At 52.8% G+C, this 69,311-nt stretch overlaps 4 protein-coding genes and 1 non-coding gene across 5 annotated transcripts; 2 read left to right on the top strand and 3 right to left on the bottom strand.

The window, feature by feature from the left end:
• The first annotated feature begins 4,213 nt into the window (after positions 1-4,213).
• PROK1 (prokineticin 1) lies at positions 4,214-8,636 on the top strand. Its single transcript, XM_069479007.1, has 3 exons — positions 4,214-4,285; positions 6,462-6,587; positions 8,517-8,636. The coding sequence occupies exons 1-3, from the start codon at positions 4,214-4,216 to the stop codon at positions 8,634-8,636; spliced, it is 318 nt and encodes a 105-aa protein (XP_069335108.1).
• A 13,175-nt stretch (positions 8,637-21,811) lies between these two features.
• On the bottom strand, positions 21,812-21,918 carry LOC138391021 (U6 spliceosomal RNA). The gene has a single exon (XR_011234665.1). It is a non-coding gene; the product is annotated as a U6 spliceosomal RNA (small nuclear RNA).
• A 6,866-nt stretch (positions 21,919-28,784) lies between these two features.
• LOC138390150 (small ribosomal subunit protein bS18m-like) lies at positions 28,785-29,219 on the bottom strand. The gene is made up of 2 exons (XM_069479006.1): positions 29,061-29,219; positions 28,785-28,979 (listed from the first exon to the last, which is right to left on the bottom strand). Exons 1-2 carry the CDS (start codon positions 29,217-29,219, stop codon positions 28,785-28,787), a joined length of 354 nt encoding a protein of 117 aa, XP_069335107.1.
• Positions 29,220-30,954: 1,735 nt separating this feature from the next.
• LOC138390391 (chymosin-like) lies at positions 30,955-45,149 on the top strand. Its single transcript, XM_069479246.1, is given in 10 exon segments — positions 30,955-31,016; positions 33,740-33,878; positions 34,806-34,923; positions 35,682-35,800; positions 40,889-41,088; positions 42,549-42,583; positions 42,586-42,661; positions 43,382-43,526; positions 44,106-44,204; positions 45,012-45,149. Coding segments are annotated over 10 exon segments (1,131 nt in total).
• A 14,875-nt stretch (positions 45,150-60,024) lies between these two features.
• Positions 60,025-61,968, bottom strand: KCNA10 (potassium voltage-gated channel subfamily A member 10). The gene has a single exon (XM_069479005.1). It carries the CDS (start codon positions 61,583-61,585, stop codon positions 60,050-60,052), a length of 1,536 nt encoding a protein of 511 aa, XP_069335106.1. The 5' UTR covers positions 61,586-61,968; the 3' UTR covers positions 60,025-60,049.
• Positions 61,969-69,311: the final 7,343 nt, after the last annotated feature.

The raw sequence follows: 69,311 nt of genomic DNA, 5'->3' as shown, positions 1-69,311 counted from the left end.
ACCAATAACAAAGTGAGCACATTTTGAAACATGTGCTCAAAAATGAACACAAGATAGTCCACGCAGGCAGGAGCAGTGAAGCCCCCGGACACGGACCCCCTTTGTAGTTCACGGAGCAATGGCCATGACCCCAAGGTAGAGCTGGAAGGGGCTTCGGAACTTGCCTCCTTGCCGGGGTCACTCTTATTCTATGGATGAAGGTGAATGACCTCAGGGGACACCAGGTCACGACCTGGGCTAGGCCTCCACCAGCCATGAGAGTGGCCCTTGCTACACACACGTCCTGGAAAATGGCGACATGGGCATCTACTAAAGCAGAGAAATAGGGGCCAGGCCCGAGTTGTGAGGCGTGACCTGCACGTGTCCCCCTATACGGACACCCAGCAGCGCGTCGCCCACCTGCCCTGTTCCCTCTGCGGGTGGGTGGGAGTCTGGGAAAGCTTCGCCCCCAGCTTCTCCACTAGCTTCTCCTCCCTCGAGGGAACCGAGTATATTTTTGGCACTGTCACCCTTCTCCCCCACTTCTCACCTCTCCCTTCGCAGTTCACATCCCCTCTGACTTCCCTCCCCTCCCCCTCCAGCTCCTGCCCGCCCCGTTCAGGGTGTTCCTCTCCGTACCACTCTCCGTTTCCACACCCCATCTGTCAGCCGCCAGCCCTACCCGTGGCCACACAGCAGCAGGTACTGTTGACATCCACCTAGTCACAGGAACAGGAGAGCTTGAAGTTCCAGAGAGAAATTAGAGCCAAGAACCGTGAGTTCCCGGTGCTGACACGTGGCAGGCACCCCGGGAGTGTTCGTGTCATGGAACTACTGAATAAAGTAAAGGACCAGGGCCGCTTATCCCTGCAGCTCCCAGAGCCTCTGCTGAGACTTCCAGCAAGTCACCGCCTAGCCCTCACCCTCCTCTAACTGAACTGGCCTTTCCTCAAGCGCTAGCATTCTGGAAAAATAAAATGCTTTCAGTCATTGTCACCGGTTTTGTTCTGCAACCGTATTCTTCACTCCCACTCCTCACTTCAATCACATGGGCTAGTTTTGTGCGTTTTAGAGGGGAGGGGTGGGGTGAGAGTGGGGGGGGGTAGTGCATGGGGGTGTTAGCCTGAGAATCAGCCATTCTCTAACACTGCCTCCTCGCAGGAGACCCCTGTGAGGTAGAACAGTCTGTGCAGGGCGCCCAGAGCCCACAGGCCATGTCTGCGTGCTCCTCCAATCCCCCAGCAAAGTGCTCCCTTCTCCCTACGTGGCTTTTCTCCCAGAGTGGAAGTTCCTGAAAGGCTGGGGTGGTCTCTGGGTTCTTCGGTTCCCGGCCCTGCTCAGTGTCACGGTGTACGTGTGGGCCTTACAGACTCATTAATATTTATTTATTTATCTTTGTAGAGATGGGGTCTCACTGTGTTGCCCAGGCTGGTCTTGGACTCCTGCCTCAGCCTCCTGGGTAGCTGGGATTACAGGTGCGAGCCACCGCACCTGTTGGACTCATTATTTTGATTCTCACCTTGCAGAAGAACTTTACAGTGAGGCAGATAGGGCCATCTGTTTATAATAAAAATTGTCAATTTTTAGCAAATGCTGCTGTGTGCCAGGCATTGTGCTAAGCATTTCACATACATCATGTCACTTAATTCTCCACCTGTAGTCAGAGGGATCCTTTCAAAATGTCAATCAGATCCTGCTCCTCCCCTGCTCCATACTCTCCAGGGGTTCCCATCGCGCTTGGAGTCAGGTCCCTATTATGTCCCACAAGGTTGCCAAGATCTGGCCTTTGTCTCCTGCTCCAACTGCCTCCCCTTCCTGCCTTCCCCTGGCTTCCTGCACTCCTTGCTTCCCCCGGAACTGGCCAAGAAGTCCTGCCGCAGGGCCTTTGTGCTGGCTTTTCCTCCAGGCTCTGCCTGGCTCTCTCAGGCACTGTATCAGGCCTCGGCTCAAGTGTTTTCTCAGAGAAACGCTTACCCTGTCTAACTACCCGCTGTCAAGCTCTGTCGCCTTCTCTGCCTTCCTCTTTAACTGTGCTCAGCACAGTTGGCCATTTTATTACAAACCTATTTGTCTATGACCAGTCTCCCCTACCAGAGCCGAGATTACATGAAGACAGGGACTTTATTTTATTTACTGCTATATTCCCAGCACCAAGGACAGTGCCTTTGATGCGGTAGACTCTCAATAACTATATCGTCAATGAATAAATAAATAGATTAATATTCACAAAATCCCACGATGGAAGTGCTATTCTTACCCCCATGTTGTAGATGAGAAAATTGAGGCTTGGAGAGATTGGCAATACTCTCCAGGTCACCGAGCTAATGAGCGATCAATCAGAAGTCAAAGAGCTGGGACCCAGCTTCCAGCCACCGTGCTAGCCCATCTTTCTCTCTGTGCTCATAAATGCCTGTCGACATTTGGATTTGGAGCCCTGATCCCGTGAGACACTTGAAGAAAAAAGGTTTTGTGGATGAATTTGTTTGGGAAATACTACACATTGCATTTCCCAATTAGTGTTTCAAATACTTGTTAGCATATGAAAGGCCCTGAAAAGTCTTGCAAAAAAAAAAAAAAAAAAAAAAGAGCCTTAAAAGGTTTAACTTGTGTAACTCAATGTTTCCCAAATATGTGACTGTAGTAATTAATTAATTATGTGTGTAACACCTCTTAATATATTGCAAAACATGTCTTGGGAAATACTGGCTTTTGTTATTGTGGAGAGAAGTTGTATTGTCCTGTTGGAATGACAGGGAGGTTTCAGTCTAGGTCCAGTTGCTTGTCGCACAAAAATCTGATTATTGAGATAATGAGGATCGCCAAGGAAGAAAGGAATTTTTATAGGACAGATGTCTTGTTGGGTGAACAGGAGAAGCTGCCTCAAATCCGACTCCCCGACTAAGGGATATAGTGGGGGGCAGGTCGTGGTGCATCTCACAAGAGGCTACATGCACTGGGGGCAGGTTGTGGGGGATGGTGAATCTTGGTGTCAGGAAGTCTGCCCAGGGACCTTGAGAATCTCAACTCTTTTGTCTTGTAGGAAACCCACCATTTCAGGGCAAGTGTGGTGGCTCACGCCTATAATCCCAGCACTTTGGAGGCCGAGGCAGGAGGATCACTTGGGGCCAGGAGTCCATCATGTCTGGGAAACAGAAATGGGTCAAGTAGTTAGTTCAAGGAGAGGATTATAAAAATCATATAGGGGTTCATGGAACCGGCTACAGTCTGATAAAGGACTGAGGCGCTCTCTGGGAAGCCTGGCACAGAGAGGCTGGGGCCAGGGGCTCCCAGCAGGAGGGGCTATGCCCAAAGTTGACTTTCCGCCACACTGGCATTTGAGCTCACTGTGCTGGCCCTCACACAAGGCCGCTCTCGTGCTCAACCCATAAAACAGGGAGGCTGGTGATGTGGCTCCTGGTGCCTTTTCACACACCTCAGTCCACCGGCCTCCGCAGGATGGTGAGAGAGTGTTTTCCAGTCTTCTGCCCTTTGGTTCCTGTACCAAGCGACATTTGCTGCTGTTTGTCCTGCGCCTGATAGAGAGCAAATCCTTATGTTTGCTGCTCAGGAACATCAACTCCACAAGCCTGGTATGTTTTTCCTCACTGCTTCATTGGCATTTTAACCTTTTAGAGGACCAGGGATGCCACCTTATCCTCCTGTGTCTTCTCAGCTACCTCAGTGTTAAGCCCATGGTAAATACTCAGATAATTCTTGTCAGCTTGAGTGTGAGGCAACCAATAATCCTGTACGTTGCATGGTTTGGTGCAGGGGAGGATAAATGGTGATGTTGCAAATCCCTTAATTCATTACCAAAGTGCCCCCCACCCCCACCCCAAGCAAGATAGAAGGATGCCCAGAGGCAGAAAAGAACATCGAGTGAAATGTACATAACTGTCTGAATCACTGCGTTCTTGGGAGAGTTAGAGCAACTGTCAAAGCCTCCCCCCCCCACCACCCAAGTATCCATTTTTATTGGTTTTGATGGTGATTTAATGTTGTTAGGGATTCAGGTCTCATCTTCGCCTCTGAGATCATCTGAATAACATCGGTGACGGGGAAGGCAAGAGCAGAGAGGAGGCGTCCACAGGCAGCCCTGGATCCTGACCATAGACATCTGGGAGCAGGTGGGGGTGCAGGAGAGCCTGGCCTCCCAGCTTGCTGGGCACAAGGCCGAGCAGGAGGAAGCTAGAGGCGTCGGAGACGGCAGTGCTTTGCCTTCGCCCAAGTGACCATGAGAGGCACCGTGCAAGTCTCAATCATTCTCCTGCTAGTAACTGTGTCGGACTGTGCTGTGATCACCGGGGTAAGTTGTCTCTACGCCCTGGGTTTCGGGAAGATGTCAGGATCTGCAGGGGAGGTGAGTGCAGGAACACACAGGTGGCTCTGTGGGCTCAATGCACCACAACCAAGGGGAGTGGGGAGTTAGCCATCAGACAGCACTTCGGAGAGGGATTGCCTGTGATTTGCAGATTAGTTAGACCTCACTCTACTAAACAGAATCCGATTTTGAGAAACGGTGTGTAAATCAAACCCTGTTTTAAATGCATTAGGAAAGCATTGAAAAATTTGAAGTTCAGTCCTTTAGTAAAATGAAGATTCCTGTTGTGTAATAAAGAATTCCTTTATAAAGTGGACTGGCATACCCAATTTATCTTTTGTGTAAATTTTGGCTTTTATACACAGTCTGGTTCATAAGTCAATTTCAACTTACGTAGCATGTTGACTTAATTAAAGGCAGGAAGGTTAATTAAAGACAGTAAGCTTATTAGCTTCTGTTGCGTAAGCTTAATCTCTGCTTTCTCCACTCATAAGAAAGGATATCTTGAAACTCTTTCACTCTGTGCCCAGTTAGTTCTGAGAGGAATATGGGCGACATCAACATTTGGCTGAGTGTGCCCAAAAGCACATGTCCAGAAAACAAGTAGAAATCCAGTCTCCTAGCAGAGGTTCAGCGAGGGGTATTGTATATTTTACTGTTCAACGCAGGGATCATGGTTTTCTCTCAGATGTTTGGCTTTACCCCAAACCATCCTTAAATGGGAGCACACATTGCGTTATAGGGGCAGGACCATTCTTATTAAAACAGGAAGTGTCATTTTACCTGAGAACTTTCCAGGTGAAAGCAGCTAGGAAAAAAAAAAAAACAAAACAAAACAGGAGAAATTAACTTTTATTTCAACCTCCTTCAACTTTTTACACAGAGAATGGAAATGTAGAGAAATGCTAAACAAGTCCTGGAATTGGATTAGTTGTATTGTTCACAGAATGGAAAAGAAAGGAAAACTTTCTTTTCTTTTCTTTTTTCTTTTTTGAAATGGGGGTATTGCTATGTCCCCAAATTCAGGGCTGTAGGGTCCCTCCTCCCAGAGTGGGGCAACAGTGCCCACAGTGTGGGAGAAGAAGAGTCAAGTGGGGTCCACTTCGCCCTAACCTTGAGCTTTCAGGGGGCCGGCGGGGGCGAGATGCGCCCTTGTCGGGCTGCAGACTGGCACAGCCCTTAGACGGCAACTGCACGTCTGCTGGGTGACGGGCAGACTTGGCATGCCCTCTCTCCCTCTCTCCCTCTCGGGGCTGAGCAAGCTGGGAGCTTCCTGCCACACCCCCCACGGGCAGCCAGAAGGTGCTCCATGGACCTCTATTGGAGAAAAGGCAACCAAAGCCCAGCTTTGAATTCTGGCTCAGAAAAGCCACAGAGCTTCTCCGGGAGTGGTGGAAAGTTTGGATGCTTCTCCATCAGGTCCCCACTTATGTCTGGAGCAGTTCAGAGTTCTGTTTTCTCCAACCCTGGCTTTTGTTTAATGTGGGCTTGTGTGTCTTCTTTACAAACGGCACCTTCCAGAAACCAGACAGGGCCACTCAGTCCCTGTCTGGGAGCCCAACCCAGAGGGTCCATCCGTCTCTAGGGATCAGAGAGGTCAACAGAGAAACACGGGGCGAGGCATCTGTTCCTGGGGTGCTGGCCCCTTGGATGAGGCCGGGCCTCTGAGGGTTGAGGGGGTACCCACAGGCAGAGGGGAGGCTTCAACCATGGGGGCCGGGTCAGGGTTGGAGAATCCTGGCCCAAGACAACTCAGCACTGAGCACCCAGGGATTTGGGCCACTGAGGCCTCTCCCTGTCACAGAATTCTAATTAATTCAATTCCACCAGCATCCACTGGGCATCTCCTGGCCCTAAAAAAGCTGTGCCTTCTAGCCCCCAGACTCGTCAGGAAAGGAGAACTGTCTCCCTCCTGAGTGGTCTCAGAGGAGCTTGGATGTCTCCTTAGACCCAGGTCGGATGCCCACTGGGCCCTGAGCCCCGCCCATGAGAGAAGCAGCGCGATAAGGCTCAGCCCGAGGGGTCCTGTTAGCTGAGGCCAGCGGGGACACTCTCAGCATCTCCTTCTCTGATCCTAACCCGGGCTTTTTGGGTACACCTTTCCCTTCTGGTTTCTCGTGGGTGGCACTAACGGGCTGCCCCCTTTTCTCTCCCCCGGCAGGCCTGTGAGCGGGACGTCCAGTGTGGCGCACGTACGTGCTGTGCCATCAGCCTGTGGCTGCGAGGGCTGCGGATGTGCACCCCCCTGGGGCGGGAAGGAGAGGAGTGTCACCCCAGCAGCCACAAGGTACCACGCAGACACTGCGGGTGTACAGTGTGGGCGAGCCAGGGGCTGAGCAGATGGGGAGGTCCCGGACCTTGCTCTAGCCAGGGAGGCTCCAGAGGCTGGCTCCAGAGCGAGGACAGTGCGGGACAGTGGGACAGGGCAGCCCCACTCCCTGACTGCTGACCCAGCCCGACTGTGTGGGCAAACAAGCAGCCACGGAGGTGCTGCTGCCCCGCCACCCCCAGGCGCCTGGCTTACTTAGTGCCCTACGTAGAATACGTTGACATTTATTTGTACAGGGCCAGACATTGTCCGCATGCAACCTTCTAGCACAGGCTGGAGAACCACTGATCTAACTTGATCCTCACAGCAACCCCTGGGCAATGGTGAGGAAACCGAGGTGGCAAAGTTGTGTGACTTGCTCAAGACACACGGGCAATGAGACAGAGCTGGGACTGAGGAACGGCAGTTTTCTGATGCCAATTCTCGTTCTATCTCACTGATGTTGGGCGCTGCCCCCTGGCTTTTTGGGGGCAACCTGGTGGATTGGTGCTACCAATCTCGTAGGCTATTAGACCAGGGGCTGGCCCCCCCAGCCCCTCACTTGCTGCTGGTCTTGGGCAAATTAGCTTAACTTGTCTGGACCTCATGTGTACAACGAGGGAACAGAATAACTACCCCTGAGGTCTTTCATGGATAGAACAAATTCAGATTTTGAAAACGTCACAAATGCCCTTTGCTCTGTTGGATGCTCTATTCTAGAGCATTAAGACCTGCAAGATGGCCTCCCACATGGGGTCAGGACTAGAGTGAGGCAATTGAGGTGCCCGGGGCACACACTTTGGGGAGGTACTGACTTTTGTGCCCTAAGCACGTAGCTCCTGCCCTGTTCCCGTCCCTGACTGCCAGCTCCCGGCCCAGAGGACATAACAGGGTCCACAAGGCTTTGGCTTCTGTATAGTCAGTCACCCCCTCAACCCCCAGCTGCCGTTGCATCCCCTGACTATACAGGGGGATGGGGTGGGGGGGTGGGGCCTGGCCTCAGGCTCAGGCTTCCAGCCACTTTCAACCTGGGCACTTGCCTGGACCTAAGCTCTCAGTGCTCCTCTGGACTCAGAGCATCCTCCAGCAGGCTTCCTCCCAATCTCAGCACCCCCTACCCCCGCCCCGGCCTGGGGGGATGAGGAGGCCAGCGGGCGGTGAAGGGGGCTGGACAGCTCAGCCGTCCTCCTAACCTTGTGGCATGAGAGGTGGCTCAGCTGCAGACCCACATTCCCAGTGGGGATAGCAGTGATAATGAAAACTAGTGCTGAGTGCCTCCTGCATGCCACTCTGCATACTAAGTGCTTTTTGTAAATATACAATTTTAACCTCTTTACAACCATATGTGGTAGGTGCTATTATTAACCTATTTTACAGATAATAAAGCTGAGGCACAGAGAGGCTAAATAATTTGCTGATGGTCACACGTCTGGGAAGTGGCAGACCTGGGATTTGAACCCAGGCAGTCTGACACTGGACCTGTGCTCCTATTCAAAGTCCCTTGAGGATAGCCCAGTGGTTCAGCACTCCTCTGGGGTGTGCGTCAGAGGGCAGAGACGGTGGCCACCCTGTTCCCAGCTGTGCCCTGGGACCTACCAGGGTGCTGAGCATACAAGTATTCAATCAACGTGTGTGCGTGTGCGTGTGTGCAGGCACACGTGTGCTGGGTCTCCAGAGCCAGATTGCCTGTGTTCACACCCTGGCTTTTCTGCACATTAGCTGTGTGATCTTGGCACTTGGCATGTTGCTTAGCCGCTCTGTGCCTCCTCTCCTCATCCCCACTTGCTGCTATAGCTGTGCTCAGTGGAGGGGAGGGGGCAGCGTGTGCAGGTGAGACATTTGCGGGGCTGGGCTGACCAGGGGCTCCTACCAGGGCTCCACCTCCCTCTGTTGCTCTTCTCTCCCCAGATCCCCTTCCTCGGGAAACGGCAGCACCACACCTGTCCCTGCCTGCCCAACCTGCTGTGCTCCAGGTTCCTGGACGGCAGGTACCGCTGCTCCATAAACTTGAAGAACATCAACTTTTAGGAGCTTTCCTGGCCTCAGGATACCACCGGGCCTCTTCCTGAGCACAGCCTATGGGGGCTCTTCTGGATTTTTGTTTCTACCGTGCGACCGGGCTCCCCCCGACTCCATACACTGGTTACTCTGATCCCTCCTGCCTAGTACGCACTATGCACGCACCTCCCACTGTGGCGCGGCCCACCAGGCCAGTCTGAGGGCATCCCGGCCTGGGCTGTGGCCCTGGGTGGTTGCCAGCCTGGTTCTCTTCTCTGCCCAGGCTGCCTGAGTGTTTGTAAATGGCAGAAAGGACATCCACCTCCTCTCCCTGGGTGACCTGCTCTTCTCCTGGGCCCTGCCCCTCTCTCTGCATGCGCTTTCTCCCTGAATTAGACGTTCCTGAGCGCAGGCCCTTGGGTGCTTCGCTCAGAGTCAGAGGACCAACCTGAGGGTTGCTCATCTTCCTTTCATTGATTAATTCCTCCCTTTTAGACTACAGGCCCAAGGCGAGCTCTTCCCAGATGGCAGTGGACAGTCATCTCAAGGCAGCTGTGGGAGCCAGGGAGGTCACTCAGCCTCCTGAAGGCTCTGGTCTCAGCAAGCCTGTGGCCTGTGACCTGTGACCTTTGGCCAGCCCACCAGGCCAGAATTGCAATACCTCTAAGGCCCCTCCTGACACCTTGCCAGTGAAGCCCCCAGCGCCCACTGCCCCCGCATTAACGTGCCGTCTGACACTGGCATTTTAGAGAGCAGTTAGGGAGTACCTCGAACAGCTCCTTTCCAAGGACCAGCCCCTGAGGGCAGGTCGTGACCTTGAGCTGGGCAGTGCTCTGCCAGGCTGCAGAGAGAGCAAGAAGAGACGGGAGGGAGCAGGGGGGGCTGGAGGGGCATGGATTGCAGACCTGGACGGCAACCGTACACCAACCTGCGGCTTCAGAATAAAAACGTGAACTGAATGGACTGAGGTGTGTGGCGTGGTGCTCCTGCTGTGGCTTTCAGACAGGGCCCCTGCCTGTGTGGGGACTCAGGGAGGAGGGCAGGGACCAGGCTGTGTCCGGGTCGGGGAGGAATGGGACTGGTGTCCCCCCCCCGCCCCCACCAGGGCATTTTTTTTGGGAGAAAGTGGATTTCAGAGCCTCTTTGAGAGGGGCAAGAGGTAGCTCCCCGGGCTCTGGGCAGGGAGGGCACTGCTCTGACAGAGGGAGGCAGCAAGGGGCTGTGAGCGGGCATGGGGTGGGGACACTGTTGCTGAGACCGCTTAGCAGGGTCTGGTTGCAATTCTTGTTTCTGAAACTTGGTCCCATTGGCTTTATGTCAAATATTTGACCCCACCAGGCCTCCATGTGCCCGGGGGGAGGAAATCCCTATTAGTGATGGAGCTGGCGAGGTCCTGAGCCCCGCGCCTGGACCCAGGGCCCGGGAGCTTCCTGTAAAGGCAGGTTCCTGGTCCCACTGCCTCTTCTCCTCCTTAGTTCTTAGTCTAGGAAAATGTGGAAGTATTGCCCATCCCACTCTTTCCCAGAAGCCTCCAGGAGGACTGTGGCTGCTGAGGCCTGGGGGCCTCGTTCTGCATTTGTCCCCAACCCTGCCCAGGGCACTCGGGACATCTTCACTGCAGGATCCCTTCAGGCCAGGCCAGGCCCCCCCACAAGGATCTTTCTCTGCTTTTGTCTCCTTTCGTGGACAGCGCCACCTGCTCTGCTGACATGTGACCTTCCTATAGTCCACGAGTCTCTTTCTCTCCTCATTTCAGGCTCAGGTCCTGGTCCTTCTGTGTCCAGGATTCCAATTTGACCGTCCTTGTCCTTTGGATCTCAAGGTACCACGCACTGCTGCCTGGTCTTGACCTTTTGTGAGGCCCTTCCCAAAGCGTGCCCCTCCCTGCGAGCAGAGCCGGCCTGGGGGCGAAGGTGGCTGCAGGAGTGGGGGTGCCTCATGGCGCTCACGGACACGCCAGCCGCTGCAATTTAATCTAATTGGATCCATTCTCATTTTTTTTTTAAATTGAAACATTTAGTTATTTTTTTCAGTAAGCAAATACTGATGTGCAGTTTGAAATTTTATGTTTTACTAACTGGAAAGATTAAGAGTCAGTAACTAATGTATTGTCATTTTTGTTTTTGTCACCTTTGCAATCTCGTAGATATATTTTGTGTTGTACTTGTGTCCTGCACCCTAGTCTCACATTCTTCTCCACTGGCTGGGGAATTCTCTTGTTCTTTGATCAGAGAGGTAAGTAACATCATGCCTTTTCAGTCTGAGACCATTCTCATTTTCTTACAGCAGAATTTTGAGGAAGGCAAAGTTGGTCTTTGCCTCAGCTTGCTGCTGCTGCTGCTGAAGACAGGAGGTCAGACAGAGGGAGGCTGGGGGGCTAAGAAAAACATATTCGTGAGTATTCTTTATATTCAGGAATATGTTCTTCATAAATATCAAAATAATCTACTTATGAGAATAATTTACCTACAAGAAAAATGAATTCTAGGAGAATTAAATTAAAATCCGGTGAAATGGACATACCTTCAAGATGGGGGACCCTCAGTGACAGCCTTTACCGCCTCTGGCCCCAAACCTTTCATCCCCAGCTAGTGGTGTCTGGCACCATCTAGTGGCAACACGGGATAGCGTGGACGAGCTGAGCCTCAGAAAGGGGCCACCCCCCCAAGGCAGATGGGGACCTTTCCTCGGATATCCCCACGTGTTAGACGCAGCCAAAGGTGTAGCAGGACACGCTTCCACTTGTGGAAAGAGGTCTGCCACCCCAGGGAGCACAGAAAAAATGCTTGATTGCCACCTGGGGCCTTGTCCCATCCTAGATACTTCTTTCTTAGGAGCATCTGTCGTCCTCCTGCTGGGATTTTAGGACAGGCTGAGGACATGTCCTCTCACAGCGTCTCCAGGGTTAAGAGCGCGGAGGTGCGTGGGGGTCAGAATGTCACCACTGAGGGCCCCCCACCTGCATGTGCGTATCCCCGGGACACGGCGTGAACAGGAGGAGCTGCCTCTCTGGGGGTTTTCATCATTCCGCCCACCTCCTCGAACCTGCATTTTCTGCCATCCATCATGGTTAATGCCTCCTCCGTATCTCCGGTATCCCACGGGAGGCGGGGTGGGCCGGCCCCTGGAGCCCTCCTCGCGGAGGAGGAAGGGCCAGACACAGACTGCGTGGAGGGCAGAGGCCAGAGCAGAGGATCTTCCCTGGAGGTCCCCTGAGGGCCCAACATATTCAGAGAAGAGTAAATGAAAGTCTGCTGCTAAACCCAACTCCACCTGAACATGTAACGGGGAACATGGGAGAGGGATAGTGTAGTCTCCGGAATCCCACTTGGCTCATGACTGAGCAGGCACAGCATGAGTGCGTCTTGATGTATTGATGGCTGCCTCTTCTATCCAGTCACCCTTTCTGAGGGGTCTTGGCCACCAGGCTCCAGGGGACAGTGACTGCAGGTGAGACCCTGGGAGGAGCAGGAAGCCTCCCAAAGCCAAAGACAGAAGGTCAACTTAGCAGAGGCTCCAGGGCTGGGGTCGTGCCCCAGAGCTGAGTTTGCATGGCATATGACACACTCAGACTGTGTGCTCCTCTAGGGTGGCTTTGGTTGGGAGGGGACTGAGGTGGAGCCAAGGCCCTTGAGCCCCAAAGGGCAACCTTTGACATTTGTCTCAGTCTGGTTCTGCTGCTATAACAAAATACCTTTGACTGAGTAATTTATAAAGAAAGAAAGTTATTTCTCACAGTTCTGGGGCTGGGAGTCCAAGATCAAGGTGCCAGTAGATTCAGTGTCTGGTGACAGCTGCTTTTGCCTCCTCACGTGGGGGAAGGCAGAAAGGCAGGAGGGGTGAACTGGTTCCAAAAGGGCTCTAAGCCCATTCTCAAGGGCAGATACCACTCTGACCTAATCACCTCCCAAAGGCCCCACCTCTCAACATTACTGCATTGGCGATTAAGTTTCAGTAGGAATTTGGGGAACGTTCAGACCATAGCAGTGTTCCTACTCCTTCATACCCTTGACAGTGACAATCTTTGGGTGCCAGAAATCACTACTTGAAAAATTTTCCCTGTATCAGCCCTCAGATCAGCCCAAGAGTCAACCTGGAGGATTTGCTGGAGTGTGCCCCAAAATCAGATCCTACCAGAGGGGACAGGACGCTCAAGGTGGCCTGGGGGCACACTGTCTGGGTATCTTCAGGGATGTCCTCTCTTTTTTTCTTTTTAGAGATGGGCTCTCACTATGTTACCCAGGCTGGACTTGAACTCCTGGGCTTAAGGGGTCTTCCTGGCTTAGATTCCCAAGTAGCTAGGACTACAGGTGTGCACCCCTGAACCCAGCTCTATGGATGCCCTTTCTGATTGGGAGTTGGAAAGGAAAACAAAGGGCCATCTTTAAACAAATAGCTCTTCTTCATCAAATGACAAGTGGATAAACAAAATGTGCCATATTTTTCAGTTGTAGAAAGGAATGAAGTATCAATACATACCACAACATGGATGAACCTTGAGAACACCATGTTAAGTGAAAGAAGCCAGCCACGAATGGGGACAGCTTGTATGAGTCCATTTATGTGAAATGTCCCAGGGAGGTAAATCTATAGAGACAGAAAGTAGATTAGTTTTTGCTAAGGATTGGGTGTGGGGTGTAGGTAGGGATATGGGGAATGGCTATTAATGGATACAGGGTTTCTTTTTCAGGGTGACAAGAATGTTCTAAAATTAGATTGTAGGCTGGGTGCAGTGGCTCATGCCTATAATCCCAGCACTTAGGGAAGCTGAGGCAGTAGGATTGTTTGAGGCCAGGAGTTTGAGACCAGCCTGGGTGACATAGCGCTAACCCTGTCTCTACAAAAAATAAGAAAAAATTAGCCAGGCATGGTGGTGTGTGCCTGTAGTCCCAGCTGCTCAGGAGGTTGAGGTGGAAGGACTGCTTGAGCCCAGAAGTTCAAGACTGCAGTGAGCTATGATCATGCCATTGCACTCCAGTCTGGGCACAGAGCGAGACCCCATCTCTAACAAATAAATAAATAAAGTTAAATAAAATTCAATTGTAGCAATGGTCACACAACTCTGTGACTATTGTAAAAATTATTTGAATTGTATATTTTAAATGAGTAAATGGCATGGTATGTAAATTATATCATGATAAAGCTGTTTAAAAATATTAAAATCTAAAAAGTAAAAAAAAAGAAAAAGAAATAGCTCTACAGCTATAGTTTACAGAATTGGAACGGATGAGGCCAGGAAAGGGCCAGGGCTCAGCTTCTGAGGTTTGGGGCTCACAGCGACCCAGGAGACCCTCAAGGTCTGGGGCTCGCCAGGACTGAGAAAGGTGGGCGTTTCCGGCTATATCACAACTTGATAGACCTTCAAATGGGTATTTTTTAAATGTTCATTTAATACTTACTTTGTGGGTGTGAAGAGAATGATTTCATATTAACCCAAACTGTATACCCCTTTGCTTATACACCAAATAGGGCACTTGTAATACGTGGTTTTCTACCCCAGACACCCTCTTGAATGCCATACTAAACTGTCTTCAACTTACATGATTAGAGAAACCCCTCCTGGGCAGTACAAAAGTGCTGCACTGCGCACTCTGCAGTTCGGGGGTTCAGTTTATTGGGGCTGCATCTTAAGATGAGTGCGAGGAGGGTTTTTATCTTTTCCACTGGGGGGCACTGCCCACCCTGGTGGGAGCAGAGATGTTCCTGTGCAGCGACTGAATTACCTGGCACAGCCCCCACTGGCTCTGAGTCTTCGATTTATTCCAGGGGCGTTCTGTGCCCCTTTCAGAACTGCATCCTGCACAGCTGAGCCTCAGTGGGAATAAGGTTGAGATAAGGAATTCCACGTCTTGTTCCAGCCCTGGGTGGGCCGTGCCTGGCCGCAGAAGTGCAAAGCCACAGGATCACTGAGGTGAATGACTTCTAAGTGGGCAAAAGGATCCGCTTCCCCCAGGAGTTTCCGCTCCACGTTTGTGAAGCAGGGCTCAGCTGGGCCCTGCACTCAGCCACGAGTCTGAGCCCACCCCCTGAGCCCTCCCACTCTGCTCCTCCCTGTCCCGCCTCTCTCCTTGCCTGAGACGACAGTGCTTGGGTCTCAGGAAGACCACCTGGCCCAGGTCACAGGAGGATGTGATTTGTGGCCCTCCTGCCCAGAAGATTCTTTCTTGTCTCAGCCCCGTGCCTACTCCAAAGTCTCTGCTACCCATGGGTCACAGAGATGTTACTGTCTGTGCCGTTTGGAGGACACATAACTGAAGTATTAGTGCAACTTGGAGGGAAAACATGAGTGTGGCTCTTCAAAGGAATCGGGGCTCCTGGAGCACCTCACGGGGTGTGGGGCAGGAGACGACCCCAGGCCTGGCGAGGACAGAGGGGCCATCATTTGGGGACTGAAGATTCGTGAGGACAATTCACCGGGTCTAAACAGAGACAAACACCGATGGGGAGGCAGCCGTGGGCACACTTCTGACAGAGACGAGTCACGGAGGAGCCTGTGAAAGTCTGTCTCAAAGCTAAACCCCAAGGATTAGGTAAACAAGTGTGTCAAACGGTAGCTTGACATTTTCGGGTCATTTTGCATTTTGCTTCATTGGCATTTCTCGTCCCATTAGTGGTGACATTACTTTGTTTGCTTCCTGACAGGCAGGGCAGTGGTCAACAGCACAGGCCGCCTCGGTTTGAACACTGGCTTGGCTACTTACTAGCAAGGGACTTGGGGCGAGTTACTAAACGGCTTTGTGCCTCAGTTTCCCCACCTGTAAAATGGCAATAATAATAATAATAACACCTGCCTCTTAGAGTTGATGTGAGGATTACAGGCTAATGCAGGCAAAGTGCTTAGGGCAGGGCCCGGCATGGGAAGCACTGCGGGAACCTTTGACATTTGTTTTGCTTGTTTAGAGACGCCTTGGACAGTCAGGACTGCGCTCCCTCGGCCCACAGCCTGCGCCTCTGGTAACCCGCTCTTTAAGCCAGCGTCACCTGGGGGCATCTCCTCAGTGAGGTAAACTAAGAAAACTTCCAGGAAGAAACGAAAAACCTTTTCTTGGATGTGCTTCAATTCCCCAGAATCCTAACACAGTAGGAAGAAATCACAGTTTGTTCAGATCATGTTTTGTTGTTATTATTGTGAAGTTCAGAAGCACAGGTTTATGTAGGCAGAGCTCGATAACAGCTCTATTTGGGAACACAGATAGGCAAATCTCATCTGAGTGCTTCTTAATACCTTGCTTAAACATATGAGTCACTGTTGCAAAGGAAAATGGAATGTTTGCTCAGTGCGGGCTATGATCTTAATACTGTGCTATTCAATTTTTTTTTTTTTCCCTAGAAAAAACATAAGGAGAGTGGGCTCTGAAATCTGTCCTGGTTCTTCTCAGATTGCATCCAAATCAAACCTGCCAAAGCGCGTATGTTCCCCGAGACAAGCCTCGCTGTGGCGTGGCTGCCCCCAGGAGAAGGCAGTGCTGGGAGACGTTACTCACCCCGCAGGCTGCCGGCTCCCAGGCGCCAGTGTGCGTAGAGGCACCAGAGGAAGGCATTCAAATGCTTACTGCCAGGGTCCCTGCTTCAGGGGGGCCTTTAACAAGCCCCCTCCAGCTGTGACTCTGATGCAGGTGTCCCCTGTACCTCCCAACCCCAGGGAGACACTGCCCTGCCCTATCACCCCAACATTGGGAGGAAGTCAATTAAATAAATGATGAGAATTCTACTTTTCTTCGCAAGGGGCAGAGAGGCTAGTTTCTGTTGGAAAAAGCTCCAGGTAAGCTAGAGTGTGCTCTTGTTGTTAAAACAAGGACTAGCAAGCCAGGGAGGAGGGAGGAAGAAGCGGGGGTGTGTGCGTCTGGGTCTGTGCCCACCCAAAATTAGGTTTCAAAGGGGGTATTACTGTTCCCGTGCAAACCTCAGTCACCAAAGTGCAAAGGGGGAAAGGAATACAAAGAGAGGGGTGGGAATTTCAGCTACTTGAAGGCCAACAGTGGGCCCTCACCTGGGCGCTGGGAAGCCCTGCAGGTGAGGAGGCCCAAGTCAGGAGGCAAACACGTGTCCTGCATATACTCCCCGGCCCCCATCTGGGGTCCAGCTGGGCAAGGGAGAACCAGGGACCTGAACTGTCAAATGGGACACTGGATGTTCCTGGGGGTGTCGGGGAGTCAGGCAACAGAAAATGGGGCCCAGGCCCCTCTCCTGGGGGCTGCCCCACTTCAGGGGCCTGCTGGGGGTGGTATCTTAGTAGCAGTCCCGCCACGGCGCAGTGACAGCCTGCAGCTTACTCCCAGGCTGAGGGGAAGGAAAGTCCACATTTGAGAGCCCGGCTGTCAGGCCGGCCACACGTGGTCTCATTAGCCTTTAAGAAGGGACCTTGAGAAGAGGCCCCGGTGCAGGCCCAGGGAGGCAGGGTCGGAGAAGGAGCCTGCACGCGTTCTCAGGGGCACCAAGCACTTGAGAGGACTTGGTCCAGCAGTGGAGCTGAGCCAGTGGACAAAGCTGGGAGAGAAGGTTCTTAGCTTCCGTTGCAGTCTTGGTTGGATGAGACAGGGCGCCGGGCCCCAGCTGGGGAGGGCAGCTGTGAGATGACTGGCGGGTGGTGCTCCATCAGTGATCTGGTCTCGGGAAACTCATTTTCTTCCTCTTCTTGGGGCCTGAGAGTGCCTCCGATGGTGGAGATGCTGCCTGTGGCCACCGTGCCCTTGGACAGCCTGCACCCATCCTCCCCGGAGCCCCGGACCACGAGGGACCCTGGAGTCGGGCAGCCCCCAGGAGAGGGGGCTTCTGTTGCCTGATTTTAAAGCATGTGGACCAGGAGGGGCTTCACTGGTTGCCCCGGAGGTGGCCTGATGCCCGTGGGGACATCAGAGGTGGGGCGGTACGCTGCCCTCGAGCATCCTTAACTTCTTTCTCAGACCCTGCCCTCTTCATCTGCTGCCTCCTCCCCTTCCAGGGGTGCCCTCTCTTCCTCCTCTGTCCTCTCCCTGCCCTTTAGGCTGCTGGTGGTCTGAGTCCCTCCTGGTGGCCCTGGGACCAAAAGTCTCATCTCAGCTGCCTGAGGAGACAGAGTCTATTTCCACATCTGACAACAGGGAACAGCCTGCCCACGGGCTGCCACGAGGTGTAGCCACAGCAGTGCTCCCCGACTTCACTGCGGATTTGCACCGCCTGGTGGTGCTTGTCCAGCACCCAGAGTCCTGTGCCCCATCCCAGGGCCACTGGATCCGAGTTTCTGGAGAGGGAGTCTGGCCAGCTGGAGTTTCGGCAGGTTGAGAAACGCTGGGAAGGGATTAAGCACGGAGACCCAAGCGACTTACTCTTGGCGGTTTGAATCCTGCCTCTGCCCATCACCAGCTAGCCATCTGACCTTGGGGAATTAGCTTCTCTAACCTTAATTTCCTCACCGGTAAAATGGCGTTCCCGCTCGAACAGACCTCATGGGGCTGTTTGAGGACTGCAGAGACGGGGCAGGCCGGGCTGGCGCTTAGCAAATGCACAGTAGTGGGAACTGTTATTACTAGATGCTCTCGTGCAGTGAAAGTGCTCTACAGGCTGATGGACGAACTTTTTCTTCTGTTTATATAAAGTGGGTTCTGCCCTGCCCCCGCCCCTGTCAATAAAATATGGTGTCTGCACCAACCACTCCCCAAAGGGCAAGTATAGAAACTAGACCGTGAACTTAGGGTGGAATGAAACAGCCTGTGCTCAGCCCCACCTCTGACTGGTCGTGCAACCGGCCCAGTGGGAGTGAGCTGACCGCTCCCAGCCCGCACGCTGGCCCCCTGCCCCATGGAGAGAAAGCAGGGCGGCCCCCTCCCCCCTAGCATGGATACCTTCTTGTTTTTAATGTTTTAACCCCTACCCAAATAGACCCTCCCAGGATGTTATTGCAGGCTGCAGCCCCCTCCATTCTGTAAACCACCCCATGAAGTCAGTCTGTTCATTTCAAGGTGAAGATTTTAACTCAGGCTATTTATAATTTCTGCAACGGAGCGGGTGTTAGTTTCAAAGCAGTCATGCCAGATGTCAACTTGGAAGTTGAGAAGGAGACAGGCGCTATTATAAATTAATGTTGCCAGTGATTAATATTTGATATTTTTAACACACATTCATCTCAGAGGAAAAAAAAAATCCTCCTTAATTAATGTGGCTAGATGTTGCACAGTTCCATTGACGTGGGATTACCAAAACTCTTTCGATGTAGCTTCGGGCAAAAATCTGACAGAAGGAAATAAGTAAACCTTGAAGTTGGATTCTCTGGGGTTTGATGGCCCAGCCAGGGTCTGCAAGCCTGTCTCCTTCGGCTGAGACTGTCAGGGTTGGGGTCCTGAACTCTCTTCCTCCTCCCACTCTTCCTGCTCCGGTTCTGGGCTGGGCAGGGCTGGAGAAACCATCACGGCCTGGGAGTCTGGAGACTTTTCTTTAGGCTGGGCTTTGCCGATAAGTGAAGTGGCTCACACAGGAGTCTGTTACTTGGGGGCTGACGGATGTCGCCTAACACACCTGTCATAACACAAATGGTTGCTCTTGTTTCAAAGTTGCTGTATTTCCCCTAAATCCACATTTCCTGTATCTCTTGGAAAATGGCAAGTCCTGGCATCCCTCGGTCTGGGCTCCCACAGCAGCACTAGCTGGTGGTGATTGTCTCTCTTTAGACGTGCATGAGCCCACCCTTCACAGGGTCTCCACCACGCCCTCCTCAGGGTGGCCATCTGGCGGCCGGCGTTAGCATCTGAGCTGCAGATAATTTGGTTTGCGTGGTCTTGGCCTGCCTTGTCCTTCAGAAGAATTTGGAAGGGAATTAAATTAATTGAATATTTCTATTTTTCAATATTTATTAAAAATTAGAATTTAAAATACGGTCTCCAGTATCATTTGGGCTCCTATAATGTTACATGTTCACTCCACAGTTTAGTGGAAACAGATCATTTGTAGAATCTCTGGTGGATGATTTCCCCACCCTGGCCACCCCACTCTCCTACATCACCTGCCTGCATCGGAGCCATCGGAGCTTTCTCCTTCGCTCAGTGTTGCTGAGCCTCGTTGTCTCTGTTAAATGAGGCCCCGAGCAGGCTGCAGAAGAAAGATCACGGGTTTTGGAGCCCAGCTGGTCCTGGATTGAAATCCTGGCACCACCATCTCCTGATCTTGGAGCCCAGTAACGACTTAACCTCCTTAAGCTTCGTTTTTCACATTTGTAAAATACGAATAACAGCAGCTACACTGTGTGCTTTTGATGATTATTAGATGAGAGGAGAATAGTAAGAGTTGCATTTGTTGAGTGCCTGCTGTTTGCCGGGCACCTTACATGGCCTTACTAATCGTTACAGAAACCCTGCAAGGTGGAAGATGTTTACAGGTGAGGATGATGAGGCTGGGAGGGAGGACTGTCACAAAGCTGAGGGCAGAGCTGGGGCGCTGGGTGCACAGTGGGCACTCGGGGACCGAGGGCTATGAAACAGGCATTGCCAAGGTCACCTCTAGTTCTGAAAACCCCATGACTCAGACCTTGTGCCCTTCCCTTTTCACAATGACACGGGTCCCCGAGATCCATGCTGGGGAGGGGCTGGTTTTCTAGATGCTCAAAGAGACGATATGATTCCTGAAGTTGTCCCCCTTTTATACTCTGAATTTTAAAGAGGTGTATATTCCATTCATTTTATTACAGTTTATGATATTTGGTTCATAAGAGTATATTTCTTGTTACTTACAAGTAGACTTTAATTTTTTTATTGTGTTTTATACATTACACAAAAGTTACCATAGTAACCATTTTTAAGGATACAGTTTACAGACATTGCGTATACTCACATTGCTGTGAAAATATCAATACCATCCATCTCTAGAACTTTTTCATCTTCCCAAACTGAAACTCTGTAGCCATTAAACAATAAGTCCCCATCCTCCCCCTTTCCCCAGCTCCTGGCAACCACCATTCAACTTCCTGTCTCTATGAATCTGACTACTCCAGGTACTGCATATGAGTGGAATCATACAGTCTTTGTCTTTTTGTGACTGGCTTATTTCACTTAGCATAGTATCTTCAAGGTTCATCCATTTTATAGCATATGTCGGAATTCCCATCCTTTTTAAGGCAGAATAATATTCCACTGTGTATATATACGCCATGTTTTGTTTATCCATTGCTCTGTGGATGAACACTTTCTTCCACCTTTTGACTACTGTGAACATGGGCATACAAATATCTCTTCAAGGGCCTGCTTTCAATTCTTCTGTGTATATGCCCAGAAGTGGGGTTGCTGAATCATTTGATAGTTCTATTTTTAATTTTTTTAGGAACCATCCTACTGTTTTCCATAGTGGTGGGACCATTTTACATTCCCACCAGCAACATACAACGGTTCCAGTTTCTCCACATCCTTGCCAGCACTTTTTCTCCCTCTTTCCTTTCTTCCTTCTATAGCAGCATCCTAACGTGTGTGAGGAGAAATCTCACTGTGGCTTTGATTTTCATTTCCCTAATAAGTAGCGATGTTGAGCACATTTTCTTATGTTTCTTGGCTACTTGCATATCTTCTTCAGAGAAATCACTTCTATTCAAGTCACTTGCCCATTTTAAAATCAGACTATTTGTTTTTTTGTTATTGAGATGTTGAAGTTCTTTACATATTCTGGATATTAGCCTTTATCAGACATATGATTTGCAAATACTTTCTCCCATTCCCCAGGCTGCCTTTTCACTCTGTTGATGTGTCCTTTGATGCACAAGAGTTTTAAATTTTAATGTAGTTCAATTTATCTATTTTTTTCTTTGTTGCCTGTGCTTTTGGTATCATATTCCAAGAAATCATTGCCAAATCCAGTATATTGAAGTTTTTTATTTTCATTTCTTTATTTTTGTTTTTTATTTTTTTGAGACAGAGTCTCACTGTGTTGCCCGGGCTAGAGTGAGTGCCATGGCGTCAGCCTAGCTCACAGCAACCTCAAACTCCTGGGCTCAAGCGATCCTCCTGCCTCAGCCTCCCGAGTAGCTGGGACTACAGGCATGCGCCACCATGCCCGGCTAATTTTTTCTACATATTTTTAGTCGTCCAGGTAATTTATATTTTTTTAGTAGAGACAGGGTCTTGTTCTTGTTCAGGCTGGACTCGAACTCCTGAGCTCAAACAATCCACCCGACTTGGCCTCCCAGAGTGCTAGGATTACAGGCATGAGCCACCGCGCCCGGCCTCATTTCTTTATTTTATATATTTTTAAAAAATATGGAACGCTTCATGAATTTGTGTGTCACCCTTGCTCAGGGGCCATGCTAATCTTCTCTGTATTGTTCCAATTTTAGTATATGTGCTGCTGAAGTAGGCACTAATGGAGGTTTTAAATGTTAAATTTTTGATTAAGTCCTCCTCCCCAACTATTAAGTGATTCCTTACAACTGTATTTATAAAGCAAATCATTCATGATCTCAGGACGAGTGACACAATGATAATGCTCCATTGTCCCACAGTGGCCTCTTGTTCTGCACGTCCACCTTCATCACCCGGTTTTAGGGCGCCTGTCCATCACCGTGTGTGCCATGCAGTGGTGGGGCCATGCGGTGGAGGGGCCACAGCTAAGAGGGGCCTGTTTTCTACCAGAGAAACTCTGTCCTTCCTCTCTCCAACCCCACTCTCTTCTTCTTTTCATGCTCCTACCTGAAAAATAGCCGGACACGAGATTTAGGCCCTGCCTGCCAGCCCCACTTCCCTGCAGCCCCGCGGATCTGCTCGCCTGTTCCCCAGAGCAGGGCCCCGGGCTGCGCGAGTAAACACCTCTGCCTCATATACTTTCCATCCTCTTCCTTCTGCATGTGTGGGATGGCATGTGTCAAATTGATAAATACAGTTCTGGAGAGGTCTTTGGATTATCTCAATCTTCAAAAGCTTTTTATTTAGACATCATTTCAAACTTACAGAAACAGTACAAAGAATTCCCACGTATATTAACCCAAATGTTGACACCTCACCACATTTGCCATAAACTTTCTTCCCCCATTCCCTCTCCCTCCCTCCCTTCCTCTCTCTCTCTGTATACGTATACATATAACTTTAATGTTTTTCCTGGTCTTTTAGAAAGGAAGTTGCAGACACAATACTCCTACTTCAGTATTTCCCAAGAATCAAGGACATTTTCTTGTAAATACTAAAATCAAAATCAGTACAGATATCAAAGTCGGGGAATTAACATCAATACAATGCAATTATCTAATCTAAAGACCCTCTTTTGCCAATTGCCCTAAATTGTTTTGGGCTCTCTCATGACATGTGGGCAAGAGTGGGCGAGAAGTGCAGCCAGCGGCCGAAGAGGCCGAGGAGGCCCAGGAGGCCCAGGATGCTGGGCACCCTGCCCGTCCTCCCTGCGGCGGTGTCTGGCAGGGCCTGCATCGCACCCTGGGCAGAGAGACCAAAGCCTGCCAGGCGCACCCAGCCGTTCCTGGGGGGAGAGGATCCTTGTGCCCTGCTTTCCACTCTGCACCTCCTCTGCCTCCAGGCATCTGTGCCCCGTCTCTGAGGCGCCTGTGGGCAGGTACCCGTAGTGACAAAGCTCCAAGTGTCAGCCGCAGCTGTGTGTTGTCCGGAGCACTCACTCGGAAGTCATGCTACCCGAGTTTAAATCCTGGGCCCGCCACTTACTGGCTGTGTGATCTCGGGCAGATTACTTAACTGATCTGTACTTCAGTCCCCTTAAAATGAGACAAGCAGTACCTCATTCACAGGATTGTGGTTGGCTGCAGGAGTGGTCCCTAGCTGTCTGAGATCTGGCTCTGGGGTGATTCAGGGCTTGGTGTGTGAGAGTTTGATAAAGGACGTGGTTGGGCATGTGGGCTCTGAATTGGCATGCTTGTATAGCAAAGACTTGCTCACAGGGGAGTCCTTTGCTGTCTCTAGGTATTAGCTAGCCCTGGGAGGGGAAATAAGAAAATACGGTGGATGTTCCAGCTTGTCTCTGGACTAAGCTTCCTGCCTTCCCTGGCAGAGTCCAGAGCTGTGCTCTCCCTATGCCCACAGCCCCTGCCCACGGGCCAGGTCAAGGACTCACGCTCCGACGGTGCTTAGCTGTCCGCATGTCTGTGTGTCCTGCTAGACTGTGAGCTCCTGGGGGCAGGGGTGAGCCTTACTCATCTCTGCACGCTCACGGCTTGCCCCGAGGGCCAAGTGACTCCTTGGCAAAGCGGAGGAGGTGTAGCTGCGGGGGCCACAGCCACTGAAGGTCCACACGCAGGTCTTCTGGGCACTTGGCTTCTGATTTCAACTCCTGGACACCTCTTCTGGGAAGCAAGTTCCATGACCTGATTCACCTACATCGTGTGTGTGTGTGTGTGTGTGTGTGTGTGTGTATTTGTTGAGTGAATGAAGGCATAAATTTAACACTTACTGAGTGCCTGTTGTAGGTCAGGCATTGTTCCAGGTGTTTAGAGTTACCAAGATAAATAAGACAACATTCCTGCCCTTGAGTTCACTGTCCCGGGAAGGCCTATGTGTCAGCCGTCACTGGCAGTGAGATAAATGCTGAGAACATGCACGACTGAGGGGCACACTGCTGGGGCGAAGTGGGTGGTTACTGCAGACCCTTGGGTTGGCTCACAGCACGTGATTGCCGGCTTCCACTATATGGGCAGTAGAGTGCAATGCTCAATTTCCCAGCCTCCCCTGCAGCTGGGAGCTATGAAAAGGAGTGGCAATGAGTAAGGCCTGAGCAGAGGCCGACTGGCACTGCTTCCTCCTGCTCCCCCTCCTTCCAGCACTGAGATTGGATGATGCTTGGTGTTGTAGCTGGCATTTGCAGCCAGAAGGAAAAGGCCAAATATTGCAGTGGTGTCCGTTGAGCCAATACCATATACCTCTGGACTTCTTGTTTTGTGAGAGAAATACACTGCTATTCATTTAAACCACTGTTGTCAGGTTTTCTTTCACTTGCAGCCAAGCTCATTTCTGACTGATCTCATAGGAAATGTAAGAAAAGGCTTCACTCAGGATATATCTTTTGAGCAGGATCTTGAAGGAGATCCCCAGGTAGAAGCAAGAGAGAAGGGCATTTGGGCAGAAGCAGAGCACGGATGAAAGCACAGTGTGGGGAGAAGTTGCGCTACATTGAAAAGAATCAAAAAGCTTTTGGGGTATGAAAGATTCTGCAAGACAGAGGGGTGGCATGGAGGGTGTTCCAATCTAAATGAAGCACTGTGCAAAGTGTGGAGACGGGGATGTGCGTGTCATAATTGAGGCATGCACGTTTGTGCCTGGCTCCTGTTTGCAAGGCTGCAGAGAGGCTGGGAAGGTGGGTGGGGCCAGACCCCCAGTGGTTAGAAGCTTGGTCTGCAGCCTCTCTGCTGGCAAAAGCTCCTGAGCTGGGTGTGGCCAGACAAGGTGTGAATGGCCAGCCGCTATGCCTCCCTCTGCTGGGGGCTGCCCACCCTGCCCAGAGTCCTTCGTAGCCGTAGCCGTAGCCGTAGCTGTGGGAAGTGCCTGTCTCCTTCCTCCTATTCTTCTCTCCCTTCCCATTCAGGACCTGGAACGGGCTTCACCCTGTTTCTCATAACTAATAAAATACTCTCCAGTGTGCAGGGTAGGACTCATACCCTGCACCTTCTCCCAGGCAATTCCCTGATGCATTGGGCAGAGATTTCCAGGGCTCAGCCTGCTTAACATAGAACAAATAAAGGTGCAGCTTTGGAGGTTGAGAGCTATTCTCACCCAAATGTTCTGCTGACTGTGGTGGGTGGACAGGACACGACACCACTCACAGGGTCATTTTGGGAGGAGAAAGGGAGAGGCTGGGGATTTTTAGAAATGTGCAGGACAGTCTTGCCAGGTCTTCACCCTCCTGGGGTCCCTTCTACTTGAGCCACTGCCCTTTCTCTGTCCTGTAGTAAATGCCCCAGGGCCCCTCGATCTTTAAGCCTCTGAGGCTTGTCAAGCATGGACACGATTCCGTTGTCTTTGCTGAATTGTAGAATTTTGGTGCAGGGAGGGTCCTGTGATAGAATTAACAGATGTGCAGAGAGTCAAGCAGACCCAAGCTAAATTCTAGCTTCACTTGTTATTAGCTGAGTGACTTGGAAACTTCATTAAGTGTTCTGAGCTCCTATTTAAAGGAGTAAATGCATGGGGTCAGACACTAAGGAAGCATGCCATAAATGTTACAGATTTTTAGTGTGGCTCAAGCATATTTTGAGAGACTTATTTATGCTTTTTTAAAAAGTCCTTCCATTTTCTGTCTCTTCCTCATTAAAGGAAAAGACAGCTTTGCTTCTCTTTGCCTCAGGGGAGGCGTGGGCAGAGCAGAAAACAGAAGGGACCTGCAGGGTTTTTGGGGCGTTGTTGCCTGAAGCCTAAGCCTGCAGGAGAACACAAGGCTCCTTGGAGGACGCACAAGGAAGAAGCAGGGGAGACGGGCAAGCAGAGGAGATGGGCAAGTCTCGAGTGGCAGGGACTTGGACCCTGCTCTAAGGTGGTGGCCCAGGGAGGTAGCGAGGCCAGAGACGAGTGGCTGTGGGGCTTGTCTGGGGGAGAATGACCAGGGCAGCTTCCAGAGGTTGGGTTGGCCCAGGTGTGGCACAGAGGCAACAGGGGCTGGGACAAGGACAAGAAAGACCACCGGGCCCAGCACATCTGCCGGGCACTGCACAAAAATGACCAATATTGATTTGCCCCATCCTCAGAGGACAGGGACACACTGCAGAAATTCAGTTGATTTATAGAAGAGGAAAAGAACTGCTGCTTCGTACACAACTGAGGTTCAGACCAGCGCCATGAGCTTGTAAATCCTGCATTTTACAGATGAGGAAATGAGACGGGAGAGTGATGTGACTCCTTTAAAGTCACGCAACTGCAGTCATCTATGACCCACATTTGTAGAAGGCCTATCACGTGGCAGCACTTGACACTCTTATCTTTGATCCCCACCTGACCCTCTCAGTGTCGCTGTCTCTCACTTATGGAAGAGGAAACTGAAGCACAGAGAAGTAAAGGAATTGCTCAAGGTCATACCACTGCGTAGCTGACCAGGAGTTAGGCCCAGGATGGCCACCCATGCACTTCCCGGGGACCATGCTCCTCTGCCACCTGGCCCCTGGCAGCAGGAGGTAACATGTGTTTGGATTTCCTCCTAAAGCACTTTTCCCAGCAGGGTCACATATCGGATCCAATCTGTTCCTCGCCTGACCGTGGGCTCCCTCAGGGTAGAGCTGACGGCAGCTATGTCTCTGTGCGTCCAGTGCAGGCACACAGAAGCCGCTTAAGAAATTCCCTTGAATTGGCTTTGTTGGGGCTTATATCTGAGTGGGGATCACAAGCTTGTGCCAAGAGGGGTGTCCTCAGGCCTTGAATTGTTGTAGTCACTTCTGTGGGTCAGTCCCCAGGCACAATGAATCTTGACCAAGGAGAGTCATCCCCACCTGGCACCAGGTCACCAGGGATAAAATCTTATCGTGGCTTTTCTAAAAGCTTTCTGCAGTTCTCGGCCTGCCCCCAGTCGATAAGGTCTCTTAATGATCTGTGCTCTCTGGGCGGAGTTCCTGATAGGGCGCCCTTGAATGCTGTTGGAATGACCCCAGGCTTGTGAACAGACACAGAGCAACCAGTGCTCAGGGATCTTTGATTCCGGGCTTGAGGTCACCTTTCAGTGGGAGAGGTGGCTGAGTCTGATGTCTAGGGTCAGCATGCAGGGGAGTTTGCTGCTAGGTCAGGCTGGGCCACTGGGGGCATGAAGCTGAGTGGTGCGGCCCTCCCCACGTCCCTGCCGCCCTCCCTCCTGGTGCTGCTGACCCCAGAGGGTCCTGGCTCCAGATGCTGCAGGCGGAGCCCACTGCCCCTGGGTGTGACGGTGCCCAGAGGTTGGGAGGAGCGAACCAGCAGTAGAGCTGCTTCCAGACCTGACATTGTAAACTGACGAAATTTCCACGGCAGCCGGGCCCTGCGGTGTAGTGTGCAGTGCGCGAGGCCAGGAGTCTCAGGATAGTTTCGAGCTGTCCTCATCAAATGCAAGCCCGCTGACCAATCTGAGCGTCCATCTCCTTGTCTGCAGGACATCATGAAGACATTGCTGGCCACTTCTCCCGCTACTCCTCAAGGGTGGCGGCAAGGCCATTCATTCATTTGCTTAACCAGACATTTGTAGGGCGCCTATTATGTGTCGCGCTGGTGCTGGTGTGTGGGAGGAAGCGCTGCTCAGATGCAGGGACGTGGGACAGGGCATGCGGGCCTTGGCTTGGCAGGGCAGCACCCGCAGGGAAGAAGACAGGAAGCAAGCTGTAGCCCTCTGTCGATTTTGCTCTCCACTTCCCTGGCTTTTGGGGAGGGAGGGTGCCACAAAGGCAGCTAGATGTGCTGGTGACCACCTCCAGGGCATGAGAGCAGCAGCGTCCTGGCCTTCTGGGAACCTGGCCCTCAGCTTTGTGAGGGGACATGGGTGGAGGGGGTGTTGCCAGTCATGGTAGGGATCAGATCTCTCTAACTTCTCTTAAAAGCACTCGGTTCTCCTGTCCGAGTCTGAGCCTGGCCTCCTGGGGCCCTTACAAGTCAAATGCATGAAACTTCAGAGTCTGTCCCTCTCGGCAGTGCCCCCACCTGCCCTCTCTTCCACTCCCTGTGGGCCTCCTCTCCACGTGGTCACCTGCTCCGAAGGCGTCCACTGCTGGCACGTGCTCTCCTGCACTCCCGTGGGCCTGAAGCCGTTGCCTTCCTATTTTGCCCCCTTACCCTGACCTATTCCTGATTTTCCAGTATTTAGCCTCCTCTCATCCCTGGGGCATTATGTCCACCAATTTCATGGCTGTGGTCTTTTTTTTTTTTTTTATTTCAGCATATTATGGGGTTACAAAAGTTTGGGTTACGTATATTGCCCTTGCCCCCCCTCCCTGAGTCAGAGCTTCAAGCGTGTCCATCCCCCAGACGGTGCGCATGGCACTCATTATGCATGTATACACCCGTCCCCTCCTCCCCCCATCTGCCCGACACCCGATTAATGTTATTCCTAAATGTGCTCTTAGGTGATGATCAGTGAAACCAATTTGATGGTGAGCACATGTGGTGCTTATTTTTCCATTCTTGGGATACTTCACTTAGTAGAATGGGTTCCAGCTCTATCCAGGAAAATACAAGAGGTGCTAGATCACCATTGTTTCTTGTTCTTCTTCTTCTTTTTTTTTTTTTTTTTTACTGTAAAATATGTTTATTGGTGGTAACATTATGTAATTTATTCCCAATATTTGATGTTGCAAACTTTAGGATCTTTGAGATATGCAGGATCCTTGTATGTAACTGGCATAAACCCCAGTATTTGAGCTCTCTTAATTGCTTTTGTGATTTCTTTCTGTCTCTTTCCACAAAGACCTGTTATGTGCCTTTCATAAATGCATCCAATCAATGGAGAAATAAACTGGGACAAAAGCTGTACATTCTTATGATCTACACATTTTCCACACAAGATACATTTCTTAAGAGGCTCCTTATAAGGATTTTTCATTGCAACAGGCATGTCCTCATTGCTGGTCACCTGTTTATACTGTGAACAACCTCTGCTCCAAAGCACTGCGTGAGTGCCCGGATGTGTGAAACAGACAGCAGCCGTTACCCAGCGTGTCAACTTTTTCCTCCCTAGACCACTGCAAACAGCAACCACAGCTGCCATGATTCCTCGTCCCCCGCTCCCATCATTGTTTCTTATAGCTGAGTAGAACTCCATGGTATACATATACCACATTTTATTAATCCACTCATGTATTGATGGGCACTTGGGTTGTTTCCACTTCTTTGCAATTGTGAATTGTGCTGCTATGAATATTCTAGTGCAGATGTCTTTTTTATAGAATGTCTTTTGTTCTTTTGGGTAGATGCCAAGTAATGGGATTGCTGGATCAAATGGTAGGTCTACTTGTATCTCTTTAAGGTATCTCCATATTGCTTTCCACAGAGGTTGCACTAGTTTGCAGTCCCACTAGCAGTGCATGAGTGTTCCTGTCTCTCCGCATCCACGCCAACATTTATTGTTTTGGGACTTATTGATAAATCACAGCAACAACAAAAATAGGTAAATGGGACCTGATCAAATTAAAAACCTTCTGCACAGCCGAAGAAGCTATCACGAGAGCAAACAGACAACCTACAGAATGGGAAAAAAATCTTTGCATACTACACATCAGATAAAGGGCTGATAACTAGAATCTCTTTAGAACTCAGGAAAATCAGCAAGAAAAAATCAAACAACCCTATCAAAAAGTGGGCAAAGGACATGAACAGAAACTTTTCAAAAGAAGACAGAACAACAACCAACAAACATATGAAAAAATGCTCAACAACTGTAATCATCAGGGAAATGCAAATCAAAAACCAAAGGAGATATCACTTAACTCCAGTGAGAATGGCCTTTATCAGTAAGTCCCCAAACATGGCTGCAGTCTTTTCCTTCTTGTCCTGAATGTCTCCGCTGCAGGCCTGAGAGAATGTCTGGCCTCTCTGGCCGGGGCTCTGGGAGCCTCTACTCCACGCGACCCTCTGCACATGTGCTTCTGAGGCGCTTCCCCTGCACCCTTGAGTGGGACTCAGAAAATGACTGGCCTGACCCGTTCCCTACCCTGTCACTGTCATGTTGCCCTCCTTCCCCTGTGTGTGTGACACCTGTCTGCCTTCCTGGCTCAGCTTTGCCCAGTCCTTCCAATTGCTACCGTGATCTGGTGCTGACCCCTCACCTTCTCCACACCCTTCTAGCATGGCGCCAAGGGCCCACGTCCCCACGTCCCCTTCCCCCTTAGCCCCTGCCCTGTGGGATGCAGGGCACGCCTGCTCTGTGCTCTAAACTCCGAGCCCCACTCTCCGGGTGACAGATTGAACAAGCACTCTCTGCTTCAGGTGCCACTTTAGGAACAGATTGAGCCCCATCCACCTCCTGGAAAACGGGGCTGGGGGAGATTTCTGGATAGGAGAGGCTGCAGCTTCCAGGGAGGTCAGGTCGGGGCAGGGCAGGCAGGTACGGTAGGAGTTGGGTCCGTGGTGGACAGGCCTCTTATGGAGCATACGGAGGACCGTGAAATAGGTTTCTGGCAGCAGCCCCAGCTGTGTTGGCTCCAGAAGGGGCGAGGTTTGGAAGGGGAGATCAGATCAGAGAAGGCTGTGTTGATCTTTCCGGCCTGAAGACCAGGCAGCTGTACCCTTCAACTTGGAAGTCCCTGGAGTGGTGGAACATGCTGTCCTTATTAGCGTGGGTCTTAGGGACTCCGGGTGCCATGTCACAATGTCTGTCTGTGGCGTGGCCTGAAGGCAGGGGCTGTCTCTGAAGTCTGGGCTCCCAGCCAGGGTGAACCCTTCTCCCTCTATAAAGGCCACGGGGAACGGGCACTGGCTGGCACAGTGGCGGCCCGTGGTGCGGGATGAGGTGCCTCGTGGCGCTCTTTGCAGTCCTTGCTCTCCCCCAGGGCAGCGAGATCGCCAGGTGGGTGTCGGCCCCCCGGGGAGGGGAAGGGCAGTTCATGCATCCTCTCTGGGAGGCTCTGTCCCCGGCCTCCCAGCCACTGTTCCCCCGGGAAGTCCTGGGAGGCAATGCTGCATGTTCCCAGGATAACGCCCCCCACGCTCAGACCTTTTCCTCCCCGTGTGCCCCTGCACGTCAGGGTGTGGTGGAAAGACAGGTCACACGGGCAGCCTGGGGACATTAGGGCAAGGCTTCTGGAGTCAGAGTGCCTGGGATTCGATCCCCAGCTTCATCACTAACTTAACTCTCTGTGCCTCAGTCTCCTCATCTGTTGTAAAATTAGGGTAATAGTCATGCCCATTTCATAAGGATGTTACAAGGATTATATGAGTTGATACTTGAAAATGCTTCACACTGTGCCTGGTACACTGTAAGAGCTATATATACATTTGTTAAACAAAATAAAGTTCTCTGTTGTACCAAGTCCTTTGTGGGTGAAGCTTCCAGGTTCTCCTCCAAAAATCATAACCGATGTATTGAGTATTTGCTGCTAGGTACCAGGCACTTAACTAAGTCTTTATTATGCTATCACTAATCCTCATGGGTTAGGTGGATACTAGTATTTGTATTTTACTGATGAGAAAACTGTTGTTTAAGGGCCCTTAGGGAGAGTCTCTGAGCTGCCCGAGCCACATGGCCGGTAACAGAGGAGCAGGGACTTGGCCCCGGGGAGACTTGTACTCTGATGTCACGCTCCCTCCAGGGTCTAGGTTGGCACCCTGTCAAGCCCTGAGCACAGGGAAGCCTGAATTCCTGTCTGGGGAAGCTGGATCCCTGAAAAGGGGTCCATGTGCCTTTGAGCAGCCCAGGTTCTCTGAAAATAAAGTTCTTCCAAGTCCCAGGCATGCCGGTGGCCCCAGCACAGGGGGGCGGGGCTGGAGCTGAGAATCCATGGTGGTCGGAGCCTCCATGTAGGGCCGCCCTCCTGGCTCAGCACGAGGTGGGGACGACCTTCTGGCCATGGCTGGCTTTCCTCTCCGAGGCCTCGTGCTGGGCGGGTCAGCTCAGCAGTCTCAGCTACAGCCCGTGGGAGTTTCCGGGTGCGAAGCAGTTAGGTCCTGACCAATCAGACACCGCAGCTGGAGCCACGCAGGAAACGCTTTCCAGGCCTGGCCGTGGGGACATGGGAAAGGGAGCCGCGGGCTTGATCTCAGGAGCTCAGTCCAGCCTCCTTCCTTTTGTGCTGAAGTCCTTTCCCGCCTTCAGAGACGAAGTCCTTTGTAAGGCAGGTCCCAGCTGAAGTCACATATGAGGGCTGGGGGTGAGGGACACCCGAGGAGAGACCGTCATTCAGGTACAGCCTGCTCCATGCGGTCGTTCGGGGTGCGAACAACGTGAGGAAACCCGTTCTCTTCGTGAGTCTTAAAACTGCTGCCATTTGACTGCTGTCAAAGCGCTTTCACACGTGTAGTCTCCAGCCATTCTTTAAACCAGCCCACCCAGAGGGACCACGTGATTCCTAGCGGTGGGAGGGGCCGTGGGAACTGCCAAACTACTTCGGTCTACAGGAGAGGAAGCCAAGACCAGAGAGGCTGGGCCACCTCTTTGGCAAAGGCAGGGTCAGGAGAGTGGCTGGAAGGCGGGGGGGGGGGGGGGGGGGGGGGCGGTTAACCTGTTTCATAGAGGAGGGAGTTCAGGCTGGGGGTGGAGGGTGCTTTGGGGAGCCTGCAAGGGGAAGGTCGGGGGACTGGGGGAGCCTCCAGGGGCAAAGATGGGGACTTGGGGAGCCTCCAGGGGAAGGTCAGGGCCTTGGGGTGCCTCCAAGGGTGAGGTTGGGGGGCTCGGGGAGCCTCCAAGGGTGAGGCTGGGGATTTGGGGAGCCTCCAGGGGAAGGTCAGGGCCTTGGGGTGCCTCCAAGGTGAGGTTGAGGGCTTAGGGAGCCTCCAAGGGGGAGGCTGGGGACTTGGGGAGCCTCCAAGGGGGAGGCTGGGGACTTGGGGAGCCTCCTAAGTTGCCACAGACAGGGCAGAGCCAGGTGCAGAGCCAGCTTCTGTTGTTCCGCTCCTGACCTCTGCCTGTTGATCTGCCTCCATCACCCGATACCTAAACCTGACCAGGAGGCCCCTGGGAAGCTCTTTGAAGAATTTCCACCCACTGTAGGGAAAAAGCTACCCAGAGAGTGGAGCAAAGGGCTAGCAAAGGGTGGGATCATTGTCATGGCATTAGCCAAAGTGTAGGAGGCTTCGTTTTGCCCTCCAGGCAGCGGACTCCTGGGGGTAGAGACTGCATCCTTTTCTCCATTGTGTCCCCGTGTCCTGCACAGTGTCTGGCACGTAGTAGGTACACAGCAAGAATCTGGTGACTGAACGAGTGGCAATGTGCTCAGTGTCTTTCAAACTATGGGTTGCAAAACTCATTAATATTTTGTAAAATGTATCTGGAGGGTTTCTACCAGCATTAAAAAAAAGAAAAGGAATAGAAAACATCAGAGTACATTGTGCTCTGTAACGATAGGCACCGATTTGAGAATTGATGTAAAATACATTTCTTACCTTGGGTTATGCTAAAAAGAAATGTTTGAAAGCCAGTGGCTGGGGGTCAGCGGGATACTGGCCGGAAGGCTGGGCTGGGAGGAGCAGTGTGGGGAGTGGCTTATGGAGCCCAGAGGCTCTGGGCCCTTCTGGGAGGCTGGGCGGCCTAGGAGAGACACCCACGCTCATCGCGGATTCTGCCCCTCTCCTCAGGATCCGTCTGCACAAAGGGAAGTCGCTGAGGAGGGCCCTGCAGGAGCGTGGGCTCCTGGGGGACTTCCTGAGGGAACACCAGTATGCACCCAGACGGAAGCACTCCAACTTCAGCAAGTCTCTGATCAGCTACCTAGACGTGAGTCTCTCTGCCAGCCTTTCCACTCAGCCCCGCCTCCCACAGTGCTTCCCTCTTTCAGGAATCTGGGCGCCTGTGGGTGGGGGGGGGCGTCTCCCTGCCCTCAGCGAGCTCCACAAGAGCCAGCAGACCCAGCCAAGGCCACCGTGAGGAGGGTGTGAGCTCAGCCGACCTTCCGCACACAACATCCCTCGGGGGCGCATCATCTGCTCCCAGATCCAACCTCACGCCTGCCTCTCCCAGCCCAGGGAGACCATGTCTGAGTCTAGGCTCAGCAGGGATGAGGACAGCTGGTGCCAGTCTGTAGCCGTCCAGGACGTGGCGCCATCGTCCTCTTCCTCCCACCCAGGGCCCATGCAGGAATGTCCCTTGTGCCCTCCTCCTTTCTGGAGCTTGTCTTTCTCTCATCTGTCACTCTTGATGGTAAACAACCAGGCTTTTCTCTCTTCTGCGCTCTCATTTTCTTATCTAGGTCATCTTCGCCTCCCACCCCCAGTTCTGACAGCAGGGAGAGCCGTTGGGGAGGCAGGTGTGGCAAGGACAGCTTGGCTGGGGACTTGGGGCACTGCACGTAGCTGATGCCCTGCCTCGCTGTCCAGTTCTTCCTGCCCTGGCGGGGGCGGCCCAGTCTCCCTCCCAGGCTGGATTTATGTTTTGGGCCAAGGTCTGCTTCTGAGGCTGCTTCCAGCACTGGCTGTAGGGCTCCTGGGAGGATCAGGCTGAGCTCGGCTGGGGGCGGGGCCCTGGGGGAGGGGTGCTGGAGGAGAAGAACCCGCCCCAGTGTCCTCCTTCTGTTTCCTCCCCCTCCACATCCCAGGTCTCTGCATAGGAAGCACAGGGTCTCCAAAACTGCCCACGCTCCATGCCCAGCATCAACATCCCGCCCCCCATCCCGCCTGCCTTTGACCCAGGGCTGTCTGTCCTCAGTGGGAGCACTTCGGGAAGATCTCCGTCTGGATGCCGCCCCAGGAATTCACCGTGGTGTTTGACACGGGCTCCTCGGGCTTCTGGGTGCCCTCCGTCTACTGCACCAGGAATGCCTGCCGTGAGTGACCTCCCTCTTCCGCCCCACCTGCCACGCTCGGTCAGGGTGGCAGGACCGCGGGCTCTGACCTTCCCAGCCTCCTGGCTGTGTCCCGTCTCCTCACTTGACCTCCCAAGTGGCCACAGACTGGGAAGCTTTGAAAATCACGGGTCTTAGCTAAAAATTAGAGAATGCTAGTTTCTTGGTGTGTTTTTTTTTTCTCTTTTGGTCTCTACTGGGAGCCAAGGCAAGCTGCTTACCTGCTGGGTCCTCAGTTTTCCTTTCAATAAAATGGGGCTATGACATGTCAGCGTGAGCTGGAAGAATAAGGTGAGAGGGCCTATTGCTAACAATGAGTAAACACTGAACTTGTGTTAATCATTTATTTTTCCAGCAATCCTGGGAGGGTGGTGCTCTTTTAATCCCCATTTTACAGATGAAGAAACCAAGGTGTAGAGAGGGAAAGGGACTCGGCTGAGATTACTCGGCTGGTAAAAGTAAAATGTCCATGGAAACCACAGGGAGGGCTTTTTCCTTTCTTTTTTTGTTTGGAAACTACACGGGCAGCAGCGGGTTGAGCTGGGTTGAGCCGCAAAGAATAATTTTCTTTATTAGACTGTGGGACTAAGACCGTAGAGAGAAGGGGCTGCTTATTTTCTGTAGTGAGAACAGCCAGTATGATACTCTCTTTCAAGGCCTGGTGAGGGCCGAAGCCCTGCTGTCGCTGTGGGTGGCGAGAAGATGCTAGGAGCCCCCCTAACGCCCGGTCTGTGTTTTAGAAAACCACCATCGCTTTGACCCGTCCAAGTCCTACACCTTCCAGATGCTGAGCAAGTCCCCGGCCATCCTGCACGGCCTGGGCAGCATGCAGGGCTTTCTGGGCTCCGACCCTGTCACCGTAACTGGGCTGCGGGCCGGCCAGTGCTCCCGTCGCCTTTGCCACTTTCCCATGCAGGCGCCCGGCCCTGGTGGGCTGCACCCCCAGCTGGTGTGCGGAGCCCTCTGTGTCCTGCCCACCCGGGCGGCTCCCTGGGTGAGGACTCCGAGAGGGATTTTAGCCAACAGCCAGCTGTGGGTTGTCTCTTCCTCCCTCCTCTCCTTCCGGTGTCAGTGTGCAGAGGTCCAACCTGACAGCCTCCGCCAGGTCCGGGTCCCCACCTCCTGGACCCCTTTTCACACGTCCTTGCCACAGTTAGTTCGGAATTGTGAGCTTGTGCCAGCAGCAAGCTCCTCAGTGTCCCACATGTGCTCTTATTTTTTTTTTTTTTTCAATTTAATTTTACAGAATCAAAGAGTCTAACAGTATATCTTGTTAGATACAGTATGTCCTCATAATGTATACATTATTTCTTGTACAATGATATGAAATAATATGAGAAATATTCATGATAAATTATTAAGTGAACAGTGCAAGTTAAAAACAATAGTTTCATATTTTTTTCCCCACCCCCCCTTTCCCGAGTCAGCACCTTCAAGTGTTACCACTCCCCAAACGGTGCGCAATGCACTCATTGTGTAGGCATACCCCCATCCCCTCCCCCACCCCCCACCTCAGTCTGATATCCAATTGGTGTCGTTTCCAGATTTGTATTTAGGTGATGATCAGAGAAACCAATTTTCTGGTGAGTACATGTGATGCTTGTTTTTCCATTCTTGGGATACTTCACTTAATATAATGGGTTCCAACTCTCTCCAGGAGAACCATAGAGATGTCGTATCTTCATCATTCCTTATAGCTGAGTAATATTCCATGGTACACATATACCACAGTTTACTAATCCAATCATGCATTGATGGGCATTTGGGTTGTTTCCACATCTTTGCTATTGTGAATTGTGCTGCTATAAACATTCGGGTACATGTGTCTTTGTTACAGAATGACCTTTTTTCCTTTGGGTATATGCCCAGTAATGGGATTGCTGGGTCAAATGGCAGGTCTACTTGAATCTGTTTAAGATACCTCCATAATGCTTTCCACAGGGGTTGCACTAGTTTGCAGTCCCACCAGCAGTGTATTAGTGTTCCTGTCTCTCCACACCCACGCCAACATGTGTTGTTTTGGGTTTTTTTGATAAAGGCCATTCTCACTGGGGTTAAGTGATATCTCATTGTGGTTTTGATTTGCATTTCCCTGATGATTAGAGATGTTGAACACTTTTTCATATGTTTGTTAGCCATTCTTATATCTTCTTTCGAGAAGTTTCTATTCATGTCCTTTGCCCACTTTTTGATAGGGTTGCTTGATTTTTTCTTGCTGATTTTCCTGAGTTCTAAATAGATTCTTGTTATCAGTCCTTTATCTGATGTGTAGTATGCAAAATTTTTTTCCCATTCTGTAGGTGGTCTGTTTATTCTCTGGACTGTTTCTTTGGCTATGCAGAAGCTTTTTAATTTAATCATGTCCCATTCATTTATTTTTGTTGCTGCTGTGATTGCCTTGGGGGTCTTCTTCATAAATTCTTTGCCTAGGCCAATGTCTGTAAGAGTCTTTCCTACATTTTCTTCTAGAATTCTGATTATATCACGCCTAAGGTTTAAGTCTGTTATCCACCGTGATTTGATTTGTGATCTTATTTTTAAATTTCATTCTTCTGACACCCCTTTGAGAAAGATATTTTTATTCCCATTGTTCAGATGAGAAAACTGAGGCTCAGAGAAGTTGAAAACTTGCCTGAAGTCACACAGCGGGCACCTGCAGGTGCTGAGCGCCAGACCCGCGTCTCTGGCTCTCTGAGCAGTGCTCTCGGCTAGGCCTCACTCTCTGTAAGTCAGAGCAGCCTCTGGGCCTCCCCCTTCCCCTTGCCTCCTTTTGGCCTCAGAGTACCTGACACAGTGGTGGGGACTTAGTAAGTGCCCAATGCATGTTAGTGTCTTTCTTTCCTTCCTCATACATCATCCAGGATTAAGTACGGAGCAGTATCACTCTGTGTTTATCACCTTGATCCTCCTAGGGTTCTTCCTTGGGTCTGGCTGAAGTCTCTCTTGCTTGGAGTCCAGCAGAGCACAGCCCTTCTTGCTGACAGCCTTTTCCTCAGCCCCTTCCTTGGCTGGCCAGGTGCTCAGGCCTCCCCAAGAGTTAGCACCAGACAGCGGCGGCCTCAGAGCCTCTTGCTGGGGTGGTCCAGCCGTCAGACCTCTAGAAGGCTAATTCTCCTGCCCGGGGGCCCTACTTCCTCTGCTGTCAGGAGCTTGCTTTCGTTTTTGCTATTTTGGGCACATCTTCACTGGAGAGCTGGCCCTGTGCTGGCAGCCTCAGCTGTGGTGCGTTGGGCTGCTGTTACTCACTGCCCTGGGCAGTGGCCAGGGGGACAGCCCTGGGGTCGGCCCCCCAGCAGTCTCGCGTGGGAGAGGGAGGGGCGTGGGGTGGCACGTGCCGGGAAGCCCTGGTTTGGCAGCTGGCCTCACGCAGGCCCGGCTCTCTGCTTGTTTGCACCAGAGCCGGCTGGTTTCAGAGTGGGGACCGAATGGGGAGGTCATCCCAGCTCTGTTTCCAGCAGGAAGGTTTTGGGGGGAGGAAGGAAGGGTGAAGTCCAGCAGGCCTAGCCTAGGGCCTGGCTCCGATGACGATGACGGGGTGGTGTTGGGGCAGGAATAGGGGAGGGGCTGTCACCAGAGCCATGGGGAAGGGGGCTCTGAGCACAGGCGGCGTGGGACATGCTGAGCTCTACTCAATCCAGGGTCTCCTCCCATCCAGGAGCTCCCTGTGGAGGGGTCCTGGGTGCTAAACTGAGGGGAAAAGGGGCCCCCACACTGGGCTGTGGTCAGGAGCAGGGCTCTGGGGTGGATGCAGCAGGCTTTTCTCTATAGAGGGGGGTGACTTTGGGCAAGCCTCAATTTCCTCATCTGTGGAATGGACATAATAATGCCTCAGACCACTGTGGTAAGGAATAGACACACTAATCGTGTATTATCTGTTTGTCATTTCATTCCCCATGCCCCATCTGTCCACAGACCCTGTTGACCCTCCCTCCCAGGCCATTGAGCGTCTGCCCACTTCGTACCCCGTGACTCTTGGCTCCTCCTCCATTGCCTCCCACCTGGATGGCTGGAATAGCCTCCCAGTGGGCTCCCTGCTCCTGCCACATCCCGTCACCATCTGACACAGGTGCCAGAGGGACACTTTAAAAAGTCCTGTCATGCCCTCCTTTGCTGGAAATCTTTCTGTGGCTCCTCACTGGGACTGGATAAGAGGCTGTACCCCAGCCTGCAAGGCCCCACGTGATCCCCTGCCCTCCTCTGCCCCACCCCCTGCCTCGTCCGCTGTTCCCCTGACCCCACCCCACGCACACGCTGCTGGGACCGGCCACCTGCAGCACCGCCTGGGCCTGCACTGCACACCCCAGACCCCCGATGGCTCCTCCCCTCCCCCCACTCTGCTCCATGTCACTGTGCATGAGGCCTTCTCTCACCACCCTGTTGCCCTTACCCTGAGCTGTTTTTCTTCAGAATGCTGACATGTTCTACTTTACTTCTTTTTAAAACTTACTTTCTATCTCTTCCCTGGAATATAAGTTCCTCCAGGGCAGGCGCTTTCTTTTGCTCACTGCTATGTCCCCAGGGCCTAGCACCCGGGCGGGGAGGCCCTCCGTCTGTTTCTTGGCGGAGGGAAAGCATGAATCTGTTTACTCTCTGGCACTTAACTATTGTTCACTTACTTGTTCCACAAATGCCTGTTGGGCCTGAGTCTGGGAATGGAGGCTGCAGGGATGAACAAGAGGGACGAGGGGCTGTCCTCCTTTGCGGGGAGACAATAGACACTCACATAAGATGACTGTGCACAGTGCTGAGTGACATGAAGAAAACAACTGGCAAGTGTGAAAGAGGATGTTTGGAGGGCAGGAGATGGATTCAGTGGACATGGTGGACATGGTGGACATGATGGCCTGTCCCAGGCTGAGGCCTGAATGACACGATTGCAGAAGCCAGGCCTCAGAAGATCTGGGGGAGAGCATTCTGGGCAGAGGGAACAGCAAGTGCAAAGGCCCTGGGGCAGGATGGGTTGGAGCACTGGGAAGAAGAAGACCAGCGTGGGTGGAACAGGGTGAGTTACGGGGCAAGAGGAGTGAGAAGCAGAACCAGAGTGCAGGGGGACTCCAGGACAAAGGTTTCATTCTGAGCTCCATCGGGACCCACTGGAGGGTTGTAGCAAGGGTGGCATGACTTGATTTCCATTTTTAAAGATCCCTTTGGCTGCCCTGTGTGAAGGATGGCTTATAAGAGGGTGGAGTGGAAGCAGGAAGCTTGGTCCATTGCGGTGGTCTGGGCTAGAGCCAGCGGTGGTCCGAGTAGGCTGGTGGACACACTGGCCATCGGGGAAGTGGGCAGACTAAGAAGCTATTTTGGAGTTAGCGTCTTCTTAGCATAGTGCCAATAAATGTTCAATAACCAAACGTTTAGAAATGCTCCGTGTGTGTTCAGTGCTAGTGGTTTCAGCCTAAGCCCTGCCTGGAGGTGCAGGCTTTATCATTCCCCTTAACAACAGGGGGGTTGAGGCTCAGAGAGGTGCTTGTCCAAGGTCACACAGTTGGCACACGGAGGAACAAGGACCCACACCTGGGGGTTGGGGACATAAAATGTCCATGTGTTCTTTATGGGCTCTGTGCTGCCTCCATGGTGTCTATGGGGAGACGCTCCAGGCGCTGCTGATGGGGGCCAGAGCCTGCAGAGGGCCTCGGAGCATCCCTGGTCCTCCCTCCTTGTTTGGGCTCATCCCCAACTTTTGCACGATGAGCACCATGTCCTCCCTGCCCCTCCTCCCCGGCCTCATCAGACCAAGTCCTCAAAACCGCAGCATTGACTGCTGGGAAAGGGGAGTTTTTTTTCTCTTAAGTTCAAAGAACTACGTTGCCGGTAAGGGGGAAGGAGGGCCAGCGAGGCTGAGACTCTGACACTGGCTCTTGACTTGGGACTCGTGGCCCCCACCCTGGGACTTTTCTGTCTCTGGCTGCGGAGGCTCCCAGCGGAGGTCATTACGACTGTCTTGCAGGTCTCCACCATCGTGGACGCCCACCAGACCGTGGGCCCGAGCACCCGGGAACCTGGCTTCATCTTCGCCTACTCCGAGTTTGACGGGATCCTGGGGCTGGCGTACCCCTCCCTTGCCTCCGACTCCTTCATGCCCGTGTTCGACAACCTGATGAACAGATACCTGGTGGCCCACGACCTGTTCTCAGTTTACATGAGCAGGTAGGAGCTGTGCCCAGCCAGGGCCTGGCCTTGACGCCCTGTTAAGGACTGTTAGCTGAGGCGAGTGTCCACCCCTTGGGGACACTGCCACTCAAGGGTAGTTGCCAGCATGCAAGCAAACCTCCTTGTTTCCAGGCACATCCAACTTCTTATCCAAAGGCCCCAAATATAGTCACTGATACAGCCGGAGTTCACGGGGCCAAAATTTGACTTTCATTCCTGGCCTGTAAAAAACAAAGCCTGATCTCATCTCTGCGTAGGATCTTTTAGCTTCTTTTTCTCCAAAGTGACAAAGCTTCAATAACTATTTGTTGATATCAGTGAGATCCACAGACTTCTAGCACCGACTCCAGGAGTCTAACCTTTCTTTTCCTTTGAGGAAACTGAGGCCTGGGGTGGGGCCAACGCCCTGGGAACTAGTGGCTGAGCCAGGCCTGGAGCCCAGGCCTCCTGCTCCCAGCCCAGTGCTCCACTCCACCTCCCTACTGCACGTGAGCTGGGGGGGGAGGCGGTGAGGGGGAAGGGCCCACCTCCAGGAGGAGGGGCTGAGGCCGGGAGCCAGGCAAGGGGCTGCCCCGGGCATTCCCTCACTCAGTGGCCATTCACTGGGCCCTTGCTAAGGCAGGGCTGTGCCCGAAGTGGCCGTAGATGGCAAATAAGACACATTGGGAGTTAGCGATTTAGCAGGGGGAACAGGCAGCGCACAATACACAGCTGCAATCGGAGAGTTGTCCTGAGGGTGCTGCAGGGCCGGTTTGGGGGTGTCAGAGGCTTGCAACAATGGGGAAGCCCATGCTGACGGAGATGGCCAGGGCAGGCTGCCCTGAGGGAGTAATGGGGGCATCCAGGTGAGACAAAGGGACAGGGCAGCACATTCTAGGCCACGGGGACAGCGTGTACCGGTGTCTGGGGGTGGGACCGGGCTTGATGAGTTCTAGGAACCAAGAGCAGCAGCGTGGGAAGCAGGTGAGGTGTGGCGTGCGTGTGTTTCCCAGCCAGGCACGAGACACGGCCCTGGAAGGAACCGAGGGGCTTTGGGCTTGGGTGGCAGTTTTAATCCAAAGTGTGGGACCTTGTTGGAGACCCCCTTTCCTACTGGGGGCAGAAAGCCCCGGGTGGTGGGTTCTGGGGAGCGGGGACAAAGGGAGAGAGCTGGGAACACCCAAGGGCGGCCAGGGCAGAGCCTGGCTGTCCCGGGACCTGTGTGTGGGCTGTTTCTTCCCCTTACACAGTGACGGCTGAGCTCTGGGCTCCGGGTGCTGCCAAGCCCAGGGTGGGGGCGAGGGCCACAGCGCTCGGGAAAAAGGCTGCTGCTACTGACACCGGAGGGAAACCCCACTGGGGAGGGGGAGGGCGAGGCTGGGAGAGCTCATGAAGCCTTGGGGGAGGGGGCTGGGTCTCAACGGCATCTGCCCCAGGGAGGGGCTTCGCTGAAGCAGTGAGCCTTGTCTTGGTTTCAGGAGTGACCAGTGGAGCGTGCTCACGCTGGGGGCCATCGACCGTTCTACTACACAGGCAGCCTGTACTGGGTGCCTGTGACCAGGCAGGTGTACTGACAGTTCACCTTGGACAGGTGGGCGAGCACAGCCCTGGGGGGGCCCCGCTCGAGGACGGCTCCAGGTGTGGGTACAGGAGGACTTGGTGTCAGGTCCGGGCTCTGAGAAGGACTGTGGCTTGTAGGACTGCCCCTCAGAATCTGAACTGGACACTTCCAAGGCTGTGACAATGCTCACGTTCACCTCTGCTTTACTAATAAGCCGAGCTGCACTCACAGAGCACTCACTACCCGCTAGGCCATGTGCTAAGCGATTACCTGACTGCCTCACTGACTAAAGCCCCGCGAAGCGGGTGCCATTGTCATTGCCGTTTGATAATGTACCAGCGTCAGGTTAGAGCCTCGCAGCCCTCCCTGGCGGAAGTCACACAGAGGTTGCGTAGCTCGCCTGAGACACTCGGTGAGTAAACGGCAGAAGGAGAACTTGAAACAGATCTCAGGCAAGTAGTCCAGTGCTCGTTCTACCCCTTAGTGCATGTGAATTTGTTGTTTTGCTGTGGTTTCTGTCCCACAGAAGGTGGGATGTCCTCAATTTAGCCACTAAGTTGGGAGAAAATGGCTTTAGGTCTTTTCTCTGGGCTCAGAGAGTTTTGGGGGCTCCAGGAAAGGACCCAAGGGAGGGGCCGTGGGGATAGTTGGGGCTTTCCTCCCTGCCTGGGGATCCTGGCAGGGGAGAGTAGGAAGGGCCAGGGAGGGAGGGGTGGGTGTGCCTTGAGGCCATTTGTTTACCCTCTGTAGTGTCACCGTCAATGGTGTCATGATGGCCTGTGACAACGGCTGTCAAGCCATCCTGGACACGGGTACCTCCCTGCTGGTTGGGCCCAGCAGAAACATCCTCACCATCCACAAGGCCATTGGAGCCACAGAGGGCCAGGACGGCCTGGTAAGGCCAGATCCTCACCCCAGCCATCCAAGGCCCCCTTAAAGTGGGGGCCCCTTTCACATGGAAGAAATGATACAGGGGAAAGGTGAGGGGCCCATTTCTCAGCAGAGGTTGGGCTTTGGCTTCGGCCTGTCATTGCTGCTGGAGCTCCCTCGCCTCGTGCAGCGGCCGCAATCTGACCTCCTGGTCCTCTGGGAGGGCCATGCCTTCCCCGACGTGTGGCCTTTGCTGTGCCCGTTTCCCTCCTCTGCCATGAGTCCATCCTTCTTCCTCCCCGGCCGCTAAGTGCTCCCAGTGTCCTTGCTCTGGTTGGGCCTGGGGGTGGGGGAGACACGGAGGTGAACCCCTTTGTCCCAAGCTGGGGTCTTTCCCTGGGTTGACTGACAGCTCATCCCCCTCAGTGTGACTCTTTTGAGGACCGTATCTCGACCAAAAAACAAGAGCCCCCTGAGGTGGTGGGTCTCCACACCCCATGGCCCACCGGTGCAGAGGAAGGGGTCCTGTGCTGCCAGGACCCGGTGCCTCTTCCAGCCAGGTGACAGCCCCACCTCCTCTAAGGGACCTCCCTTGGCTCTTTAGTTTGACATCGACTGCGGGAGCCTGAGCAGCGTGCCCCAGGTTGTCTTTGAGATCCAAGACACGGAGTTCCCATTGCCACCCACTGCCTACACCAGACAGGTATGTCTCAGGGAGGAGGCCCTGGGCTCCTCCTGTCCCCTCCTCCCCGTCCCTCCCCAGCTGGGGCCCAAGTCAGTGAAGTGGGTGAAAAGAGGTGGCATGGACTCCATAGCAAATGGGGGGGGCATCCCTGTAGACTGACTGGTCCTTCTGAGTGGGGCCATGTTGTCCTTGGGCCTCATTTGTGGCCACTACAGTCTCATCCTGGGAGAAATGGGGACCAGGAAGGACAGCCCACTGTGGCTTGTGGGGGTGTAGATCCGCAGTTCCCCGTGGGAACCTCCATCCACTGCTCAATCTTCTACGCCCAGGGGCCTAGAGTGCTGTCCAGGGTTTTCTTAGCTAGCCTGGACTTTGTGGGGACTCAACTCTAGTCCCCACCGACCCGCTGGCCTCAGCTTTGACCTAATTCTGAGCTCCCGAAACTGGTGAGGCCTCCTGGTCCTGCCTCAGTCCCCAGGCCTGTTCCGGCCAGTCCCCAGGCGCGGGTGCTGAGGGCAGAGGGCAGGGAGGGGCTGGGGAGGACGGTGACGGGACCCCACGGGAGGGGTTCAGTGAAGGAGACAGGGCTGCATCTCCAGGACCCCACCTGGTGATCTTGGGTTAAATCATTTTGTTTTTTGAATCTCAATTTCTTCATCTGTTGAATGGGATGAATCTGACAATTGTTTGCTGACCTGGGAAAGTGATTTCAAGGATAAAATGAAATAGTAGGGGAGAGTAATTGTGGGGTGGGGTGTAAAACACCCATGTTCAGGGCAGTGAATGGAGCTGGGACCTGCCTCATCTCAGCTTTGCCTTTCCCAGGACCGAGGCTCCTGTTCCAGCAGTTTCCAGGGTGACGATCATTCCCAGCAGTGGATCCTGGGGGACGTCTTCATCCAGGAGTACTACAGCGTCTTTGACAGGGCCAACAAGCGCGTGGGGCTGGCCAAGGCTGTCTGACTGCACCACTGACCATGCACCGTGCTGTCCCCAAACACGCACACACACGCACACACATGCACACACACATACACACACACACATGCACACACACGTACACACACACAGATCAGGTTTTCAGGCCGGTGGTTCTCAGTAAACACCACATTTCTGCAAAGCCCGCCTTCCCTTGTCGTCACCAGGGCTGAAGCCCTGCACCACCATGGGGGTGGGCTGTGACTGCCAGGTGGTGTGTGGCCAGAGTGGGGGCTGCACGGGTCGGGGAGGGCTGAGGATGCAGTTGGTGGCTGAAGGTTTCCTCGAGGGCAATGGCCATTTCAAGCTGAGGACAGGGAAGACCAAGGCATGGCTCACCTACCTGTCCTCCCACACTAGGTCTTTCTGGGAAAAGGGCATAGGAGGGGAGACCGTTGCAGGACAAGACTTGTTTGGACCCGGGGATGAGCGTCAAGGGCTTGGTGGCTTGAGCCTGAGTAGATACCTGGCCGCCGGCGGGGAAGGCCCTCGGTCTGTTAGGAGAAGGGCCTCATAGCCGTTGGAAGAAGACGGGTGGTGGAATAGGCAAGGGGTATCGGGGAAAGATCTGGAGGTCTTGAGGTTGTCATTCACCCTGAGGAAGAGCCACAGTCCAGGGTCCCACCCTCAGTCTCAGGGGCTCAGGCCCTGACTGTCGGCCTCAGAGTGGCTCCACCACGGAGGGCAGGCTCGTGTCAAAGCCAGATGCCAGTGCTCACATTCCCCGTGGCCGCCCAGGCCCACGGAGCCCTGCACACTCTGGGGCCTCGCAGGAAACCCAAATGTTAGAGGGGCACACAAGGGGATTCAGGTAGATTTAAGCGGTAGACTTAAGGTAGATTCAGGTAGATTTAAAAGGTTTTTCTCAGCGATGCTAATTTGAGGGCCCTCAGCTATGGTGGGGGACAGGTTGACAAGGCTCTTGGGGAGACCATAGTGCTTGGTGTTGATAAGGAAAACCCTCGTCTATTACCTGGCACAGCAGCCACCAGAGACCCCCACCCCTCACGGAAGACCCGCATCAGCATAATACTAACCTATCACCTGGCCCATCAACCAATGTATTACCTGGCTCATCAGCATAACACTAAACCTGTTACCTGGTGCATCAACTACCCTATTACCTGGTGCATCAGCATAATACTAACCTATTACCTGACACATCAACTAACCTATTACCTGGCAGGCATTAGTTACCCGAGACCCCACCCCTCGGACCACCCCAACTTAATGAAAGTGGAAAAAATCATGTAGACGGGGCTTAGAATTTGGTGGTGAGACCTCTCTGAGCCCGCCGGCGAATAAACCTTGATTCTCCGACTCTCCGTGTGCCACTCGGTTTGTCCTCGGGACCACCCGCTGTAACACCTGCCGTAACAGTGTCAGCCGGGCAGACCCCTGGACAGTTCTGTGCTGGGAGCTGCATGTTGCTGTGGCGCCCCTGCCCTTCCCTGGTCCTGCCCACAGCCTTGCCCTGCAGACAGCCGAGGAGCAGGTGAGCAGGGGGCGTGTCTCAAGGAGCCAGGAGCTGCAGGTCTGGGGTGATGCTTCCCAAGGGAGACTGTCCCATGGGAAGAGGAGTGGGCGTGGGGCGGGGAGACGAGCAGGGGCTGGCTTCTTTCTCCCAGTGGGAGCTGCCCACGGGGTCCTGTTGACCAGCCATCTGGGGGCATCTCCTGGGCTCTTTCTCAGCTGGACCCAAGGACAAATAAGACGAGGGACCCAGGGCAGGGAAGCTGCTGCCTGTGGTGGCTTTCTGGGTCTGTGGCTGTGCAGGGAAGGAACGGGTTGGGGCCGTGGTGGGGGGTCGTAGAGGAGGAAGACTCAGGCTGCAGTCCGGGTCAGCCCAGGAGCCTGGGGTGGGTTGGGGGAGAGGCCACAGAACAAAGGATGTCAAAGTCAGAGAGTGTTGCCAGGAAGGAGCAGGCCTTGGTGTTTGAGCCTTGCTGGATCAGGGCCGTGAGCCTGGTGCCCAGGAGTGAGTTCTGGCTTTGGGAGACTCCTCCAAGCCTCGCTGTTCTTCTCTAGGACCAACACTGCTTGTTTGCCAAGAATGAGACAGAATTGGGCCACTTTCATTATTTTTAGGCTTCTTGTAGATTAAAAAAAAGTGCTGAACAGACTCACAAAAATTGTGTTACGTATTTTCATGGTTTACATTTCACAATTGTGTCTTAAACACCCTAACTTCAATGGGGAATAATGCAGAAAGTCTAAATACGATCCTTTCGTAAATGTGCTCTGTGGACCAAATGGCTCTCCCTAACCCCTGGCCCTCCCGGGCCTGCTGGTGACCCGTGTCCTGAGAGGGTGCTGAGGACATGGTGAGGCTGGTGTGTAGGGTCTGTCCCTTCTGGCGCTAAGGTGGTGTGGGCAGCACGTCACCTTGTGGCCTCAGCTCTGCTCCTGGCTGCGGAGAACGCTCTGCCTGGAATGTTCTCCACACTCCAACCCCTCCGACTTTAATCATCCTTCAAGCCTCTGCTCAGTCAGATCTCTTCAGCACGCTCCTGGCCAGGCTGGGGCCTTAGTATGGTACCATGTCTGTCCCTGTCTGTCTCCCTCACGGACTGTGGGCTCCCTGGGGACAGGGGCTGTGCACCTCTCATTTTGATCTTGGGTGCCTGACTCATGGAATGCACCATCAAACGTTCAGCATGAATGAGTGAACGAATCATGCGATCAGTGAGGTCCTCAAGAGTCACACCGCTTTCTTGGTCTCCTCTTGCCCCTTGGATCTTTGTGCCACCCCCGTTCCCCGCACACACTCAGGCCCCCTCTCCATATCTTCTCCCTCCCCTCATGGACGAGACACTCCCCGTTGCTTAGCTGTCCCTGTGGAGCCCCTCTGTGCATGTGGGGAGGACATTGAAGGGCAGAGGGGGTAAGTGAGCTGCCACCAGGGTTTTAAGTTCTGCAAAGGGGCCCACATTGGGCTCTGGGGCCTGGCCCAGCCCTCTGGGGGCTCCGCCAGGTGGTGGGTGAGGAGGCCCCGAGAAGGGGCTGCGATTTGCTTGTGAAGAGGGGCTGCCTGGAGGCCGTGGAGGAGCTGAGCGGCTGGAGGGGGCTCTTTGCAGGGCTGGGTGACTCCCTACCAGGTCCCCCACCAGCCCTGTCTGCTGACGAGGCCTAGGAAGGGAGAGGGCAGCTCAGGAAGCCTCTGTGGCCATTCATGCCCATCTGTCCCCTTGGCACGGCCACACCCAGCACCCTGCAGGGCTCGCCTCTGAGCCTCTGCTCATGCCGTTCCCTTTGCCTGCTATGCCTTTGCCTGTCTCTAACCTGTGAACTGCTCCTCATCCTTGAAGGCCAGCTTAAATGTCACCTCCTCTTGGTGATGTCCCCAAATCTCCATTTCCTCATTGCTCAGCAGTGATCTTTATAACAGCGGTTATTGTTTATTCACCTGCACATCTGTCTCTCCCACCGAACCACTCTCGGGCAGTGCCTGCTGCCTCCTTCCTCTCTGCGTCCTCAGCATCCCTGCAGTTCCTGGCACACTGTGGGGGCGCAGCCAGCTCCTGGGGGTGGCTTATGCCGTGTAATGTGAGCGGGCAAATCTCTGGCCAAGTGGCATAAATAATGAGTGCTGAGAGGCATGCGCTCACAAAGACACACACACACACACACACACACACACGTGCACACCCTACGCCGGAGCAGACAAGGCCCGGCCCAGCCCTAGAGCCTATTCCCAGCCCCCTCCCTCCCCTGTCACTCAACTCTCCGCCAGTTTTTCTCATGCTAATGAAGGAAGTGTTGGGCCGGAGCAAAGCTTGGAAAGGAAGTCTTTGAAATGGAAATGTTGTGACAAAATGATGGATTGTTTTCCGAGCTGCTCAGTTTGTTTCTATCTCGCAGCAGAAGGGAAAGTGTAATGGAGACAGGAGTGGCAGGGGCTGCCCGTGTCAGCAAGTCCCAGATGGCAGGAAGTGCAGGTGGAACTCGCACTGGGAACGTGGGGTGAGGGGATGCCCAGGCAGGCGGAGGGACACAGCCCAGCTGTGACAGGTAGTTCACAAGTTAGAGAGGGAACCGCAGAGCAGGCAAAGGGAACGGCATGAGCCGAGGCTCTCATCCTTCACGACCAGCTAAATGTCACCTCCTGTCCGAAGATCCCTGACTGCACCTGAGACCCTTCACTCAAACTCCCCAAACTAAGGGAATACTTATCAGCTGATCCCAGCCCCTAATTAGAATTATTGCCTATCTTATTCATTAGAAATCGGTATTGGTTGCCTACTGTGCGAAACGCTGTTCTAGGCACTTTGTCCATCTGCGAACACGGACAGACCCTGCACCCTCACAGAACTTAGGTCCTGGGGGACGCAGACACTGGAGATGATGATCGCACACGTTGCGTGGCTTTCTGGGTGGTTATGAGCACACGGGAAAGTGCAGCGGGTGAGCAGGACTGGGACCGCCCAGGGAACATGAAATGCTTTGAAATGAGGTGGGAAGGGCAGGCTCAGTGAGAAGGTGACATTTGAGCAAAGACAAGAAAGAGGGGCCAGCCACGCAGATATGGGGGAAAGGACAGCATGGGGAGACTAAACGCATCCGCAGTTAATAAAGAGACGCTACTGGTGGGTAAACATGGATACATTATTAATTGCTTATGCCAGTTATCTTTCTAATAAAAGATGACACCTTTCCATCGTTTTGTAGCCTTATAGCGCTTAGTGTTTGACACAGAGTAATCATTCAGTAGACATGTGTTGAATAAACAAACTCTAACTGGTTCCTCTTTAACCCCACAAGCCGCGGTGAGGGCGGCCCAGGAGTCAGCTCTTGTCCTGGAGCGCCCTCTAGTGACCACATCTCAGATGCCAGTTTTGTGCACCTTGTTTATATTCTGCAACATTCCTCCTCCCCACCCCAGGCGCCCTTGGGGACGGTGGCCAAGGAAGCAACAGAATTGACTAAGTGTCTCCTGCATGCAGGGCACAGTGGCGGCTTCTGCAGGAGGCACACACACACAGATGTGGTCTCTGCCCTCAAACCCCTCACTCACCAGACATCTCTCTGGTTAGCCATTCCCTTGTCAATCTTTGTTCTCTGATATCCTCCCTCTCTGATTTTTCTGGATCATCTGTGACACTGGAATTACATTTTGTACTAGAAGTGGCCAGGCGAGGCTGTGCATGCTGTGTGTGCCTGGGGGGCTTGGGCACAGCACTGGCGTTCCAGGTCACGCCAGAGTAGCCACAGCTCGAGGATTCTTGGAAAGCACCAGGGTCTGGGCCATGAGACACTCCGTGGGGCTTCAGGGCTGGGGCTGGACAAGATGCAGACCAAACTTGTCCCCTCTATTCCGGCTAGGGGAATCGTGCCTCCTTTTTAAGGACTTCTCATGGCCCTGGCCTCCTTCTTAGGCTGGTGGCCATGGTATCCCAAAGCCAAGGCTGAAGCTCCATCCCTGGGCCCTGAGCCTTCTCCACCTTCTGTCCTTGCCCTCTCCTCTGGCCCCAGCCATGAAACTTGAGAGCCCTTGTATTTCCTGGGGCTTGGTTTAGTTTATTCTGAGACCAGAATAACTGTGCCCTTGGAGCTTTATTTTTAGGGCCTGTGAGAGGGAACAAGGAGCCTCTGGAGACAGGCCTCCCACGTGTCAGGGAATGTCCTGGGTGGACAGGTGCCAGCCACACCTCCTGAGGCTTAGAACTGCTGCTTGGGAAGTCTATAAGCCAGGCCTTCCCCTGGACTGCATGAAATCTCAGGCACAGTCCTCATATAAGCTCCCACTGAGAACACCACTCGTATGCAATGAAGTACATAGTGGGCATACTGGCTGTCCTGATGCCCAGGCTTGAGCCAGCGCCCCCAGGACCTCCTGAGTCATTCTGGTGGCCAGTCTCGTGGCCTCAGCTCCTGAGACGGTGACGCAGGTGGCCCCAAGCTGAAGAGATGCTTTGGCCTAAGTTCTAGCACCTGGGCTCATGCCCTTGTGGGTGGATGAGAGCAAGAGTAGAGAATCTCCAAGTGCTTTTCCGAGCTCACATATTTCCTGGGAGTCCCAGATACAGGTCAGTCGGGGAGAGAATGGATCAGGAATCTGGGAATATTCAGAAATCATTCTTTGGCCTGAGAGTCCGATGAATGGACCAACTGACGGGCTGGTGCAGAAGGTGTTCTGTGGCTAGCAGCCTGGCTATGGATTTGGACTGGGTTTCAGGGGCTGGTTTGGACCCAAGAGGGAGAGGAAGGGCTTTCTGCAGCCCACGCAGTGCTTTCTGGCCACGGTGCATATGCCTCCCAAGCCTCTTTCTCTCCTCTGACCACTTGGACTTCTGGATCTCCCTTCTTGCCTTAAGTGCCATCCTAGGAGGTGTGTCTTCCCTCCCTGCCTGTGTGTCAGCCCTGCATTGTCCTGTCACCCATTAGTCCTTACCCACCCCAGCCTCTACACGCAGCTCTCCCCAGGGCTGCAGCCGCCCTCCCTGTTGGGAAGGCCCCCGCTGGCTGGAGGACTGGTCGGACCCTGAGGGGTGCAGGTGCCAGGGAGGACCCAGTGTGACTCTCCAACAGGAGCAGAGGGACTCTGGAAATCACTTGCCCCACGGGAGTTACCTGGGCTAGGGAGGTGACAGAGGTGACACAGGGGACTATCAGCTTTCCCATACAGCTCATGGCCCTGGCCTGAGGTCCGGGGGGCAAATATGCTGGGCACTTGCCTGGGCCATGTCACATGATTCTCTCTCTCTCATCAAACATTTCCTGAGCGCCCTGGCACTAGGCGCTGAAGCCACACGGCACGTGAAACATGCTCTCCACCCTTACAGAGTGTTACGGGGTGAGAGTTAGAGGGAGTTTTATCCCAGGGATTTATTGGGAGGACCACATTTTGGATTTAGATGTTAAATATTCCATCAAATTGTTCTCTTAATTGCTTGTAGTGTCCTGCAAAAGCTGGTAATTTGAAATCAAACTGCATCAGAGTGTTGCTTACGCCGATAAACATCACGAAAATCTTTCATTAGGCCCTGTGTCCCAGCGTTTAGTCCAGAAGGTACGATGCCCATCCAGCCTGTGCCTCAGAGCCCCTGATGTGGAGCAGGGACTCGAGTGGAGCCAGGAGAAGCAGCTGTGTTCTGCTGCCTGGAGACGCTTAGTGTGTGCTCGGGCTGCTTGTGGAAGCCTGTCCCTCCTGGGTCAAGGCAGGGCCCAGGTAGGCCACCTGGACTCCACCAGCCTCCAGACAACCTGTAAGGGTTCCCCGATGATCAGATGGGGCCTTTATTATCCCAATGGGCTTCACTGGAGGATCTGAGAGCAGAAGCCAGAGGCATCCAAGGGCTGTGATGTGATGGGGATTGGTAGGAATTACAATGTTTTGAACTGAATTGTGTCCCCCCAGATCCATATGCTAAAGCCCTAACCCCTTGGAGATGGGGCCTTTAAAGATGTAATTAAGGTAAGATGGGTCATAAAGAGGGTCATCTGATATGACACAAGGAGGAAGAGATACTGGGGATGTGTGTGCACAGAGGAAAGGCCATGCAAAGACACAGTGGGAAGGTGGCTTTCTGCAAGCCAGGAAGGCAGGCCTCCCCAGAAACCAGCCTTGCCGGCCATTGATCTTGGACTTCCGGACTCCAGAACTGTTGTTTGAGCCGCGTGGCCTGTGATATTCTGTTGTGGCAGCTGGCAGACTAGGACAGGGAAGTTGCTGCATCCTGTTGGTAGCAGAGGCTCAGGGCTCCTGTCCAAGACTGGGCCTGGGAAGGCAGGGAGAGCCGTCACTCCTGGGATTTGCCCTGACGGTCTTGGTAGCTTTGACTATATCCTTAGATGGGTTGGTGGGCAGCCCCACTGTTGCAGGCCCTGGGGCTGAGGACGCCCATGTCAGGCCTCCTGGCCATTGCAGAGGGTGTCGGGTGGTGCTGGGGCACCTAAAGGCCACAACTTCTTTCCTTGATGAAATAAGACCTGATCCTCCAGGGGGGCCATGTTCAAAGCCTCTGTCATTGGAGAGCAGAGGCTGGGGCTCACGGGCAGGTCACCTCCTCTTAGGGAGTCTGGCTAACAGCTGCTGCCATCACCTCTTGGTCCCTTGAGGGGTGTTGCTACCCTTTGCTTTCTAACTCTCTGGTTCAATTATGAGTATATGACTCTTACTGTCATTGTAAGGGCTACCATGTTACTGTTGTCCTGCACATGGGCTACAGATGACCCAAAGAGGAAAAAACTAGAGCAACATGTCCCCATAAAGCCAGGCTTAAGAGCTGTGGTATTGACCCACTCCATCTCCTGGCTGATTTCTCTTCAATAGACACCATCTGTATTAGTTTCCTGCTGCTGTAACAAATTACCACAAACGTAGTGGCTTTAAACAGCACATGTTTATTTGTCTTATGGTTCGGGAGGTTGGAAGTCCAAAATCAGTCCCAGTGGCCAAAATGAAGATGTCAGAAGGGCTGAATCCCTCTGGCGCTCTAGGGGAGAATCTGTCTCATGGCTTCTTCCAGTTTCCACAGGCGGCCGGCATTCCTTGGCTGGTGGCCCCGTCACTCCGACTTCTGCTTCTGTGGTCGTATCTTTTGACTCTGCTGTCCCACCTCCCTCTTGTAAGTAGCATTGTGATTATAGGGGCTCACCCAGATAATCCAGGTTAGTGTCTCCATCTCAAGATCCTTAACCTAGTCACATCTATAAAGTCTCTTTTGCCATGTGAGGTAACATACTTAAAGGTTCTGGGGATTAGGATGTGGACTTTCGTGGGCGAGCGTGTTATTCAGCCTACTGCATCTTCTAGCCCCTTGCCATGAAGCCCATCATATCCAGACAGTTTCTTCTTTGAGGTTTAGAGCAAAGGGAAGGGGGTTCAAGTAGAGACAGGGGCTCCCCTCTCTCTACCCAAGACCCCTCTCTTCCTTGTTTGACTGACACCAGGAATCCACTTCCTCCAGGCCACATCTTGCCCTCATCCTCAGGGGGTGACCTTTCTCTGTGGCTGCTGTAGGACACACTCATTAGAAACCACCCAGTACCCCACCATCAGTACTCTCCCCAAACCGTGGCAGGCAGCAGATACAGTGTCAGTCCACATTAAGGAACAGCAGCATCATTACAATTCTTATTTAGCAAATACAACCACCAGGCACGGTGCCTTGGGGTTCCGAGGCCGTGGTGATGAGCCAGGCAAGACCCACCCTCCCAGATCCCACAGAGCAGGGGGCCGTCACCACGGATGGGCAAGGCGACGGGAGCAGAGGAAGCAGAGCAAGCTTCATCGAGGAAGGGGCACTGGGGGATCCTGAGGGATGGATTTCAAGAGGCAGAAATAAGGGGAAGGGGACGGGTACTCAGCAGGGGAAGGAATGGAGTGGTGCACGGGGCTTTCAGGCACGTGACGCTAAATTGACTACAAACGAGAAAAAGTTGGACGGATTTGGCTGCTTTTTTCTGGGTGAGATTAGCACCAGGCAGAGTGGGAAGGTGCATCCTTACGTGGCTTCCCAGCAGTGGGACGCAGAGCAGAACGGTCAGGCCAGCATGGCACCTGTGGCGTGTGGAGGTGGGGTGGGCTAGAAGCTGGGGGCTCCACGACCTTCACCTGCCTCCTGGCTCTGCTGAGCCAGCACTGCTAGCGGAGGTGGCCTGGGGCAGAGGGGAAGCGAGGAGACCCCCAGACACACCCCTGGGTTCAAAGCCTGGCTCTGCCCACTTGCTGGTTCCAGCATCTTGCACATTACCTGACTGCTCTGTGACTCCTTTGCCTCGTCTATAACATGGAGCTAATCATAGGTCCTGAGACCTATGAAACTTAAGTTAGTTCATTCGGATTAAATGTTTAGACTATTGCATGGCAGACATGATTATTTACAATAAATATCAGTTACTGTTATTTTTTCAAGAAACATGATCTGATCCTCGCATCATCCCGCTTTGTTTTCCCTCTTCCTTTCCCTCCTTCATTCCACAAGTATTTGTTGCACAGCAGACGCGGTTCCGGGATTCTGCACCAGACGCTGTGCTGACATTATGACATTCTAATGACTCTGGGTTCCAACCCCCAGGTGTGTGTTTGTCCTGGGCTTTATCCCCCTTTCTCAGGTTGTGGGCTGGGCAAAAATCTGCCACGTGAGGGTCAGGCTACCGTCTACCTGCATCCGACTTCGTAAAGTCCCTTTTACCGTTTGCTAGGGAATCTCATGCATTATTTAATTTAATTCTCATGATAATCTCAGGCGCCTGGCATTATTTATTGTTTCTGCTAACAATAGAACAATAGGGTGGGGTGGGAGGGAGAGGGCTCAGCCCTGGCCCCCGGTTCTGAAGAGCAGAAGATCCATCTAAAATTCCTGACGATTGCTGCCATTCCCTCCCCAGGCGTCTGACACCTCGGCGAAGGAAGTGAAATAGCATTCATTATCCGGTGACATTTCGCAGGCAGCTTTTTACCTCCGCTTCCCCTGAGATGTGATGACAAAAGTTTGTCTGATCTTCCTTTTACTTGTCTCCCCGCTCCCTGCCACCCCCAGCTCCTTTTCATCCCTGCGTTTGAGGGCAAGGTCCTCCTGCCGCTGGGCTGTGCTGGCCGGAGCAGCACAGGCTGTCCCTGGGGAGACCAGGCCTTCGCTTTTCCTCACTTCAAAGGGCCCCTGGCACACCCCACCCATGGGACAGAATGTATTTTATGTTTTAGGAGGCTGGAATCAGCTGCCGAGCAGGACAGGGGTACCTTGGGTGTCTCCTTCCCTTCCCCATCCCCAGGACCCCGTTAGGAGGTAGAGGGTCCAACACTGGGCCCTCGGTGGGGCAGGGAAGGGGGTGCACGGCTTCCTCGGCTCTGGCATTGCTGGGCCTGAGCAAGGCGTGCAAGGAGAAGGGACGGAGGCGGGGCGGGGGCGCCGGGACCTCCTGACTGCTGTCCAGAGGGGCCTTTTGAAGGCTTGTGAAGGGGTCTGACACAGGCCCTTCTGAGAGACCGTCGGAGCGGGGGTTTCAGAGAGAAAAGGGGTCCTGGCTCTCCTTGCCCTCCTGAGTCCTGCCCACGAGGGGGAGCAGCCCCAGGGAATGAGGGGGTGAAGCTTTCTCCCCGACTGGAGAGGGACAGCCCTGTGGGCTGTTGTGGCCGCTTCCTCTCCCCTGGCAGAAACCCCTTCCCCTCACTACTCGGATGTTTGGGAGAGGAGAGCAACAGGTCAGATGTCAGAAAATCGTTCCATAAACCAAAGCTCCTAATACAAAATCCATTTCCTGACCTCCTGGGCAGGCTGACAGCCCTCAGGCCGGGTTTGTCACACCCAGCAGGGCAGTGGTCACAGCCCAGAGCCTTCTGGAGCTGGCAGGGCAAGTGTCAGAGTCAGCAGAGAGGTTCGTGACCTGGAGAGCCGCCTCCGCCATTGTGGTCACCCTGGTTGGCCAAATATCCTGTTTTTCCAAAAGAAGTTAGAAATATATTTAAAAAGAATTTCTATTATGAAAAATTTTAAGTGCATATAAAAATAGAGAGAGTAGTAAAATAAGTCCCATAGACCCCACTAGCTGGATTCAATTATTACCCAGATTTTGCTGCCCTTATTTCATGTATCTTTTTTTTAAACAAGATTTTAAAAATGTGAAATCTCCAGACTTTTAAACCTTGGCTCAAAATTTTGGACGGCACATGTGGGCCGACAAATGTTTCTGTGGGTCAGCTTCACGCCGGGGGTGCAGCCCAGGGGGAGCCTGGTTACTCCCGCTGGCCAGGGGGTGGGGACTCTCAGCCAGGGCACCCCATGCCCCTCCCCACCTGCACCCCAGGCCCCAGAGCCCACCCCCACAATGCCTTCAAGCCCCACCTGCAGCCCCACTTCTGGTTAAAGGGTGTCTGGCTTCAGCCTGTAGGTCTCGGATTTGGAGAGAGTAGGGGTGGGTAGGGTGAGATCTTACCAGGCCTATTGGTGGCATAGTTTGGTTTCTTTAGGGTATTGGGAGGGAGAATTTGTTCTTTTATTGCTGTTGTTGTTTTTGTTTATCCAACTTTTTAAATAGAATCCCAGGTGGGAGGGAGAATTTGAAGGGACAATTCATTAATTCAACAAATATTTATTGAGTACCTATTATGTGCAGTGATAGGCTCTGGGAATATAGCAATGGACAGACAAAAATTCCTGCCTTTTGGAGTTAACATCTTTGTGAGAAATTATAGATAATAATTAGCTATAAAGGTGATTGTGTGTGTAGTTATATGCATACACACACACACACACACACACACACACACAGGTTGAGCATTCCAAATTTGAAAATCCAAAATCCAAAATCTGAAATGCTCCAAAAAATCTGAAACTTTTTGATCCTGAACATGGTGCCACAAGTATAAAATTCCACCTGACCTCATGTGACAGGTTGCAGCCAAAACACAGGCACATGACACCCAGTTTATTCAGCATCCCCAAGAAGAAAAAACCCTCCCAGCCCCTTCGACTGTCTGTGTTACATCTCTCCCGCACCTGCCCCTCCCCCCAACGCAAGCACACACGCAGGGTGATAAAATGGCACACGTGCAGGCCAGACACGCCACCGGCAGATTCCCCTCGATCCTCCACATGGGGCCAAGACCTACGTGCGTCACTCACTGTGGTGTTTTGCTCGGTTTCTGCTCTGTGGTGGAAAGATATTGCTGCAATGTTGAAAAGGCCTGCATGATACCCATAGGATCATGCAAATATTCCAAAATCCAAAACAAAATCTGAAATCTGAAACACTTCTGGTGCCAAACATTTTGGATAAAGGATACTCAACCTGTAAGAGTGTGTGTGTGTGTGTGTGTGTGTTTGTGTGTGTGTGTACTGCCTGCCCCATGGAGGATTGCCTGTGGACGGTGACCAGAGACAATGATGGGAGCGCTGAAGGTGGACTTGGAGTCCTCAGACTCAGGGGACCTACGATGGCCCTCCTGCATTTCCCAGTCATGTGCGCCAGGACCGTCCTCCCTTCAGTTTCAGTCTGAGCCTGGTGGAAGCTGTCGTCCCTCATACGTTCCTGCACCAGCCCGTGCACCCCCAGCGAGAGCCTGAGCAAGTGCGGGGAAGGAGCCGCTGCGGAGTGAGGGCTGTGCAGGCCCCTCGGGAGACCAGCCACGGACCAGCCTATGGGGTGGCGGGGGGAGGGGACCTCGCATGTGAGCAGCATCTTGGGCGGCCAAGGCTCCAGGCCACACTGCATCGGCAGGTCTGTGCCCAGGAGGTTGTCCCCGAGGTCCTGCAGAGCCTTTCTTCTCCAATACGTGGCTGAGCTCCTCTAAGTGGCCTTTGCATGGGTGTGGACCAGAGAGGTTGGCACGGGAAGGGGTGGCTCGAACTCCGGCCCCTCTGACGTCCCAGAACCTTAGGTTTGGCTGTGAATGTGGGTGAATTTAGGGTGACAATATAAGAGTTTCTTGACCAAGAAGGTGGGAGGACAGGGCAATCTGGGTATCGTCTATGTACGATCACCTCGGTGTTTTGTGTTCCCTTTGTTTGCGGTGCCTAGGATGACTCCCCCACAGTATGCCATAGAGGAATGATACTTAACTTCTTGAAGCTTCAGTTTTCTTATCTGTTAAATGGAAATAATACCTACCTTGTGGTTGTTAAGACGAAATGAAAAACATGTGTAACGCATCTAGAACATGATAGTTTATTACACGTGATGTCACGCGCGGGTAATTCTGGGTTTATGCTGTCTTTGAAATCAGTCTCCTTCAGCTTAGGGTCGTGATCTGACTAGGATTGCAAAGGCACGTGCTATACTTATTTGGATAGTGTTAATTGGTCCAAAAGGAAAGCTTTTAAAGCATCATAATTCCTTTCGTTTGCATAGTAGCTTTGTGTAGCCATAAATGACTTTTAGTGACATTCCCCACTGAGTCCTCCCAACAGCCTTACTTATGCTCGGCCTCCCTGAGCTTAGCAATCTGTCCAGTTTCCACACTTGTAAAGAAGCCCAAGGAGGCTGAGTATAAGAATCAGAGAAATCGGAAGTCACAAGGGACCTGCCTTCTGTGCTGGGGGCCCATGGAGGTCCTGAGGAGCCCACTGGCCAGGGCGGGTGAGGGGGCATCTGGGAGGACTCAGGGCCTGCTTCCTCCAGGCTGGGGTGGGGTGGGGAGAACGCCGCCACGTTTGCTGCTAAGTAGGAGCTTTTCATCTCTGTTTTCCACTTCAGGAAACTGTGGCCCATTGAGGCCTCCGTTAATTTCTAAAATATAATTTTAGAAACTCATATAATTTTTAAAAACTCATATAGTTTCTAAAAACTCATCCAGGTCCTTTGATTCCAAGTCCAGAGAGTATTTACTCAAAAACCCTTAAGTTTTGAAATGCTTTGTGGTTTATAAAACTTCTTAAAGAGAATGCTGGAGAGACACAATTGTTAGTCCTGACTTGCACAGTTCTTTGCAAAGACAGCTGGTGTGTTACGGTGGGAAAGAAAACACAGGATTTGAAAGCCCTTTGGTAATTGTATCACCCCCTGAAAATGCTTTTGTTGTTTCTCTTACATTATTTGCTTATTTTTATGGTGAAAATGAAAGGGGCCCATTTGTACTTTCCACGTCCAAATAAATCACTTGAGAGCCTGTTAAAATGCAGATCCTGATTCAGTAGGTCCGAGTAGGCCTGGATTCTGCATTTCTTGTTCCCAGGTGATGCCAACAGTTCTGGTCTGGGGACCTGAACTATATCCCCTCGCAGGAAAGGAGGACAAAATCTTCCTCCAGGGGCTTGAAGAGAAACAGCTTAGAAGGTGTGGGCTTATCAAAACAGCTTTAGTCAAAGATGGCTACTGGTCACAAAAGATCAGTTCTGATCTTTGGAAAAATTGAGAGTGAGAGAAGGGGGATAGAAGGAGAGAGGGAGGGAAGGAAGGAGAGAGACAGACAGACAGACACAGGGATCCAGGAAGCCCTGGACTGATCACTTCCTGGACTTCTCTGTGGAACAGCCACCATTGGTCTTACTAAGAGAGTCTGTGCTGCCCATTCGTGAGCCCACGCTGTTGAGGATTCTGTCGATTTCTCCTGGGATGTTCTGCTTTTCCTCGTTCTCAGTCTCCCGGTGGTAGAAGTAGTTGAAGTTGGAGACGATGACAGGCACAGGGAGGGCGATGGTGAGGACTCCTGCAATGGCACACAGAGTGCCCACAATCTTCCCCCCTGGGGTGGTCGGGCACATGTCACCATAGCCTACAGTTGTCATGGTGACCACTGCCCACCAGAAGCCATCAGGAATGCTAGAGAAATGGGACTCGGGCTCGTCTACCTCAGCAAAGTAGACTGCGCTGGAGAAGAGGATGACCCCAATGAAGAGGAAGAAGATGAGCAGCCCCAACTCCCGCATGGAAGCCTTCAGCGTCTGCCCCAGGATCTGCAGCCCCTTGGAGTGGCGGGAGAGCTTGAAGATGCGGAAGACCCTCACCAGACGGATGATCCTCAGGATGGCCAGGGACATGTTTTGCTGGGTGCTGGGCTCTGTCTCTTGGACCAGCTCTGTGATGAGAGTTGCAAAGTAGGGGATGATGGAGATGATGTCAATGATGTTCATGATGTTCCTGAAGAAGTCAGTCTTGCTGGGGCAGACCACAAACCGGAGCACCAGCTCAAAGGTGAACCACATGATGCAGGTAGACTCTACCATGAAGAAAGGGTCGGTGAACATGGTCTGGGAGAGGACTGTCTTGCTTGTGTTGAGGCTGGGATCTCTGACCACCTTCAGCTCCCTATCTTCCCGGAACTCTGGTAGCGTCTCCAGGCAGAAGATAGTGATGGAGATGACCACAACCAACACTGAGACCACGGCCACACCACGGGCAGCGCTGGAGCTCTCAGGGTACTCAAAGAGGAGCCAGAACTGACGGTGGATGTCATTGGTGGGGAGCGGTGTTTCAGGGTCTTTGATGAAGCCTTCATCCTCCCGGAACTGGTCCATGGCCTCACTCCCCAGCTCATAGAAGGAGATCTCATCAGCAAAGACGTCAATAGGAACATTGGCTGGGCGCCGGATTTTCCCACCAGACTGGTAATAATATAGAATTCCATCAAAACTGGGCCGGTTCCTGTCAAAGAAATACTCATTTCTCATAGAGTCAAAGAACTGCATCCTTTTCTCTGGGTCTCCTAGGAGGGTCTCTGGGAACTGCTTGAGGGTTCTGAGCTGGGTCTCAAACCTCAGCCCAGCAATGTTGATGATCACCCTCTGGTTTCCTTCATTCAAGACCACTGGCTCAGGCCCTGGGGGGTCCACACAGTCTCCTGGAAGCTTGGAGAAGGCAGTCTCATGGTTGGTGCTGTCGCTGATGAGGATTCTCCAGTTGGAGAAGGGGCTGCTCCCAGGCCGGCCTTTTGGGCTGGCTGGGTCAAAGTCTGTGGTGTAGCCTGGCTCTTCCTGGATTTCATCTGAGTTGTCAAAATTGACCAGAGCAACTTCCATTTCCTTCCAGCCACACACATCCATTCTAGGGAGTCAGGGAAGAAGCATGAAGACCCTCAGTCCTCCTTGTCTGCTGTGAGCTGCGGAGAAGAAGAAGTTCATTAAACAGGAGCCAGGGTGAGACACAGCTGGCTCTTGGTTATAGAGGTAAGGTATACCAGTGGGGTAAACGATGACTTACTTTTAGCTTGGGAAGGAACATCATGGTTGTTTTGGCAACATTCTTCCCTTAAAGTCAATTTGTACCCCCTGAGTTTGCACACACTAGTAACTAGAAGAAATTGCAAAGAAGGAGCCTGGCTGAGAGGGGAAACTCTCCCCAGGGAAAATCTCCATCCATGCTGGCAGAGAGGGCCACAACACAAGAAGAAGCTAACATTCTTTAATAATAAAAAGTATGGTTGTGTGTTGGTATGAAGCCCTTTAGTCTACCCGACATGTTTCCATGCCCAATGTCATCCGTAAGTCCTTTCTTTCTCTCACACCACCAGCCAGACCCTTATACGTCCTTTTGGTCATATCTTCTAAATATATCTAGAATTCAACCATCCCATATCACTTCCCCCACTGCCTCTTGGACCAAGTGGTGGGTGGTGCATGTGGATCTATGAACCCAGCTGGGATCTGCGGGGAAGGAAGAACAGAGAATGGAGGCTGGGTGGCCAATCAACAGTGTCCTATCAACCACCCCTCATCTGGAAGTAACTCCTAGGGTTGTTTCGAAGGTACTTCAAATGAATTAACATATATAAAATGCATGGTGGAAAGATTGCTGTGTTATAGCTACTGCTGTTTTTGTTAACTTCCCCATATACCAGGAACTTTTAGAAACCACTAGCCATTGGAATTTTTCTGGCCTGAGTCCAAGATGTTCATGGTGAATGATTTCATTCTGAAAAACCATTTTGGGTGGGACGTAAGTAGTTGGTTGTGTGTGTGTTGGAAGTGAGTGGGGTTAGGGGAGCATGCTCGGTGGGTCTGGGCATCTGTAGACATAGACTAGTTTTCCTTCCTCAGGTTCACTCTGGCTTCACTTGCAATTTAAAAACATTGAAGCCAGGCAGACTGGTGGAGGGTGGGAGAAAAGCAAGGTACCTAGCCTGAGGCAAAATCTGTAGTGGTCACAGCCTTGGGGTAGTCTCATTTACAGGTGACAGGCTCTCCTACAGTGTATAGTGTTGTCGTCTTTTCAAAGTTATTTCATATTCACTTCTCTCACTAGATGACAATGATTGTGTGAGGCTAGAAGATGTTATCTATGTTTTACAGATGAGGAGACTGAGTCACAGGGGCCAAGTGACCTACCCAAGACCACACAACTGGTGTTACAGAGCCCTGACCTGAACCCAGTCATGGCTTCCTGGCACAGGGCCTTTCCCTCTGGACCATGGGGTCCCTGCTGAGGTCTTGTGGGCAGCTGCAGGCTAGGGCTACAGAGCTGTGAGAGCTCAGAACTCCTTCCTCTCCACATCCTTTTCTCAGTTCAGGTGCCATGTGTTGGGTGATGAGCTCAGGTGTGGTCAGAGGGCAGATTGAATCCCACCTCTTAGATGCGTGGCCTTTGCTAGCTGCCTGACTTCACGGAGCTGCAGCCTCCTCAGCTGTGGAATGGGGAAGGATGTACCCACTGCTGCACATCAGGTCTGTCTTGCCACGCGATGCTTGGTGAGCCGCAGGCTGGCTGGAAGGCAGGGTGGAGCAATGGTTAAGAACTTCGAGAATAGGGCCAGTCGACCTAAGCTCAAATCCTGGCTGCGCACCTGATAAGCCCTGCAGAAATGTTAGCTATTCCCCCACAGCGATGTTCGTGATGACTTAGGGGCCTTGCCTGGCTCGCTCAGCTGCCAGGCGATGTGGACCTGGGACTCCCGCTCTGTGCTTATCTCGTGACTTCAGAGTGACGCTTTCTCCTTTGGGGTCTTGGCTCTGGCGGTGCCCCCTGGTTATCACCTTCCTGGTATGAATCCTGTTCTACTTTCTGAGAGGAAGATGCCAGCAGTGAGCAGGGGCGGGGCTTTGAGGGCCACTTCCAGGCTGCTAGAGTGGCCTTTGTTAGGAGCCTTTTCTGGAAGCCAGAGGCGGAAGGTCTGTGGGGATTAGGGAGAGCTTGTTTGGCCAAATAATTGACTTCCTCTCCTGAGAGCTGAGCCATTTCCCTTCTCCCCTCCTCCTTTTCTCCTCTTTGTGGCTTCCACCCCCAGCTCAAGCGGCAGATAGGGGGGCGGCTGATGAGGGTCAGGCAGTGAGGTGCACGGCGTATCCCGTGGTCTACAGCAGCCTGCTGCACAGACGGCTCCTCGTGCCCTACCGGTCATTGCAGACAGAGGGAAAAGACAATCAATCTTGGGGACAAGAGATCTGGATTGAGGTTCTGCCCCACCACTTAGCAGTTGTATATTTTTGAGCAAATCACTGGGTTTTATGATGCTCAGTTTTCTGATCTATGAAATGGGTAAAGATAATGGTAACTCCCACCTCAAAAATTATACTGATAACTAAATAAGATAATATCAGTGAAAGCACTTTGTAAATTTTAGATTATTACAAAAATCTAAGGAATTACCCTCTACGCTCCCCTCACTTCCTCTCCACACGTAAAGCCTATATGATATGCTGTGGGCACATCTCGTGTGCAGAATTGCAGGAGGGCTCTCAGCTCACTATTCTCCCTCTGCTCAGCCTGGTCCTGCCTCCCATACGCTTTCCTCCTCCCCACCTTTCCTGTTCCTCTCTGCCCAGCTGGGGACCATTCGAGGTCCCCAAGGGGTCTTGCCTTGCTGGAGGAGCCTGCCCTGGCCAGTCCAGCTTGGAGACCTCTCCTCCCCTGTGCTCCCAGCCTGCCTGAGTAGGTGCTCACTTCTGCACTCAGTTTGGAGTGCCAACTTCCACGGGGTCAGTGTCAGCTCTCCAGCTCTCTTGCGAGTTTTCAGGGTGCAGGACAGTGTTTTATAGAGTTTTTCCTGTTGCCCCCCCAGTCTTGGAGGACAGGATTTGCCTCCGATCCCCACCTGCATCACCCCAGTGTCCAGCTCAAAGTGGCAGATAGGAGGGTGGTGGCTGAGATCAGGGTGGTGAAGGAGGTGGTGGGGCAGTGCCAAGTTCTAACCGTATTCCAGGGATGTAGAGTGATTATTTATTAAGCACTTACTATGCAGGTGAATGAATGAATGAAAGAGGAATTATAAGCTCAGGAGGGCAGGGACCATGTCCGTTTTGTGCACCACTGTGACTCTACAGAGAGAGCCCACCCAAAGGCTCAGTTACTCTCTGGTGAATGAATGAATGATGAATGAATGAATGAGGTGTGGCAGACCGGGCTCAGAGCCAGGGCACCTGCCCTGCCTCTACTGTTTGTGATTACTGACTACTCGTATCACCTCATCCAGACCCTATGTTTCCATCTGTAATAGCCACATATGCAGAGTCAAAGAAGCTAGATGAAAAAGGGCACGCATATACAATAATTCCATTTATACGAAATCCTAGACAATGCAGACTAATCTAGAGTGACAGAAAGCAGATCAGCGGGTGCCTGGGAATGGGGGTGGGGAGAGCGAGGGCAGAATTACAAAGGGCTTGAGGGAACTCTCTCAGGGGTGATGATTGTGCCTCTTATCTTGATCCTGGCGATGGTTCCACAGGTGTATAACGTGTCAAATGGGTTGCAAACTTTTAAATCTAGCATGCCTCATTTTACCTTGATAAATCTATAAAAGAAAAGGCAAGCAAGCAAACAAAAAAAAAAAAGGGAATAAAAGTGCATGGTTTGGCATGAATTCCTCAAGATTTTGGTGAAGGAGACGATACGGGGCTGCTTTGTAACTGCGCAGTCACGTGGAAGGGGGGTTACCTGCGTAGTACGCACCGGTGGTGCGCGGCACCATGCCCGCCTTGCTGCAGGGCTCAGCAAATAGTTTAGAAAGAGTGAATGCACCCAGAGCCCAGAGACCACCCAGCAGGGCTGTACCCTTGCAGATCAGTCCACGGAGACCCCACCCTCTCTCAGAAACGTGCACAGTGTCAAGGCAGCCCCTGGCCATGGCAGGCTGGCTCCCCTCACCTTCATGCCTGGCGTTTTAGCTGTTTGGTGGCAGGAGAAAAGCTGCTGCCTGCACTGGGAAATATTTGCTTTTCTGGAGAGGTTTCACCCTACTCTCAATAGGCCTTTGTACTGTAATTACTATTTTATGGGAGTCAGGATTAGAGTTGGTTCTGCTCCTTGGACTCACAGCCTAGGCCGCCCTCCTCCCCACCATGCCCTGGGACGAGGCGGATGCTCTGGGTGGGGTGAGTCACCCCAGGGAGGATGGAGCTGCAGAGCTGGGGGTGTGCGGGGGCCGGCTCCCAGCACAGCACGCAGGGGCCTGAAGTCTGCTCTGCTTGCTGCATGCGAGATTCTTGATCACTTCCCCTCCGAGTCTCAGGTCTTTTCATCTGCCCAGCACTCCAGGGCCTCGACAGTCTTGCCATTATTCAAGGCTGAACTCTCACCCATAAGTGAAGTGATCATCATTTTCAAGAGTCTTCTACAGTGTCTGATTCCACTTGCCATCTCTGTGCTTGCCTGGCACAGTGCAAGACGGGTTAAAACAGAACCTCTTTTCCCACTGAAATAGCCCGTGCTTTCTTCCCTCTGGGCCACCGTGTGTGCAGGTCCTGCCACCTGCGTGCTTTACTTCTAACCTCCCCTGAAGGTGAAGCTTTCCCGAAGGAGTCCAGGTGAAGGCACTCTTGCCCCCTGAACGCTCCCTGGAAGTTTGTGTACATTTCTCTTTGGGCACTTCGTTTGGTATATGTTTTATCTCCCAGAGCTTTGTCACTTGGGGCCCTCAGTGTCTGGCACATGGGAGCAGGCTGGCCCCCGCCCCCTCTCTGTACCCACGAGGTATGTGGCCTAGGACTCCGAGTTCTTCCCCTCTAAATGGGTCTAATCATCCCTTTCATCTGGGCTCCTGGGGGCAAGAATGAGATAATGTATGTTATGCGTAGCACCTGGCAAGTAGTGGGCATTTCGTAGATGGGAGCTGATCTCTTTTGGGAAGCCTTCTCTGCCCACGTGGCACAGACCACAGCCATCCCAGCTGCCCCGTGCTCTGTAGCCCTTCATGTTAGCGCCCAGGCTGAGGATGAGGATTTGTGGTGTGGGTGGCCTTTTCCTTGCCAGCGGGGCCTTGGGTGGCTCAGCCCTGTGCCTCTCCCAGAACAGGCCTTCTGGAGACGTCTGTGATTAGTGCCAGGGCTGTGGGTCTGGCTTTTTAAGGTCGCAGAGCCGTGCTAAGCAGGCAGTGGCCGGAGCCCATCCCGTGGATTTTCCCCACAGGTCACCTTTGGTTGCCTAGCAACCCCAACACCTCCTACGCATTCAGGTGCGGCAGCAGCTGTTCCTGAGTCAGAGTATTGTTGAAAGAAGGCATCATGCAAAGACAGGTGTGTGACTGCTTCAGAGGATGGGGAGGTCAGATGTCACAGGACTGGGAGCAGGTGGGGGGGGGCAAGGGGACCAGCAGGTGGGACCGGCGTGGGGTAGAATCCCTCTCCCGTTGAGAGGATGAGTTGAAGGCAGGCCACCCGTGCAAGGCTGACCGTGGTGCTGCTTACGGCTGGACAGAAGAGGGCGCTGTTGTCCGCTGGAAGCAATCCGTGGTCCTCTGGACCCTTCCGTCTTTGATGCCCACCGCCTTCACCTCTTAGAGCCAGCGGGCCTCCCTCAAACCAACCCCTTCCTGGTCTCTGCCCCTCAGCCAAGCCCCATCTCTTCGGTTCACCCTGAACCACAGGTCCAGCCTCAGGAGCAGAAAGAGTGTCAATTCTGTTCCTTTCTGCCTCAGCAGTGGTCAGGATTATGTTACCCCACTCTCCAAAGTGCTCAGTTTCCCCCACTGGGGAACGGTAAGGTGGAGTCTTAGGCAAGACTTGCTAGCTCTGCCGCCCACCCTAGCCCTCCTGGTCCCTGGCGGAGGGGTAACCCCAAGCACCTAGCTCCCCAGCCCCTCTGAGGGAAGGCAGGGGTGGAAACGGCAGCCTTAGACGCAGAGGCGGAGCTGGAGGCTGAGAGCGGCGCCCTGCCAGGAGACCTGGAGGTAGTGGGGACAGCAAAGGTGGCCAGCAGGCTGGACGGGGGTGCAGGTGGCCCCCCACGGCAGGGAGTCGCCCCTCAGCCAGCCCGAGGCATGCCCTCCAACCTGGTCAGGAGCACAGGCTCTGGGGGCAGATGGGAGGGCAGCTCTCAATCCTGGCTCGGCCACTTACCGTCTGTGTGACCGAGGACAAGTTACTTATGTTCCATTCCCTTAAGGTTCCTCATCTTTAAAGTGGCCTTCCTAGCATGTGCCTCGTAAGTTTGTGGTGAGGAGGTGCTGCCAAACAGAAAGCACGTAGCACGGTGCCCAGCAAATGCCGGTGGCTAGTATCGGCCGTGCCACGGGCAGGGACGCCATTTCTCTCTTCCCTGTCCTGTTACTTGTGATTGTGTGCGTCACGCCCTTACTGGTTGGCAGCCAGGCCTTTCAGAGGCTGCACCTGCTCATGCCGAGCCTGCTGGGGCAGGCATGGTGGTCAGTGCGGAGAAGGCCACGGGGGCAGGTGTCCCTGGGGCCATCAGAGGCCGCCTGTGACTTGTACGGCCCGTGCTGTCTGCCCCTCTGCCTGCGGTGAAGCAGCTGTCCCCTGTCCTGCCTGCGGGGCGAGGTGATCGCTCCAGTGACCCACACTCATGTGGACCACTTGTTCCCACCCAGGATTTGAGGCTCACGATATCCCCCCAGGTAGGCAGAGATATTATCCCCATTTAACAAGGAAACTGAGGTCCAGAAAGCTGTGTGACTGGCCCAAGTCCTTCAGCCATTAAGGTATGATGTTGTGACTCAAACCTAAGTTTTCTAGTTCCAGACTCAACGTTCTTCCCTCTCTTGTGTGGTTCCACAATAGCAGATCCACTTCCACGTGTGGCCTGCTCCCTCCCAGCCAGGGGCTGTGCCTGGGACACACACACACACAGACACAACACAGAACAGCCACAGACACACAGATAGCCACACACAGCTACACAAACAGACACTCTCAGGCACACACCAGATTGGCTGCGTGCCTTCTCATGCGAATAGTCGCAGACATACCTGCTGCACATAAAATTACCCAGACACCTGAACACACGAGGTACTCTTGTTCAAATATGCAGACACACACGAGTGGATTCCCATGCACAAGCTTGCAGCCCCTCACACCGCCCACGCAGCACAGATGTTTCTGTGCCAGGTGTACCCTGACACCACCCCCTTCTCCCCTCTGGTCTCTCTGTCTCTTGGAACAGGGGAATGTTCTGTTACTTGGAGCAATTGAAAGAAGACAAGGAGGGCTGGAGGGGCTCAGAGCGCTGGTCACGTGGCTCTCTTCCTTGTTAGTGTGGTGATGGGCACAGCGTGGGCAGCCTGTCTCTCTCTGTGAGGACTGCTCAAGGACAAAGCTATCTTCCTAAAGGGACAGAATGATGAGGGCAAGAGCTTTTTCATTTAAAACCCGAGCAGCAGCCGTGATGCTGAAAAGAGTGATCACAGTATAATTCATTCCTGCAGGAATAGGAGGGCTTACAATTCAACTGCTATTAACTGTGGAGACTGGAACAGCTGCCTCCCAACATTGGGGGAAATACTTTTGCCGGGAAGCCAGCTGGGAGGCAGGACTCCAGGGGCCTTTTCCTGGACCTCTTGCCCTGGTACACCCTCAAGGCCCATATTGCCCTTCTGCTTGCCCT

This window comes from Eulemur rufifrons, chromosome 8, assembly GCF_041146395.1.
Source record: "Eulemur rufifrons isolate Redbay chromosome 8, OSU_ERuf_1, whole genome shotgun sequence".
NCBI classification, from domain to species: domain Eukaryota; kingdom Metazoa; phylum Chordata; class Mammalia; order Primates; family Lemuridae; genus Eulemur; species Eulemur rufifrons.
This window is presented reverse-complemented; position numbering and strand designations above follow the sequence as displayed.

Excerpts from the sequence above, each read along its gene's own strand:
- PROK1 (XM_069479007.1), top strand. The coding sequence starts at position 4,214 with ATGAGAGGCACCGTGCAAGTCTCAATCATTCTCCTGCTAGTAACTGTG. Across the intron at positions 4,286-6,461 it reads ACTGTGCTGTGATCACCGGG|GCCTGTGAGCGGGACGTCCA; the intron begins GTAAGTTGTCTC and ends CTCCCCCGGCAG. Across the intron at positions 6,588-8,516 it reads GTCACCCCAGCAGCCACAAG|ATCCCCTTCCTCGGGAAACG; the intron begins GTACCACGCAGA and ends TTCTCTCCCCAG.
- LOC138390150 (XM_069479006.1), bottom strand. The coding sequence starts at position 29,219 with ATGGCAGCTGTGGTTGCTGTTTGCAGTGGTCTAGGGAGGAAAAAGTTG. Across the intron at positions 28,980-29,060 it reads CCAGCAATGAGGACATGCCT|CTTTTGTCCCAGTTTATTTC; the intron begins GTTGCAATGAAA and ends AAGAATGTACAG.
- KCNA10 (XM_069479005.1), bottom strand. The coding sequence starts at position 61,585 with ATGGATGTGTGTGGCTGGAAGGAAATGGAAGTTGCTCTGGTCAATTTT.